General features: G+C 46.1%; 4 protein-coding genes and 1 pseudogene across 4 annotated transcripts; 3 read left to right on the plus strand and 2 right to left on the minus strand.

Annotated features, from left to right (window-relative positions):
* The first annotated feature begins 25,850 nt into the window (after positions 1-25,850).
* On the plus strand, positions 25,851-26,811 carry LOC125534186 (phylloplanin). Its single transcript, XM_048697466.2, has 2 exons — positions 25,851-26,110; positions 26,199-26,811. Exons 1-2 carry the CDS (start codon positions 25,942-25,944, stop codon positions 26,564-26,566), a joined length of 537 nt encoding a protein of 178 aa, XP_048553423.1. The 5' UTR covers positions 25,851-25,941; the 3' UTR covers positions 26,567-26,811.
* A 1,960-nt stretch (positions 26,812-28,771) lies between these two features.
* LOC125541989 (small nucleolar RNA U3) lies at positions 28,772-28,958 on the plus strand (annotated as a pseudogene).
* Positions 28,959-42,374: 13,416 nt separating this feature from the next.
* Positions 42,375-45,164, plus strand: LOC125539835 (uncharacterized). Its single transcript, XM_048703351.2, has 7 exons — positions 42,375-42,895; positions 43,080-43,587; positions 43,685-43,798; positions 44,000-44,065; positions 44,370-44,435; positions 44,578-44,640; positions 44,769-45,164. Exons 1-7 carry the CDS (start codon positions 42,564-42,566, stop codon positions 44,925-44,927), a joined length of 1,308 nt encoding a protein of 435 aa, XP_048559308.2. The 5' UTR covers positions 42,375-42,563; the 3' UTR covers positions 44,928-45,164.
* Positions 45,165-50,127: 4,963 nt separating this feature from the next.
* Positions 50,128-56,541, minus strand: LOC125539837 (G-type lectin S-receptor-like serine/threonine-protein kinase B120). Its single transcript, XM_087544997.1, has 9 exons — positions 56,196-56,541; positions 52,239-54,084; positions 51,752-51,850; positions 51,474-51,661; positions 51,182-51,395; positions 51,020-51,113; positions 50,875-50,928; positions 50,638-50,788; positions 50,128-50,564 (listed from the first exon to the last, which is right to left on the minus strand). The coding sequence occupies exons 2-9, from the start codon at positions 53,515-53,517 to the stop codon at positions 50,262-50,264; spliced, it is 2,382 nt and encodes a 793-aa protein (XP_087401123.1). The 5' UTR covers positions 53,518-54,084; positions 56,196-56,541; the 3' UTR covers positions 50,128-50,261.
* Positions 56,542-57,363: 822 nt separating this feature from the next.
* On the minus strand, positions 57,364-59,928 carry LOC125537974 (G-type lectin S-receptor-like serine/threonine-protein kinase B120). Its single transcript, XM_087542211.1, has 8 exons — positions 59,516-59,928; positions 59,407-59,416; positions 59,133-59,234; positions 58,874-59,049; positions 58,589-58,799; positions 58,252-58,489; positions 57,999-58,164; positions 57,364-57,915 (listed from the first exon to the last, which is right to left on the minus strand). The coding sequence occupies exons 1-8, from the start codon at positions 59,804-59,806 to the stop codon at positions 57,622-57,624; spliced, it is 1,488 nt and encodes a 495-aa protein (XP_087398337.1). The 5' UTR covers positions 59,807-59,928; the 3' UTR covers positions 57,364-57,621.
* Positions 59,929-60,948: the final 1,020 nt, after the last annotated feature.

Consider the following 60,948-nt stretch of genomic DNA (forward strand, 5'->3'; position numbering starts at 1 on the left):
ATACCTATGTATGTATGCATGTATATGCAAAACTTTCGCAAAAAAGTTTACTAAGGAGGAATCAATTAGCGACATTGTTATTAACTTAAAGAAGAATAAAACAATAACTAAAAATTAAAATAATAAAGTTTTATAGGAAAAATGAATTATTGACATAGAAATTAACCTTTAAAATTAAAAAAACTTGGGCACCACTTTGCTCTGAAATTGCACATTTTGCAGTATGCAAAAAATAATTATATAATAGTGCAATATTTCCATGTACTTTATAGTATTTGCACATATACATTTACACTGACCCAACATTCAAAAATTCCACACACAAATTCCACATTCTACTACCATTTACACACATATTATTTAGTACTTGCATTTATACTTACGCATGAAATAAATCTAAAACAAACAATAGCAAAATTTGCACAAAATATACAAACAAATTGTGGTTTTCTCAAATATGCAAGAATAAGCATACAATGGTGAAACTTTCTATGTTTCGTAAGGCGGAATAAATTAGTGGTGTTGTTATTAACTTAAAGAAGGATATAAAAATAAAAAAATCAAAATAAAGAACTTTCATAGAAAAAATAAATTACTGGCATTGGTATTACTCTTTAAAAAAGAAAATGAATTTAAAAAATTGCACACCACTTTGCACTGAAATTGCACATTTGCAGTATTCATAGAATAATTATATAACAGTGTGATATTTCCATGTACTTATAGTATTGCGCGTATACATTTACACTGACCTAACATCCAAAAATTCCACAAAAGAAAAACAAACTGACCATAAAGGAAAAACAAAAGGCAAAAGCAAAAACAACTAAACATAAAAGAACAAAGAGGTAGTTGACTGATTTTTTTTTGGAATGTTGGCAGAAGAGCTGCCAAATTCATTGATCAGAAGAGGTGTTACAAGTAACACCCCAGAGGAGGAATGCACCGCATAAGATGAGTGCGAAAAAATAAGAAAGAAAGGGTTGTTCGGTTTATCAAGGAAAACCCGGCGAAAACCTAAGCAGCGCCAAGCACCACAAAACATACAACACGCCAGAAAGGCAAATACCCCACAACACGCCCGGCCGGGCACTCGAGCGCCTTCGCTGCTACCAAAGTGCACACCGAAAACCGTCATGTCAATCCAGGCTGCCACAAGCATCTCCACAAAACTCGACGACATCAAAGAGGAACGCTATGTCCGAAAGAGCAAACATAGGCCGCTTCAATCCCACGAGATTGGCAGATATAACTTGCCTGGCGCACCGTGCATGTGACGGGTGCTTCTGCTACTCTCACGGAGATGCCACATAAGTCGTCGCCAACCACCTCCACAAACACTTAGTCCCTCTGACCGAGTCTAGCTCCAAGACGATGTCCTCAAGAGGAAACACGATGCTGGGCATAGCTAGTGGCGTCGTCATCATCCGACCCGGGAGACCAGATCTAGGGTTTCCCCTGAAGCATGTCGAGCAAGGGAAGGAGAGGACTGCAACATCGATGCCTCCAACAAGGGGACGGAGCCTGTAGGCACCACCATCAGCGACTCCGGCCGCAGCCGGAGTACGGCTTTCACCGGCAGCCTCACCTGTCCAAACCCACGACCCAGCCAGCTCTTCCAGCAGATCACCTCCATGGCACCCGAGCACTGCTACACATCTCAACCCCAGGCCGCGCCCACAGGAGGTCGTCGGCCGGCCACCCCGCCAGATCTGCATCGGGGAAGCCCAACACACGAACAGGTCCGTCTAGATCGGGAACGCCACCTGCTCGCCACGCCCAGGAGCTCAGCTCTCCCGCAACTCCCACGCATGCCATCGCACTGTGCTGACACGCAGCCCCGCGTCCAGAGGACAGCCCTGCCCCCGCCGCGACCGCTGCGCACCAGATCCGTGGGAGCCCGCATGGCGCCGGCCAACGCAGAAACGGCGACCCTCCACCGAGCGCGTACCGCCCAGCCTCCAGCGCATCAGGGCGCGACGCCCAGCCACCAGAGCGCGCCGCGCTCCGCTCACGCCCGACCGCGCCGCTCGTGCCCCTCGGCCCAGATGAGCAGCCCCGCGCAGCTCATGCTCCAAGCGAGAGGGAAGAAGAGGTTCGCCGCCGCTGACGCCGCGCGGGCTTTGCCCGGCGGCGCTCGCCGACGGCTGCGGCGGGGAGCGGTTCTTGGTTGTGCGGGCTCCGGCGGCTAGGGTTTCGCGCCTGGGCCGCCCCACGGGGGAGCGACACGGGGCCGGGTGAGAAAAGACGGTAGTTAAAAACTTGAATTGTCAGTCTAGTGTTAAAGGCAACAGATCAAGACGTTACTGAGCTAGCTGCCGTGTGCAAATGGAGGTGTGGCTCTGCGGGACTTGACTGATTTTTTTTTAGGGCAAAAAGAGAGCTCATTCATTCATAATACGAGTACAATCATTCTCAATTACATGAAGTATATCTGGTGGCACATTCTTTGGCAGAAAAAAATCCCCATGAATTCTAGCATGAGCAGCCAGCTCATGTGCGGCCACATTACACTCTCTTTTAATTTTCCTCACCTCGAATATACTGAAGTCACGCATCAGGCTTTTAGCCTCTTCGTACTTTTCCCACCACTTGGCCTTGTTCCTTCCTTCAGTGTTCATAGCATTCACAACAACAGCACAGTCAGACTCAACGTATACCTGTCCCCTGTGAACATTTCTCAAACACTTGAGTCCAATCACAAGGGCGCTTGCCTCTGCTTCCTCTGCATCGTCGCATTCCTGAACATGACAGCCTATAGAAAATACAACTGATCCCGTGCTATCACGAGCGATCGCCCCAGCCCAAGCCGAGCCCAAAGCTGAAACAAAAGAAGCATCGATATTCAGTTTAATACATGCTCCTTGGGGCCTAGACCAATGGCATTTTGGCTGTATAATTCTTTCTGGTGAGGACTGCATCTCGGTAACATGCAATGGTTTTTTCCCTTTGATATCACTTTCAGCTGTGGCTTCAGAGTTCAACATTTCCCAATAATTCTTCAGGAAAAGGACTGAGTCCGAGATCTTTGCTTCCCCTTTATTATGTACAATATCCTCCCTAAGATGCCATGACCGCCAGAGAACCAGTAGCAGTTTTTCACGCATTTGTCCAGAGCATTGGCTTAAAGCATTTAACAGCCAATCCGGGTTAGGTTCGGCAAGTACTGGTTCTTTTGGTAATGCCCAGTGTTCTCTTATCTTTTCTCTCAGAGCTCTAGCCTTGGTGCAATTCACAACAGCATGGTGAGCATCCTCTTTCTCTATACCACATATATTACATATTCCATCAATTTCCAGGGTCCTCCTCCTTTTGTTTTCCTTTGTGGGAAGTGAATCTGTGGCAATTCTCCAGGCAACAATACGAACTTTGTGAGGGACCTGTGCTTTCCAGACCAAATTCCATAGATTTTCCCTTCCAGTGCTAATGCTATGAGACGAACCAACTATTTCTTCCTGTTGCTTCAAGTTCATACCCAATCTATAAGCACTTCTTACCGTGAAGATGCCATTTTTCTCATAGTTCCAAGCTAGATGGTCTTCAGTCTCATTGAGAGGAATCTTTATTTTGCATATTTCCTCGGCGTCAAAACTATGGAATAGCTTGTCGATAAGGGGGGCATTCCATTCCCTTGCTTGCGGCAACATGAGCTGATTAACCCATCTGATTCGGCTCCAGGTCTTAAGAGATAGAACCTTCAGTCCTGATTGTCTTGGGATCCAATTATCCCTAAGGATTTGGATACTATTCCCATTTCCAACTCTCCAAACAACACCTCTCTTCAGGAGTTCTAGGCCAAATTCAATCCCTCTCCACACAGGAGACGCATCGGACGCGAAGACCGTGTCCAGCAGATTGCCATTCGGATAATATTTTGACTTCAGAATCCGAGCACACAAACTCTCTGGTCTCTGAATTAAGCGCCAGGCTTGCTTAGCCAGCAGGGCCTGGTTGAAAACCTGCATGTCTCGAAATCCCAGGCCTCCATGACATTTTGGTTGTGTCATTTTCTCCCATGACATCCAGTGAACTCTTCTTTGATTTTGCTCGTCACCCCACCAAAAATCACGCACCATTTTCTCGTATTGCTCACAAAAATCCACACTCATCTTGAACATACTCATGGTATAAGTCGGTAAAGCTTGAATCACCGATTTGATCAAAATATCTTTAGAACCATGGGACATAAATCTTTCAACCCAATTAGTGAGCCTTTTAGTGAAGCGCTCAAAGATAGGTTGGAATTGGGACCTCTTCATGCGCCCCTCGGGCGTGGGCAAACCCAAATACCTCTCCTCAAAAGTGGCTGAGCTAATATCCAGAATATGCTTAATCCCATTCTAGACCTCCGAAGGGCAAGCTCTGCTAAACAACATGGAACATTTACTTGGGCTTAACAGTTGGCCCGTCCCATGCTAAAATGTAACGCCCTCGATGCGGCTATATCTCCCACGTGTCGAAGCACGACTTAGAGGCATAACCGCATTGAAAGCAATGTCGCAAGTGAGGTAATCTTCACACAACCCATGTAATATATAAAGGACAGAGATACATAGTTGGCTTACAATTGCCACTTCACACAATTACATGAAATAAAGCATTACATCAATCAGATACAATCAAGGTCCGACTACGGAACCAAAATAAAAAAAGAACCCCAAATGCGACAAAGGTCCTCGATCGACCCCAACTGGGCTCCACTACTGATCAACTAGAACGAAACAACACAAAGGACAAGATCTTCATCGAGCTCCTCCTGAGCTTGGTTGCGTCATCTACACGGACTCATCGGCACCTGCAAGCTGGTTTTGGGAGTATCTGTGAGCCACGGGGACTCAGCAATCTCGCACCCTCGCGATCAAGACTATTTAAGCTTATGGGTAAGGTAAAGGTATGAGGTGGAGCTGCAGCAAGCGACTAGCATATATGGTGGCTAACAAGTACGCAAAAGAGAGCGAGAAGAGAAGGCAAAGCACGATCGAGAAACTATGATCAAGAAGTGATCCTAGAACAACCTACGTCAAGCATAACTCCAACACCGTGTTCACTTCCCGGACTCCGCCGAAAGAGACCATCACGGTTACACACGCGGTTGATGCATTTTAATTAAGGTCAACTTCAGGTTTTCTACAACCGGACATTAACAAATTCCCTTCTGCCCATAACCGCGGCACGGCTTTCGAAAGTTCATAACCCTGCAGGGGTGTCCCAACTTAGCCCATGACAAGCTCTCACGGTCAACGAAGGAATAGACCTCCTCCCGAGACGTTCCGATCAGACTCGGTATCCTGGTACAACAAGACATTTCGATAGGGTAAAACTAAACCAACAACACCGCCCGAATGTGCCGACAAATCCCGATAGGAGATGCACATATCTCTTTCTCAGGGCACACTCAGATTGTCTTAGGTACGGGTAGGCCAGCCCAGAGTTGCCCCTGGTGGCCACCGGCAGCTGACAGGTTGGACCAACACTCAGAGGAGCACTGGCCTGGGGGGGTAAAATAATGATGACCCTCAGGAGCGCGACTCCCAAGGGAAAAGAAAAGGCTAGGTGGCAAATGGTAAAACCAATGTTGGGCATTGCTGGAAGAGCTTTACTTAAGGCGAAATGTCAAGGGGTTCCCATTATTACCCAACCGCGTAAGGAACGCAAAATCCGGGAACATAACACCGATATGACGGAAACTAGGGCGGCAAGAGTGGAACAAAACACCAGGCAAAAGACCGAGCCTTCCACCCTTTACCAAGTATATAGATGCATTAATTAAATAAGATATATTGTGATAACCCAACAAGTAAACATGTTCCAACAAGGAACAACATCTCCATGTTCCAACAAGGAACAAACTTCAATCTTCACCTGCAACTAACAACGCTATAAGAGGGGTTGAGCAAAGCGGTAACATAGCCAATCAACGGCTTGCTAGGACAAGGTGGGTTAGAGACTTGGTTCAACAATATAGGAGGCGTGACAAGCAAGTGGTAGGTATCGCAGCATGGGCATAGCAAAAGAGCGAGCATCTAGCAAAGCAAAGATAGAAGTGATTTCGAGGGTATGATCATCTTGCCTGAGATCCCGCAAGGAAGAAGAACGAGTCCATGAAGAAGACAAACGGACATAGTCGAACGGGTCCTCACAAACGCGACGTTATCGGAACCAACCCGAAGAAGCAAACACCGGAAAGAAGCACACCACATAGTAAACAACCAAGACATGAACATGGCATGATGCACATTCAAGTATGATGCATGTCCGGTTTAATGAAGCATGGCATGGCAAAATGCACAAGAAAATTCTACAAATTAAGTGGAGCTCAATATGCAACGAGTTGCATATTGACGGAACACCACATTAATTATTTAGTTCTCTCCCGGTTAGGTACCCAACAATATTAAATGTTGGTTAATATGGCAAGAGGTGAAGCATAACAAAACTATACCATCTAACAATTTAAATGGGGCCGGATATAACAAATAACGAATCCGGTAAATCCCCATATGCCTTAGTAAATTAATGCAAACAACAATTTAAACATTTTAATTGTTGTTACTATGATGCGGATGACATGGGCAAGTTTATGCAATTTTTTTATTAAAACTTGACAAGAGCATTATTATGAAGTATTTGACATCATGGTGGAAAGGAAAAGGGTGCCACGACGACGAATCCGAAAAATGATGCCACGACAACATATCGGTTATCCGGTAGCCCACGGGGATACCGGTGCAAAAGGAAGTGACGGGAGTGTGTCATGCAAGGATGGTGGGGTGCTCCTGATTACGGGGTTCCCACATGTCGGTGGCAAGGCAAAAGAGGGGCAACGTGCACCGAACAACTCCGACACGGAGCAAACACGAGCATTTCATACAACATATGCATTCGGTCCACGGGCATCGTTCCGGCGGTTATACCTTCGAAGTGAGCAAACGAGACGGATCGGGTACGATGCGGTGTAGGGGAAGTAGGCATTCTCGGGACGCTGAGGGAAGTAGCGGTTCACACGATGGTAGTTGAACTTGACGTTTGCGTTACACGGGTCTTCGGCGACGGTCGTCGTACATGGTTCAGAGTGGTACTTGGGTCGTCGTGGAACTTGGCGCTTGCGGTATTGATAGCTCGAAGGGGTACTTGGCGGGTCCGAGGTCTCTGGCCGTAGTGGTTCTTGATGATATGGGTAGTCGTACTTGACGAAAACGAGTCTCCTCGGGGACTTGATGCATCCGAATTCTTCGGGTTTGTAGTGGTACTTGGCGTTCCGTTCGGTACTCGTTCGAGCATCTATTTGGTCTTGTCGGTGGTGTACTTGGCGAAATCCCACGGAGGTGGTCTTGCATCCCTGGATTCAGTGGCCTTGGCAATGACAACAAAAGGCAGCAGGGCAGCAGCACGCAGACAATGGTGGATCTGGGCAACAAGTGCGACGGCGCTGGGAACCGGGCGGACGCAAGCAGGTCCGGGCGGCGTCAGCAGCAGAGTTGGTCGGAGAGAGTAGCTCGGGTAGGCGGCTGGTGGAGGCCATGGACGCAGCAGCAGGGCGACGCCAGATGTTGAATGGCAAGGGCGAGGGGGATCCAGTGGAGCTCGGGCTCCCGGCGAGAAGGACGAACAGGGAGGAGGAGATCCGGGCGCACGCACGGGGTTCTTGAAGGTCGAGGTCGCCGGGTAGCCGCGGAGGTGGACTTGGCGTGTGCTCCAGCGAAAAGACGGGCAGCGAGGCGTCTGAGGCAGGAAAGGAGCACTGGCGACGCGCTTGGGGGCCGGCACGGTGGTCTCCATGGCCGTGCGGTCCACGAGAAGGTACATGGCAGCGCCCCTCGCCGGAGGCAGGGAAGCAGCGGCGATCCGGCGGAGCGGTGTAGTAGAGGGAGGCAAGGGGGACGCGAGCTCCTGGCGCTGGCTGCGGGGCGCTGTGTGGGTGTGTGTGCGCGGCGGCAGTGAGGGAACGAGAGGAGAAGCAGAGATCGAGGCTAGGGAGCGGCTCTCTCCTCTGCGAGTGGCGGCGGTAGCGGGAGGGCCCGAGGGAGCGATGGGAGAGGGAGAGAGCGATGCGGGAGAGGCCGAGGCCTAGGTTTAGGGCACACAGGCTGGGCCTGCTGGAGCGCAGCTGGGCCTAGCAGGCCGGCCCAGCGGGGAGGGCGCCGGCTGAAGGGATTGCGGGGGGGAGAAGAGAGAGAGAGGGCCCGACATCTGTTTTCGGAGACCGAAAACGTCCGACGTTAGACCGGCTATAATGCCGCTATAGTTATCCGTTGGGGCATCAAACAAACTCCGAATGTGATGAAACTTGGCAGGCGGCCTACCCACAACATAACAACACCGCATGCCAACTTTCAACCCATTCCGAGAACATTTTTCCGGCCACTTATAAAATAATATTTTGGACATGTCGCGGGCGCGTGCAAGTGTGGTTGGACTCAGAACGGACAACGGAAGGAACGGGGAGACCTGGACGGATGCAAGTTTTGAAAACATGATGATGCAATGCACATGATGACATGACAAGATGCAACACGCAAGCGAATGACATGGCAACGATGGCGAATAACTGGATGACAACTGGCACATCGGTCTCGGGGTGTTACATGAAATTTGTTGAGGGCATTCTTGATACTCCTTGCTTCATCACTATCAGCTTTAAAGAAGGGAAGGCTATCATCAGCGAATAGAAGATGGGAGATACTTGGGCTCCCTCTCGCCACTTTCAAAGGGGTGATCTTACCAGCAGCACATTCAGCCTCAAGGGCACGTGATAGACCTTCAGCCACAAACAAGAACAAATACGGACTTAAAGGGTCACCTTAACGGAGACCCCTCGAAGGTTCGAAGAAATCCAAGATTTCTCCATTTAGCTTCACTGCATATCTCACAGACCGAACACAGGTCATCACCCAATTTATCCACTTCTGTCAAAACCCGAATCTGCTAAGAACTCCTTCTAGGAAACTCCAATCCACACGATCATACGCTTTGGACAGATCAAGTTTATAGGCACAATGGTTATTGGTAGCGTTCTTGCTGTGTTGGATTTTATAAAAACACTCAAAGGCGATATACGCGTTGTCCGTGATGAGTCTTCCAGGAATGAAAGCACTCTGTGTTTCTGACACCAACTCATCCAAGAAAGGTCGAAGGCGGTTGACAAGGCATTTAGAGATCACTTTATAGATGATGTTGCACAGGCTTATTGGCTGAAAATCTTTCAAGTATTCGGGAGCATTACCTTTAGGAATAAGGACAATCATCGTGTCGTTAATTCCTCCTGGCATGATTCCATCATCAAAGAATTCCTTCACCGCGCTAGTCACATCCGTTCGGAGCTCAGCCCAATTCCTTTGAAAGAAGCGGGCAGGGAACCCATCAATGCCCGGGGCCTTCAAAGGACCAATTTGAAAGAGAGCGTCACTTATTTCTTCATCTGTAAAAGCCTTACAAATCTGATCATTTATCTCCGGGGTAACTTTAGCAACAAACAACTCTAACAGGTTATTGGGTTCCAGAGTTGTGTCAACCTCATAAAGCTTCATAAAAAACTCTCTTACCATGGTGCTTAACTTACCCGGGTCATGGATCCAGTTACCAGCAGGATCTTTGAGCTTGCTAATCTTGTTCTTTTTCTGTCTCCAAGTCGCTTTTTGCTGGAAATATTTTGTATTTTGTTCCCCTTCTCAAAGTTGTGTGACACGCGATCGTTGTCTCCACAACATTTCCTCCCTAAGGAGAAACTCATCGAGTTCTTTTGAGGTGAGCTGGATCTTCTTATCCCGGTCAGGAGAGGGTGCCATACTCCATAGCCTGTCAAGTTCCGTACGTAGTTGTTTGACCTTGCGAGGAACAGACCCAAACCTTTTCCTACTCCACACCTGCAACCTCTTACTGACAGAATTTAATTTACTAGCCACATCAGTTAAGCCTGGTTCCCGCTGTTTCTCCTTGTGCCAAGCCTCTTTCACTTCCCCAGCTAAAGTTGCATCCCTTTCCCACATATGTTCATAGCGAAAAGGCCTTGGCCCCCTTTTGCTAAAGGGTTGGATAGAATAACAAAGCAATAGGGGGAAGTGGTCAGACCGACTTGAAGTAATGTGTGTCACAGTTGCATCTTTGAACAGATCCATCCAACATGGGGATGCCACTCCTCTATCAATCCTTGCCTTGACATTTCTATCACCACCTTGTTTGTTATCATATGTCCATGGCCTGCCCCTGAACCCCAAATCATGTAAATTAAAGTACGATAACATATTCCTAAATCTTGCCATTTGTGCTTCAGATCTTCTAGTACATGACAAATGTTCAGATTGCCACATCGTCTCATTAAAATCACCGATCATCATCCAAGGTTCGTTCGCATTTGGTCTGATTCTTTTCAGCAAAGTCCACATAAGATGCCTATCTTGAGTTCTGGGTTCACCATAAACAAAGGTTCCCCGCCACATCGGGCCATGGGGCTCATCACACACAATCACATCAAAGTACCGAGGACCATACGACAATACTTTTATTTTAATTTGATCATCCCAGTACAAAGCAATGCCTCCACCTTTGCCCTTACCATCATGAGTACAGCAGTGTCTCATGCCTATTCTCCATCTTATTCTTCTCACTTTCTCTTCGCATTGCCTTGTTTCAGACAAGAAGACGATCTTCAGGCGGTAGGTATGAACTAGGCATACCAACTCTTGAACTGTCCGGGGCTGCCCAAGGCCCCGGCAGTTCCAACTAAGGATACTCATTGCTCCTGACGGGTGTCGTCAGTCGCGCCCGTCAGTTGACCGATAGCCCCGGGATTGGTTGCTGCCTTTCCACCATTCAACCCTATTTCTTGCCCTATCCTATGAAACTCATCTCTGGTACACTTCTTTTTTCGGATTACATTTTGTTCTGAGTTCTTATTCTCATGAACTGACGTATGAAGCCTTTTTCCAAGAGATGATTTAACAATGAAGCTAGCTCTGCCATCCCCTACAGAAGCATGCTTGGAGATATGAATGTGTCCCTTGTGTCCCAGCTTAACAGCGCCAAGACCCAGTTTGCCCAGCCGAGGGTTGAGCAGAAGATTAGCCTTGGAGTCATTTGCACGCACCATGGCTCCAACATGGAGAACCATATCATTTTCAGGATCAACTTGCTGGAGGTCCTTGGAGATTTGCTTCTGCTCCTCAACACTGCCCAGGCTAGCCTCTGTTGGATTAGGCATAACCTGAACATTGACGGTGTGATAGGAGTCAGGCATCTTGTTCTGGTCACCGCTAGCATTCATATCCGTCACCGCTCCAACCTCCACCCCGACCTTGGGGCCAAGCGCCAAAGTGGCATCAGTAGCTGCATCCATCTTACTACCATCAGGTACCTTTGAAGTGTTCTGCTCTACCGTCTTGCCCACCACCGTGTTTGCAGGATCTGTCATAGTGATGTTGTTCTCCACAAAGGACAAGGCGGAGGTATTGTCAACTGTCTTCAGGTTGGTGGCGGCCTTCGTGATAGTCGCATTCGACGCCAACGCGTTGGAGGCGTCAGCATCCTCAACCATCAGATTCTCCGGGTTCTGGACTTCGCTAGATGTAGCCGTTGTAACCTTCAGATTTGTGTCAGTTTCCATCCCGTCACCCACCGAGAGGCGGGCTACAACCTCCCGCATTTGTTCCACTGCAGTCAACACAGTATTGTCATGGCTCGCAGGCTTAGGAGCACGCCACAAGGGCGGTGACGACTGGGAAGCCTGTTTTTGCCCCATCTTCTCAGGCAGGAACCAAGCACGGGGGTCATCAAAGTGCACTGGAAACACACCGAGCTCCTTACTGAACCTCAGCTTCTTCTCTTCATTTGGGAGATCACACCTTGCTTCCATATGTCCTATATATCCACAGAATAAACAAAAATTTGGCAATCTTTCATACCTCAGGTAGACTGTAACCTCCTCCTCTGTGATCTCATCAGCCAATGTAATCTCCTTTTGCAGCGCCGAGTACAAGGGCAGATGTACTCTCACTCTGAGAAACTTGTCACAGATGTTGCCCCTCAAATGCGGATCGATCATCACCACCGGCCCAACTTGGTCCCCTAGGTTGCGGGCAAGCTCCTTGGTGAGGAGGTAGAAGGGGATTCCCCTAAACTGAACCCACATCGGCATATGGGAGAAAATAGCCGAAGAAGGATCAGCTTCCTTCTCCAAGCCGACGACCAGGAACACATCGCCCTTGTATTGCCACGGCCCACCCTTGATGACGTGTTGCCGGTCTCCCTCCTCCGAGAACTCGAGGACGAACTTGCGCCCTTCCACTGCAACAAGTTCATGGTCACCCAGTTCGCCACGAACCTTCCATACCTTCCTCATATGGTCCATCAGCTGCCTGGAGTTCACCAGAAGAACGGACAGGAACAGTCCGACCGCCAGGAAGCGCGACTGCACCGCCTTGCGAGCCCCGGTCATGTTGATGACCAGGGTCTTCTTCACCCGTTCCGTACAAGCCTGGGCAATCTCCTTCCCTGGGCGCCGGATGTTGGTGGGGAGGATGCGGTCGGCGAGCAGGCTAACGGAGTTCCCGGCTGTAGACACAGCCTCCTTCGCCCTCGTAGCATCAGGGCCCGACGCCTCAGGGAGGCTCTTCTTCTCCTCCATCGTTGCCTTCAGGAAAATGCACGAACACCTTATGTGCGTGGTGAGAACACAATACTGGATACGTGGAGCTTGGGAAGGAATCTGCAGAAGTAGGTTCCCTGTAAATAGCAAATCCTCCATGGCCTTGTTAATTCCTCCTTTAACCTCTGCCTTACTCCCTGTAAATGATAGCGTTTCCTCCTCCTCAGGAAGAAACGGCACCCACGAATCGTCGTGTTCATCATGTCCCTTAATGGGCGAATTAGTACTGGCCTCCGTTGATTGCGCACTTCCTGGGTCAGGCGGCTCATTCCTCTCATCCTTAGAGAGAAGGAACACAGGAGATCTGGCTCTTACTCTCTCCAATTTAACTCTCAAAGAAGCGATGTGAAACTTCAGGCTTTCGATGACTCTTGTGGTATATCCGAGGCGGTCTTTGATACTGGCTAAGGAATTGGGATCTTGTTGGATAGGATTGTAGATGAGAGTCTCAGGATTGGTTTGTTGGGGAACGTTGCAGAAAACAAAAATTTTCCTACGGTTTCACCAAGATCCATCTATGAGTTCATCTAGCAACGAGTGATTAGATGCATCTACGTACCTTGTAGATCGCGAGCGGAAGCGTTCAAAGAACGGGGATGATGTAGTCGAACACGACGTGATTCAAATCACCGATGATCTTAGCACCGAACGGACGATGCCTCCGCGTTCAACACACGTACGGAACGGATGACGTCTCCTCCTTTCTTGATCCAGCAAGGGGGGAAGAGAGGTTGATGAAGATCCAGCAGCACGACGGCGTGGTGGTGGATGCAGGGCGTCACAGTAGCAGGGCTTCGCCTATACTACGAGAGAGAGACGTAACGGGGAGAGAGGAAGCACCAAAGGCTGAGGTATAAAATCCCTCCTCTCCCCCACTATATATAGGAGGGCCAAGGGGGGTGGTGCGCCAGCCCAGGAGATCTAATCTCCTTGGTGCGGCGGCCAGGGGAGGTTTCCCTCCCCCCAAAGGCACTCAGGGGTGCCTTCCACTAGTGGGACTCCTCCCATATGGAAACCCTAGGCGCATGGGCCTATAGGGGCTGGTGCCCTTGGCCCATACAGGCCAAGGCGCACCGCCTACAGCCCATGTGCCCCCCCGGGATAGGTGGCCCCACCCGGTGGGCCCCCGGGACCCCTCCGGTGGTCCCGGTACAATACCGATAACCCCGAAACTTGTCCTGATGGCTGAAACAGCACTTCCTATATATAATTCTTTACCTCCGGACCATTCCGGAACTCCTCGTGACGTCCGGGATCTCATCCGGGACTCCGAACAACATTCGGGTTACTGCATATACATATCTTCACAACCCTAGCGTCACCGAACCTTAAGTGTGTAGACCCTACGGGTTCGGGAGACAAGCAAACATGACCGAGACGACTCTCCGGTCAATAACCAACAGCGGGATCTGGATACCCATGATGGCTCCCACATGCTCCACGATGATCTCATCGGATGAACCACGATGTCGAGGATTAATCAACCCCGTATACAATTCCCTTTGTCAATCGGTATGTTACTTGCCCGAGACTCGATCGTCGGTATCCCAATACCTTGTTCAATCTCGTTACCGGCAAGTCACTTTACTCGTACCGTAATGCATGATCCCGTGATCAACCACTTGGTCACCTTGAGCTCATAATGATGATGCATTACCGAGTGGGCCCAGTGATACCTCTCCGTTATATGGAGTGACAAATCCCAGTCTCGATCCGTGTCAACCCAACAGACACCTTCGGAGATACCTGTAATGCACCTTTATAGTCACCCAGTTACGTTGTGACGTTTGATACACCCAAAGCACTCCTACGGTATCCGGGAGTTACACGATCTCATGGTCAAAGGAAAAGATACTTGACATTGGAAAAGCTCTAGCAAACGAACTACACGATCTTTGTGCTATGCTTAGGATTGGGTCTTGTCCATCACATCATTCTCCTAATGATGTGATCCCGTTATCAATGACATCCAATGTCCATAGCCAGGAAATCATGACTATCTGTTGATCAACGAGCTAGTCAACTAGAGGCTTACCAGGGACATATTATGGTCTATGTATTCACACGTGTATTACGATTTCCGGATAATACAGTTATAGCATGAATAAAGACAATTATCATGAACAAACAAATATAATAATAATGCTTTTATTATTGCCTCTAGGGCATATTTCCAACAGTCTCCCACTTGCACTAGAGTCAATAATCTAGTTACATTGTGATGAATCGAACACCCATGGAATTCTGGTGTTGATCATGTTTTGCCCTAGGGAGAGGTTTAGTCAACGGATCTGCTACATTCAGGTCCGTATGTACTTTACAAATCTCTATGTCTCCATTTTGAACATTTTCACGAATGGAGTTGAAGCGACGCCTGATGTGCCTTGTCTTCTTGTGAAACCTGGGCTCCTTGGCAAGTGCAATAGCTCCAGTGTTGTCACAAAAGAGTTTGATTGGCCCCGACGCATTGGGTATGACTCCTAGGTCGGTGATGAACTCCTTCACCCATATTGCTTCATGTGCTGCCTCCGAGGCTGCCATGTACTCCGCTTCACATGTAGATCCCGCCACGACGCTCTGTTTGCAGCTGCACCAGCTCACTGCTCCACCATTCAACATATACACGTATCCGGTTTGTGACTTAGAGTCATCCAGATCTGTGTCGAAGCTAGCGTCGACGTAACCCTTTACGACGAGCTCTTCGTCACCTCCATAAACGAGAAACATGTCCTTTGTCCTTTTCAGGTACTTCAGGATATTCTTGACCGCTGTCCAGTGTTCCTTGCCGGGATTACTTTGGTACCTTCCTACCAAACTTACGGCAAGGTTTACATCAGGTCTGGTACACAGCATGGCATACATAATAGAACCTATGGCTGAGGCATAGGGGATGATACTCATCTCTTCTATCTCTTCTGCCGTGGTCGGGCATTGAGCTGAGCTCAATCTCACACCTTGCAAAACAGGCAAGAACCCTTTCTTGGACTGATCCATTTTGAACTTCTTCAAAATCTTATCAAGGTATGTGCTTTGTGAAAGACCTATGAGACGTCTTGATCTATCCCTATAGATCTTGATGCCTAATATACAAGCAGCTTCTCCAAGGTCCTTCATTGAAAAACTCTTATTCAAGTAGGCCTTGATGCTGTCCAAGAGTTCTATATCATTTCCCATCAAAAGTATGTCATCTACATATAATATGAGAAATGCTACAGAGCTCCCACTCACTTTCTTGTAAACGCAGGCTTCTCCATAAGTCTGCGTAAACCCAAACGCTTTGATCATCTCATCAAAGCGAATGTTCCAACTCCGAGATGCTTGCACCAGCCCATAAATCGAGCGTTGGAGCTTGCACACCTTGTCAGCATTCTTAGGATCGACAAAACCTTCCGGCTGCATCATATACAACTCTTCCTTAAGGAAACCATTAAGGAATGCCGTTTTGACGTCCATTTGCCATATCTCATAATCATAGAATGCGGCAATTGCTAACATGATTCAGACGGACTTTAGCTTCGCTACCGGTGAGAAAGTCTCATCGTAGTCAATTCCTTGAACTTGTCGATAACCCTTAGCGACAAGCCGAGCTTTATAGATGGTCACATTACCATCCGCGTCTGTCTTATTCTTGAAGATCCATTTATTTTCTATGGCTCGCCGTTCAACGGGCAAGTCAGTCAAAGTCCATACTTCGTTTTCATACATGGATCTTATCTCGGATTTCATGGCTTCTAGCCATTTGTCAGAATCCGGGCCTGCCATCGCTTCTTCATAGTTCGAAGGTTCACTGTTGTCTAACAACATGATTTCCAAGACAGGGTTGCCGTACCACTCTGGTGCGGAACGTGTCCTTGTGGACCTTCGAATTTCAGTAGGAGCTTGATCAGAAGTATCTTGATCATCATCAATAACTTCCTCTCTAGTCGGTGCAGGCGCCTGAGGAACATTTTCTTGAGTTGCGCCATTTTCCGGTTCAAGAGGCAATACTTCATCAAGTTCTACTTTCCTCCCACTTACTTCTTTCGAGAGAAACTCTTTCTCCAGAAAGGATCCATTCTTGGCAACAAAGATCTTGCCTTCGGATCTGAGGTAGAAGATATACCCAATGGTTTCTTTAGGGTATCCTATGAAGACGCATTTTTCCGATTTGGGTTCGAGCTTTTCAGGTTGAAGTTTCCTGACATAAGCATCGCATCCCCAAACTTTTAGAAACGACAGCTTAGGTTTCTTCCCAAACCATAATTCAAACGGTGTCGTCTCAACGGATTTCGACGGAGCCCTATTTAAAGTGAATGCGGCAGTCTCTAAAGCATAGCCCCAAAAAGATAGCGGTAAGTCGGTAAGAGACATCATAGATCGCACCATATCTAATAGAGTGCGATTACGACGTTCGGACACACCATTACGCTGAGGTGTTCCAGGCGGCGTGAGTTGTGAAACTATTCCACATTTTCTTAAGTGTGTGCCAAATTCGTGACTCAAGTATTCTCCTCCACGATCTGATCGTAGAAACTTGATTTTCCTGTCACGTTGATTCTCAACTTCACTCTGAAATTCCTTGAACTTTTCAAAGGTTTCAGACTTGTGTTTCATTAAGTAGACATACCCATATCTACTTAAGTCATCAGTGAGGGTGAGAACATAACGATAGCCACCGCGAGCCTCAACACTCATTGGACCGCACACATCAGTATGTATGATTTCCAATAAGTTGGTTGCTCGCTCCGTTGTTCCTGAGAACGGAGTCTTGGTCATTTTACCCATGAGGCATGGTTCGCACGTGTCAAATGATTCATAATCAAGAGACTCCAAAAGTCCATCTGCATGGAGCTTCTTCATGCGTTTGACACCTATGTGACCAAGGCGGCAGTGCCACAAGTATGTGGGACTATCATTATCAACCTTACATCTTTTGGTATCCATACTATGAATATGTGTAATATTACGTTCGAGATTCATTAAGAATAAACCATTGACCATCGGAGCATGACCATAAAACATATCTCTCATATAAATAGAACAACCATTATTCTCAGATTTAAATGAGTAGCCATCTCGTATTAAACGAGATCCTGATACAATGTTCATGCTCAAACTTGGCATGAAATAACAATTATTGAGGTTTATAACTAATCCCGTAGGTAAATGTAGAGGTAGCGTGCCGACGGCGATCACATCGACCTTGGAACCATTCCCGACGCGCATCGTCACCTCGTCCCTCCCCAGTCTCTGTTTATTCTGCAGCTCCTGCTGTGAGTTACAAATATGAGCAACGGCACCGGTATCAAATACCCAGGAGTTACTTCGAGTACTGGTAAGGTACACATCAATTACATGTATATCACATATACCTTTTGTTTTGCCGGCCTTCTTGTCCGCTAAGTATTTGGGGCAGTTCCGCTTCCAGTGACCCTTCCCTTTGCAATAAAAGCACTCCGTCTCAGGCTTGGGTCCATACTTTGACTTCTTCTTCCCAGCAACTTGCTTGCCGGGCGCGGCAACTTCCTTGCCATCCTTCTCAAAGTTCTTTTTACCCTTGCCCTTCTTGAACTTGGTGGTTTTATTGACCATCAAAACTTGATGTTCCTTCTTGACTTCTACCTCTGCTGATTTCAGCATTGCAAATACTTCAGGAATGGTCTTTTCCATCCCCTGCATATTGAAGTTCATCACAAAGCTCTTGTAGCTTGGTGGAAGCGACTGGAGAATTCTGTCAATGACCGCGTCATCCGGGAGATTAACTCCCAGCTGAGTCAAGCGGTTATGTAACCCAGACATAGTGAGTATGTGCTCACTGACAGAACTATTTTCCTCCATCTTACAGCTGAAGAATTTGTCGGAGACTTCATATCTCTCGACCCGGGCATGAGCTTGGAAAACCATTTTCAGCTCTTCGAACATCTCATATGCTCCATGTCTCTCAAAACGCTTTTGGAGCCCCGGTTCTAAGCTGTAAAGCATGCCGCACTGAACGAGGGAGTAGTCATCAGTACGTGTCTGCCAAGCGTTCATAGCGTCTTGGTTCTGTGGGACGGGTGGATCACCTAGCGGTGCTTGTAGGACATAATCTTTCTTGGCAGCTATGAGGATGATCCTCAGGTTCCGGACCCAGTCCGTATAGTTGCTGCCATCGTCTTTCAGCTTGGTTTTCTCTAGGAACGCGTTGAAATTGAATACAACGTTGGCCATTTGATCTACAAGACATATTGTAAAGATTTTAGACTAAGTTCATGATAATTAAGTTCATCTAATCAAATTATTAATGAACTCCCACTTAGATAGACATCCCTCTTCTAGTCATCTAAGTATAACATGATCCGAGTTGGCTAGGCCGTGTCCGATCATCACGTGACACGGACTAGTCAACGTCGGTGAACATCTTCATGTTGATCGTATCTTCTATACGACTCATGCTCGACCTTTCGGTCTTCTGTGTTCCGAGGCCATGTCTATGCACATGCTAGGCTCGTCAAGTCAACCTAAGTGTATTGCGTGTGTAAATCTGTCTTACACCCATTGTATGTGAACGTAAGGATCTATCACACCCGATCATCACGTGGTGCTTCGAAACGACGAACTGTAGCAACGGTGCACAGTTAGGGGAAACACTTTCTTGAAATTATTATGAGGGATCATCTTATTTACTACCGCCATTCTAAGCAAACAAGATGCAAAACATGATAAACATCACATGCAATCAAATAATAATAGTGACATGATATGGCCAATATCACATAGCTCCTTTGATCTCCATCTTGGGGCTCCATGATCATCCTGTCACCGTCATACTCATCGACATGTAAGTTGTGATTCCTATTACAATAGCATGAACATCTCATACATCACATATAGATCATTCATCATTCATCACAACTTTGGCCATATCACATCACATAGCATACCCTGCAAAAACAAGTTAGACGTTCTCTAATTGTTGTTTGCATGTTTTACGTGGCTGCTATGGGTTTCTAGCAAGAACGTTTCTTACCTACGCAAAGACCACAACGTGATATGCCAATTGCTATTTACCCTTCATAAGGACCCTTTTCATCGAATCCGATCCGACTAAAGTAGGAGAGACAGACACCCGCTAGCCACCTTATGCAACTAGTGCATGTCAGTCGGTGGAACCTGTCTCACGTAAGAGTACGTGTAAGGTCGGTCCGGGCCGCTTCATCCCACGATGCCGCCGAATCAAGATAAGACTAGTAACGGCAAGCATATTGAACAAAATCAACGCCCACAACGACTTTGTGTTCTACTCGTGCAAGAGAACTACGCATAGACCTAGCTCATGATGCCACTGTTGGGGAACGTTGCAGAAAACAAAAATTTTCCTACGGTTTCACCAAGATCCATCTATGAGTTCATCTAGCAACGAGTGATTAGATGCATCTACGTACCTTGTAGATCGCGAGCGGAAGCGTTCAAAGAACGGGGATGATGTAGTCGAACACGACGTGATTCAAATCACCGATAATCTTAGCACCGAACGGACGATGCCTCCGCGTTCAACACATGTACGGAACGGATGACGTCTCCTCCTTTCTTGATCCAGCAAGGGGGGAAGAGAGGTTGATGAAGATCCAGCAGCACGACGGCGTGGTGGTGGATGCAGGGCGTCACAGTAGCAGGGCTTCGCCTATACTACGAGAGAGAGACGTAACGGGGAGAGAGGAAGCACCAAAGGCTGAGGTATAAAATCCCTCCTCTCCCCCACTATATATAGGAGGGCCAAGGGGGGGTGGTGCGCCATCCCAGGAGATCTAATCTCCTTGGTGCGGCGGCCAGGGGAGGTTTCCCTCCCCCCAAAGGCACTCAGGGGTGCCTTCCACTAGTGGGACTCCTCCCATATGGAAACCCTAGGCGCATGGGCCTATAGGGGCTGGTGCCCTTGGCCCATACAGGCCAAGGCGCACCCCCTACAGCCCATGTGGCCCCCCGGGATAGGTGGCCCCACCCGGTGGGCCCCCGGGACCCCTCCGGTGGTCCCGGTACAATACCGATAACCCCGAAACTTGTCCCGATGGCTGAAACAGCACTTCCTATATATAATTCTTTACCTCCGGACCATTCCGGAACTCCTCGTGACGTCCGGGATCTCATCCGGGACTCCGAACAACATTCGGGTTACTGCATATACATATCTTCACAACCCTAGCGTCACCGAACCTTAAGTGTGTAGACCCTACGGGTTCGGGAGACAAGCAGACATGACCGAGACGACTCTCCGGTCAATAACCAACAGCGGGATCTGGATACCCATGATGGCTCCCACATGCCACGATGATCTCATCGGATGAACCACGATGTCGAGGATTAATCAACCCCGTATACAATTCCCTTTGTCAATCGGTATGTTACTTGCCCGAGACTCGATCGTCGGTATCCCAATACCTTGTTCAATCTCATTACCGGCAAGTCACTTTACTCGTACCGTAACGCATGATCCCGTGATCAACCACTTGGTCACCTTGAGCTCATAATGATGATGCATTACCGAGTGGGCCCAGTGATACCTCTCCGTTATATGGAGTGACAAATCCCAGTCTCGATCCATGTCAATCCAACAGACACTTTCGGAGATACCTGTAATGCACCTTTATAGTCACCCAGTTACGTTGTGACGTTTGATACACCCAAAGCACTCCTACGGTATCCGGGAGTTACACGATCTCATGGTCAAAGGAAAAGATACTTGACATTGGAAAAGCTCTAGCAAACGAACTACACGATCTTTGTGCTATGCTTAGGATTGGGTCTTGTCCATCACATCATTCTCCTAATGATGTGATCCCGTTATCAATGACATCCAATGTCCATAGCCAGGAAATCATGACTATCTGTTGATCAACGAGCTAGTCAACTAGAGGCTTACCAGGGACATATTATGGTCTATGTATTCACACGTGTATTACGATTTCCGGATAATACAGTTATAGCATGAATAAAGACAATTATCATGAACAAAGAAATATAATAATAATGCTTTTATTATTGCCTCTAGGGCATATTTCCAACATGGTTTTCGTGGGGCTTCGGTTTTCAGGGATTATCCATCGGCGATTTCCGAAGGAGAAGAGGAGATCGCCTCTGGTGGGTTGCGGGAGAGGAACAAATGCCATTGTAGGAACCGGACTTGACTGATTTCTTTGGGCCGTGCCTATTAGGAGCAAGTAATGACGCCACTGCTGGAGCAAGTAATGACGCCACTGCTGGAGCTAATGCATGTAAAACTAAAAAATTCATTGTAGGAATCAAAATAATGAATTTTTCTGAAAAGAAATGAAACCCTTTAATTAAAAAGAAAGAAAAAGAAAAACCTTTCAAAACTTGCACTGAAATTGTATTTTTTTGACATATGCAAAAAAATAAGCATATAATAGTGCAATTTTCACCTTCTACTATAATGTACAAAGATACTCCCTCCATTCCTAAATATAAGTCTTTGTAGAGATTCCACTATGGAGCACATACGGATGTATATAGATGCATTTTAGAGTGTAGCTATATAGATTCATTCATTTCGCTCCGCATGTAGTCCATTGTGGAATCTCAATAAAGACTTATATTTAGCAACGGAGGGATTATTATTTAGTGCTTGCATTTATAACTACACACATAGAAACAAATCTAAAATGACAATAACAAAATTTGCACAAAATATACACACAAATTTTGCTTTTTTCAAATATGCAAGAATAAGCATACAATAGTGCCCAAATGACCGTATAAGCAAGCTGACTAAAAAAAGGGGTTTTATCATTTATGCCACTAGTAGTGTCCCACTACTCAGTTTTGCCATTAGAAATTACAACTGCTCAAAAATGCCATCATTTTATGAGATGCTTGCTCAAAAATGCCATTAGATATCTCAAACATGCCATCGTTCCATTAGATGTTTGCTCAGAAATGCCATTAGACATCGTTATTATCAGGTCAAACCCATTGATCATGTTATATGTCAAAAAATACCCCTAGACCCACATGCCAGTTCTCTCTTTCTCAAAATGATAAGTGTGGGCCCCACTTGTCAGGAGTAAGCAAGTGAATAATTTTAGAGGAAAATAAGAATGGTGTTGGGATCAAGTGGGACCCACACTTTATTGGAGTGAGATAGAGGGAGAGCTAACATGTTGGTCCATAAGTATTTTGGTCACTATAACATGGCAAACGAGATTAGAGCTGCTAGTAATGGTGTCTAGTGGCATTTTTGAGCATGCGCCTAATGAAGCAATGGCCTTTTTGAGCAGTTGAAATTCATAATGGCAAAACTGAGTAGTGTGACATAACCAGTGGCATAAATGATAAAAACCAAAAAAAAATATAGAAGGTCTTTTGAGTATTTGTAAACCAAAGTAATTTGGGTATAACTAAATTTAGAGATAATTACACCTACAGTCCTTGTACTCTCCGGCATGTAATACAATGGTCCTCGAACTCGGAGAGTGCTCCACTATGGTCCTTAAATACGAGAATACACTTCAATATGGTCCTACCTACATCTCGCGCTACTCCTTCTACAAATGTGGACAGCCAACCACCAATCCGGCCAATTCTACCTATAAATCAATGATCTAAAGGCTACATAAATCAAATTTTCGTTTGATGCCATCAACAGGACATGTAGTTAAGCCAACCAGTTAGTGTGGCATACTTTTTTTAAAGTCTTCAACAATTTTCCTGATGCTTATCTTATTATCGTTCTATTTTATATCTACCAAGTTTGTATTTTTATTTTCTTTTTCATATAAAAAATTCAGTTATAGTGTATTTTAAATCTGTATTCTACTTTCATTTTTTTGTGCCTTGAAGAGCTAAACACGAACTTAAAAAATAATGTGGATTTAACAAAAAAATGTAGAAAAAATAATGCATCTGTTGGGGAACATAGCAGAATTTTAAAATTTTCTACGCATCATCAAGATCAATCTATGGAGTCATCTAGCAACGAGGGAGAGAGGAGTGCATCTACATACCCTTGTAGATCATGAGCGGAAGCGTTCAGAGAACGGGGATGATGGAGTCGTACTCGCCGTGATCCAAATTACCGATGACCAAGTGCCGAACGGATGGCACCTCCGCGTTCAACACACGTACGGAGCGGATGACGTCTCCTCCTTCTTGATCCAGCAAGGGGGAAGGAGAGGTTGATGAAGATCCAGCAGCACGACGGTGTGGTGGTGGATGCAGCAGTGATCGCAGCAGGGCTTCGCCGAGCTTCTGCGAGAGGGAGAGGTGTAGCAGGGGAGAGGGAGGCGCCAAGGCTTGGGGTGCGGATGCCCTCCCTCCCCCCTCCTTTATATAGGCCTCCTAGGGGGGCGCCGGCCCTGGAGATGGGATCTCCCAAGGGGGCGGCGGCAAAGGAGGGTGGAGTGCCCCCCAAGGCAAGTGGAGGCGCCCCCCACCCTAGGGTTTCCAACCCTAGGCGCAGGGGGGCCCAAGGGGGGGCGCACCAGCCCACTATGGGCTGGTTCCCCTCCCCACTTCAGCCCATGGGGCCCTCTGGGATGGGTGGCCCCACCTGGTGGACCCCCGGGACCCATCCGGTGGTCCCGATACAATACCGGTGACCCCGAATCTTTCCCGATGGCCGAAACTATACTTCCTATATATAATTCTTCACCTACGGACCATTCCGGAACTCCTCGTGACGTCCAGGATCTCATCCGGGACTCCATACAACTTTCGGATTACTGCATACTCATATCTCTACAACCCTGGCGTCACCGAACCTTAAGTGTGTAGACCCTACGGGTTTGGGAGACAAGCAGACATGACCGAGACGACTCTCCGGTCAATAACCAACAGCGGGATCTGGATACCCATGTTGGCTCCCACATGCTCCTCGATGATCTCATCGGATGAACCACGATGTCGATGACTTAATCAATCCCGTATTCAATTCCCTTTGTCAATCGGTACGTTACTTGCCCGAGACTCGATCGTCGGTATCCCAATACCTTGTTCAGTCTCGTTACCGGCAAGTCACTTTACTCGTACCGTAATGCATGATCCCGTGATCAACCACTTGATCACATTGAGCTCATTATGATGATGCATTACCGAGTGGGCCCAGAGATACCTCTCCGTCATACGGAGTGACAAATCCCAGTCTCGATTCGTGCCAACCCAACAGACACTTTCGGAGATACCTGTAATGTACCTTTATAGTCACCCAGTTACGTTGTGACGTTTGGCACACCCAAGGCACTCATACGGTATCCGGGAGTTGCACAATCTCATGGTCTAAGGAAATGATACTTGACATTCAGAAAAGCTACAACAAACGAACTACACGATCTTTGTGCTATGCTTAGGTTTGGGTCTTGTCCATCACATCATTCTCCTAATGATGTGATCCCGTTATCAATGACATCCCCATGTCCATAGCCAGGAAACCATGACTATCTGTTGATCAACGAGCTAGTCAACTAGAGGCTCACTAGGGACACATTGTGGTCTATGTATTCACACATTATTACGATTTCCGGATAATACAATTATAACATGAATAATAGACAATTATCATGAACAAGGAAATATAATAATCATTTTATTATTGCCTCTAGGGCATATTTCCAACAGCATCTTCATTCAGGCCACAAGCAAAGACAGTTATTGTGTATCCTCACTATATTTTTAAAATACAAAACTATTTAAAATAAATTGACAACATGTATTTTGGATAATGTCCAGCGTGATTTTAGAAAAAAGATTATATTTTTATCCAATTATACACCCAACTACTGATTTTTATTCTTTAATTTTCAAAAGTACGTGTTTATTTTCCCTTTTAAACTTTTCTCAGTTAAAAAAGTAAGCAAAACTACAAGAATTATTAATACATAATTTATTTTGCGTGGTATCCGTTGGTTGATCCAAATAATCAGGCTCGATTCATCATTTGCCAATAACAAGGCCGGCGTGCCCACGCCCTCGTAGCTTTTGCGATCGAAAATCTATAGCTTGCATGCATGCATGCGCTGGCCCGTGAACAGATCGAGATTTTTGCTGCTGCTTTGGAGCATGCGTTTGGGCCAAGCTTTGGATCCTTCCTATGCCCGACGCGGACGGCAGCGTGCCCAGCTACTACACTGCAAGCATGCGCGGCACAGTGATTCAATGAAACCAGCTACCTAGTCCGCTAGTCGTATTAAACAGCGGCAACTTGGCCTCCTCGCAAGCCTATAAAAGGGGGATCCAAGCAGCAGCATAAGCCACCACACTCTGCACATCACAACATCCTCTCACACATACAACAACACCAGAGTCCAGAGAGATCGAGCGGATCCAAGCCAATGGCAACCAAGAGCCTTCTTCTCGCCGCCCTCCTGGTCCTCGCCGTCAGCCTGGCACCGCACGGTGCGGAGGCGGCGGGCAAGCAGCCTCCACTGGCAATGATCTCCGGCGTGGTGCCATGCAGCGCCGGGAACTCCATCAACGTGGCTGCGGTTCCGCCGTTCCCGAGTAAGGACCTCTGCCGGCCTCCATAGCCACCTAAGCAATTATATTCATCAACCGTCTTACGTTTGCTTTGCTTCTTTGCTGTGGACAGATGCCGCCGTGCAGATGGTGTGCGGCCGTGATGTGATGGCCAGCGCGACGGCGGACCGCAGCGGAACGTACACCATGAACATGGGCCCGGCCACATCATCGCTGCTCGCCCCTCTGCTCGGCAACCAGTGCAAGGTGGTGGTGGTCACCCCGCTGGCCACCTGCAACGCGTCCCTAGCCAGCGTCACTGGGACGCTGACTGCACCAGTTCAGCTCCTGGGTATTGACACTGGCAGTGGCAATGGCAGTGGCAGCGGTAGCGGCGGCCTCGGGGGGCTTGGCGGCCTAATTGGCCTCATCGGCCAGATCGTGGGCGGCCTCCTTGGCGGCATCCTTAATATTATCCCATTGCCCTTCTCCGTCGTCTAGATGCTTCTACTACCGGCGTGTCGAACAAAAGACACGACGGACCTAAATAAATAAACACGTGCCAATCTATCAATGTACCCAACGGTCAACTGTCCCCGCTTTATTATGTAAAATCTACTCATGTGGTTTGTATTACCGCTTCTAAGAAGCACATAAGTAAGCATATCGCCTAATAGTAGTACTCTGAGTGTGTATCATGTGATCAATATTTGTTTGTGAAAAGTAAAGCTACGTCTGTGATTCTATATGTGATGAATTACTTGTTTTTTTTTTGACATTGTGATTGGCTCACTTCACAGTGGTACCCGTGCAAAGTTGTGTCTAACACGATAATTTTTGTATTACTAGAGGCTCACCCTTGCTTTGCGGCACCATTCTTCACTCATGCGATTAACTCTTTTTTATCCAGTAGATTTTTTGGGTTGATTGTTTTGTTTGGCTTTTATCTATGTTGGATTGGGTTTTAATTATGTTACATGTTGCAGTTTTTGTATACCGTGCGAGACTGCTGTTGGAGACACTATTTGTTCTAAGAGGAAAATGAAGTTGTTCGGTGCATGATTTATGGTGTCTTTACAGGCATCGGTCTTGGTGTAAGCAAATGGTGACTGTGTGAGCTCATATTCTATGATGAAATCGTAGAATTGGTTCGATAACGTTCGGGCCGTCCCATGAAGCTCTTGCTCGTTGAGCTCAGCTCCCTACACCGCTCGCTCGTTTAGGTTTTTTCCCACTCGCGACGCTGCTACTTAGGAAAAAAAGGCTACATTTTTTACTTGAAAGGTTCATTAAATCAAAAAATGTTCACAAATTTTAAACATATATGGATTAAGAAAACAATGAATGCTAAAATATGATTCTGACTTTAGAAACATTTTCAAAAAATATTTATGAATTTTAAAAAGTTTCTCAAACTAAAAAAATCTCTAATTTAAAATTGTTTGTGAACTTTCAAAATATATGCAGATAATAGTTCATGATTGTTTAAAAAATCATGGATTTTAAAAATATTTAAAGATTATTTAAATGTTCATGAATTTTTGTAAATTCTCATGAATTGAAAAATATAAAAATTAAAAAGGAAAAGGAAAATGCGAAACCCAAAACACTTAGCCAACAACACACACTTACAGGTGGACCCCTTAATGTCCCTAGAGGCCCCGACACACCAGGATGCTCCAAATCAAGGGAGAGTATATAAAATACTATGCCATGGATATATGAGTTTTCACCCAGATAAAATAATATGTTCATAATTTAAGCAAAACTATACAACCAACAAAGCAAATTAGTGTCTAGTTGATTTTTTATTCATCCACTTATGCTTGTTAGGTAAAAATTAAGCTCTGCTTAAATTTGGACAATTTTGTGATCAATTTGTGTTTTTGCCGGTACTGGTTCCTTTCTTCTTTTCACTTGCCATTAGAAACATTCTCTAATTTGGGCTTCAACCATCTTTTATGTCTTCTTTTTTCCCATACAATCTCAGGAGGCCGGGTTCCATTTGTGTCTTGCTAACTGATGTTGAAAACAAGTTGGTGTATCTCTTACTACCTCTGTTCTAAAATATATTTTGGAATGGAGGTAGTAGAAACTAAGAAGACTGGTCACCATCTTTTTGTGTGAGTCGACATTGATTCGATCCTACCATGTGACACATGTGGTAAGTAATTCAAACTATTTTAAAAAAAGACATTGATTTTTTTTGCGAAAAAAGACATTGATTTGATCATGGCATTCCACATTTCCACGTCACTATTGCAGCATGCAACATCGGTATAATTTATGTCCTAGGAAAGGAAAGAAAAAGGTAGGCCGAGGCCCAAAGAGCAATCTCGTTCCTCCTTACCTAGTACCATAACGGGCCAGATTCCAGACCACGTAGCATACTGGGCCGCTCCATCACACGCTAAACGCCCGGGCATTATGCAGGGAACAGAGGTGTTTTAGTAGAGAGATGCTACACTTACAGGCAACTTTCAACGCATTTAAACTTACGGACTGAAATGAAATCATCAGATTGAAATGAGGAGGGCCCCATCCTCGAAATTCAGGGGGAGGGATGAATTAGGCGCTGGCACATCTGTCCGTACGACAGTTTCCGTAAGCATCATCCATAAGTGAAGCAATTTCGGTTTTAGTACCACCTCGGCTGCTTACAAGCAGCAGAACCAGCTTAAAAGGGAACTTCCACTGCACTGATCCACGACCTTACTTGAACAGGATCTGTTCTATAGGATCGTACCGTTGCATCCTTGACTAATAAGGAGGCAAGCAGAACACTGTGTGCCAGAGCGTGATTAACGGCTAGGATCAGCTGCTAATCTATGGCTGTAGATGATCGTTCCTGTTCAGCCTAGCCTGACGCAGGGAGGCTCATAGGTTGCCTGACAAGTCTCTCTCCCCCTCCCCTTTTTTGTTCCCCTTTTTTGTTGTTCTTTAGGCATGTACGATGTAGGATCGGATATGACGTAAAGTAGGTTCGGATAGGGAAGCGGAATCCTCTCCAGAAGGCAGGTGCTTGAAGAGAAAAAGTGTGGTCCGGTGACGAAAGCCGAAAAGTTTGGAATGAAAAGTATAGATGCATGTGTACTAAAGTATTTATTTTCTATTTATTAATAAGGCCAACTAATAGTAGCTTGCATTGGGGAGAAAAAATAAATGTAGATGCTTCAAATTACTTTTTATCATGGGGCATATGTATCCATATGCCACCATTATACATGCCCTTACCATTTTTGCAACAATCTGCACACACCGGTGCAAAGTAGCAGCTGATGCACATTGACAGTAGCAATGCGTACTTGCAGCGCCATCGGCTGCACGATCGTGAGCTCTGCACATGGTACGGTGGTGCTGAGCATCCAATTTGCTAACCTTTCTTCCGAGGGAATCCAAGTTGCTGCTATCAATATCAACCTGGGGGCTTCATCCAACACACGAAACGAACTGAGATCGCTCGCTCATGTTGCCACATGGCCCGGCCAAAGGGCCCCTTTTTGGAGCGAGACGCGGCCGGTGACCCTCGCCGAGGCGGGGCCAGAAGCTCATGGGGCTTGAGCTGATTGAGCCATATGTCTCGCTGCAAAGCTTCTCATGCATCGATCGGCGCTGGCCCAGGCGCACATCTTTCCCAGATCGAATGAATCCTCTCCGATCTCCTACCACTAAAATTCCTTCTGAAAAGCTCCCGTGCACATGCGACAGTACGGCCAGCCGGGCCAACTCGCCGTGTCTCACTCCGTCGATCCAAATGATTCCTCTCTGGCACGGTGGCACTGGCACCGGCCATGCCTTGAGATTTCTCACGGCAACGGTCACTTCTGAAACAAGACTTCTCATGCGTGTGTGACCTCTGGTAGACTTCTGAAGTGATCTTATGAGCCCTTTGACAATCGAGCCTGTACCGTGCGTGATAATTCACACACTGTGCTGCGCAATCACTCCATGGTTCCACGTATACAATACTCTCAAGAATAGAATGGCATCCCCATGCCATGAGTCAACAAGTGGTCGCCAGGCCTGCAGGTTGGTCCATACATGCATTATTGCACATCCATGAGCACCCCCCGTGCTCCTCTGACTTCCACATTCGCATCACTGAAAAATGGCAGCCCCCACGCGGTTGAGGTTAGGGAGAAATTGCCGGCTTGGCCCGTGGTTGCTTGGTCGATCGTTGCCTGTGGCAGCACAGATGATGCACAGCACAACGTCTGACATGGTGCCTACTCCTTTTTGACACGATCTTGGTTAAGACTTGAGAGTCAACCGGCCGGCACCTGTTAGCTAGATCCCACGTACTACTGTCAGGCAACTGATGGGTCCCCATTAAATGCGTGGATCAAACTAAGCTTTGACTTTCTGTAAACGCAGCTATAGCTTGCATTATTCTGGAAAAAAAACACGGTTTTCTCCAACAAGTGCCCTAGCTAGCTATGAAACGCACAGAGAATTAAGCACACTAACCACGTAGTTAGCTTAGATAGCTTTCCTTTTGAGTTAGCTTATGGGCTTTGCTACATCTACGTAAATAGTCTAGGTAAACCTACGTGAGAGCTAGCCTGACATGATATGATTGGAAGAAAAAACGGCCCGGGCCCCACCCCGCGAAATTCAGAAGTTTATGTAAGAGTAAGTAGGTCCTTCTTTACGTAGATGTAGGATTATTGCCCATTGTTAGCTTAGCTAGCTAGACCGTTTTGCAGCAGCTCACTAAGCACAATGGCAGATGGCATAGGGACACTCGACGATCGAACCCTATAGTACAAACCGGCACTATAGGGCAATTTTCAAACTCTACCCCCCCCCCCCCCCCCCCCCCCGTGTGTCGCCATTTCAGTTCTAAAAAAATCAAAAGAAAATAATAAAAACTTTAAAAAATAAAATCCTTCGAGAGGTAGTTATATTACTACATCTACTAGTTAGGAAAATTTGAAAACTACAATTTGGACATGTTTTGCAAAAAGTGTAGGGAAAATGTAAAACGGCTATAACTTTTGCATACGATGTCAAAAAAACGTATAATATATCAAAAAATTCAGCACGAAAATCCGCATCCGATGGAGACCGCCTACGGCCTGTTTGGAATTTTTTAGAATCCTCAAATTCCAAAAGGAAAAAAAGATATGGTCAAATTTCAGTTTTTTTAAAAAAAATTGGTTAAATCTGGTCAAACTACTTATTCAAGAAGTATTAATGTTACTACATAATTATTCAAGAATATTAGTGTTACTAAATAATTATTTCAATTTTTTGAATTTTGGTCAAACTATGGTCAAACTTATTCAAGAAATATTAGCGTTACTAAATAATTACTGTTTTTTAGAATAATAGTTTCAAACTCAAACGGTGAAATGTGTGACTTCATGCTCAAGCTAAACTCCTGAGGGTTAATAGGATTGACATCTTACTATTGTTAGGAAAACAACAAGTGCAGACTCGGAAACGAAGGAGAATAGAACCCGAAAGTTAAGCGTGCTCGGGCTAGAGTAGTGAGAGGGATGGGTGACCGGTCGGGAAGTTAGATGAGAGGGATGGGTGACCGGTCGGGAAGTTAGATGAGAGGGATGGGTGACCGGTCGGAAAGTTAGATGATTTGGAATGAGTGATCCACACTTGAGCAGTTAAGAAAGGTGATTAGATACTAAATCATCAAATAATTCAGAAAAATTAAAAAATAAGAAAAAATAAAAAAATAAAAAAAATTTAGTACCGGTTGGTGTCCCCCATACCAGGGCGCGAGCTCACGCCACGTGGTGGCACTTTAGCGCTGGTTCGTGCCGAACTGGTAGTAAAGGAGGGGGAGAGCCTTTAGTGCCCACCCTTTAGTGTCAGTTATGAAACCGGCACTAAAAACCCTTACGAACCGGCGCTAAACCTCCGTTTTCTACTAGTGCATGCATGCACATGGTCGAGCCATCGAGTACGTCGAGACGTTTGAGACGGGCAATGCGGTACGTACACCAGGTAGGGACGGGTTGCATGCATGGTGCCACGGCCGCGATCGTCGGAAGGCTCCACGGCGGGAACGCCCCAGCCAGTCTGACGAACCGTCCGGTTAAACTTGCTAGTGCAATGCAGTGCAACCTCCGACGAGCATTGGTGGAGACAGTCTAAGCCTGATATGATCTGCAATTAGCACGTACGTAGTATTTTTTTTTTCGTTTTCGTCGCAGCAATGAGAAGGAACAACTAGGCACACGGGAACTGGTGGAATTCGACAGGGACCCAAAGGGAAATTTGGAGGCAAAGGTTCGCCCGATGTAACCAGAAAGGGAAAGTGAGAGTTCAGGGGTCACACAGGAGTTGACCCGTGCACCCAGGAGGCTGCGAATGCGATAGACACTGGCTCCACAGGCAGGCCCATCTGGCCCAGCGTACCTAACAACAAAATAACGATGGTGCGGGTCCGCATTGCGTGGGCCTCTGGGCTTCCGTCATAGCCCACCCGGGCTGTTCGCATGCGGCGTTTTGGGGTCCAGGTGGTGTTGACCCCCTATATATTGTTTGCACGTTGTCTCAAAAAAAAAAATATTGTTTGCACGCGCAATATACAGGATTTTTGGGCATGGAACCCGGACAGAAAGGGCCAGTTTACTGTAAGCCCGGCCTACAGATTCTTGCTAAAGACCAAGCTACAGCGGGAGGAGTGGCAAAATGGGGGCAGCGGGATGTCCTGTTCTGAGAAGGATGAAAGAGTGTGGAGTGCATTATGGAAATTGAAAGTCCCATCGAAAGTGAGGATTTTCCTGTGGAGACTTGCTCATCATTCCCTCCCGACAACGGACGTTTTGAAGCGAAGAAATATGTCAGCTCAAGACGTGTGCCCCCTATGCGGATGTGAGGATTCTTGGCGGCGTGCCCTTGTTGCATGTACAATGTCACGTTGCATTTGGGCACTGTCAGATGACATGTTGGTCTCCCAGATGTCGGACAACATGGAGGCCAATGCAAGGATTTGGCTGTTCGAGATGAGTGAGAGCTTGGATCATGATAAGTTTACAAGGATGGTCATTACACTTTGGTCTATATGGTATGCAAGGAGAAAGGCAATTTATGAATCAATTTTTCAGAGCCCACAACAAATGGCATCTTTCATTGACAACTACATCGCGGAGTTGGGTAATCTACGCGTTGAAAGTGTACATGCAATCACAAGATCAATCCCGGCTCAACAGCCCAAGCGGTGGATTCCACCCCCCGGAGGGATGGTGAAGATTAATGTGGACGGAGCCGTTGGGAGAACAAGGCGAGGAGGAGCAGTAGCGGCGCTATGTCGGGACCATGAAGGTAACTACCTGGGCTCATCAGCGATGGTGTACTATGGCATTACTGACCCGCTGCTGCTGGAGACTTTTGCTTGCCGTGAAGCATTAGATTTGGCGGATGATCTTGTGGAGCAGAAGATATATGTGGCCTCGGACTGCCATGAGGCGGTGAACGACATAAACAGAGGGACCGGAGGCCCTAATGCAGCTTTAGTTCATGAAATAACGAACCATATGAGTAGTTTTGTGTCTTGCTCATTTGTTTTCGAGCGTAGGAAATTTAATTTCGAGACTCATAATCTTGCCAAGTTCGCTTGTAATCTTAACATAGGTAGACATGTTTGGTTGGGTTATCCACATGACCCGAACCTTGTACCTATGACAATTCCTTTGAATGAATAAAGCAGGCAAGATTTCTCAAAAAAAAAAGGTGGTGTTGACCCCCTATGAGCCAGATGGTGAGTTCGCCCTCGTTTCACACTGGGCACATCATTAAAGCCAGAGAATTCACAAGACAGGAAAAAGGCACTGTATTATTTAGTGCACTCACTCATTGTTCGGCTTCCGTTAACGATAAGCTGCGTCCAATAGTTTTGTTGTACCCCTATGGTTATCCATTGGCCGCGAGTGTACATGACGTGCACGGAGTGCATAGTAGGGTTTTAGGTGAAGAAGAAACGTGCGTGCAGCGGATCGAACCTGTCTGAAAAGCGCACGGTATATTCTTTGTGGAAATAGCAAGTGCTCCTGGTGTTGAGTAATCCTGCGAGTGATGAATATACTATAACCACATCCACATGCATGTGAATGGGTTCTTCCCAGCTGACGCTTTCCACATTTTCCACGGAAAACCCTTTGGGTTTGTTGACGTTTTTGCTTGGACGGGTCAGTCACGGATCGTATATCCGGGTCACTCCCAAGTCCTAACCTGCATGTGTTAGGCGCACACACTGGCTACTTGCATATACTAAAATGCGGTTTAGCTCCGAAGAAAACAAAAGGCGCGGCAGCTGTGGACATGAGAATAAACTTGGGTAGTAGACCAAGTGGCGATCCAAAGTCAGACAACTCTTTGCTAATTAAGGGCATCTCCAACAACAACACGCAAATTTTCTCTCATATTCATCCGCGGACAGAAAGGACCAATCCACGGACACGGATAAGGAAGGCCGCCACCGAACCGTAGCCACATATATTTCAAACTCTTTTTCAACAAATCAGGTGAAATTCATGCAAACATGGATGGATTTCATACAAACGCATCGGATTTTTATTACATTTCAAACATTTAGAAGAAAAAACCCGCCCCTAAACCTATCCTACGACGGTGGCGGCCGGTGTCCAAGCCTGTGTAGTCCTCCATCCGCCGTCTCCATGAGCACAGACGGTAAGACCCGTGAAATGAAGATGCGGTCTGCAGCAACGAAGAGTAGAACACGGGAGACGGACCGGCCCACGTGGGACGCCACGCCCTGCCGCCTCCCGTGGTCTACTCATCCTCGAAGGAGTCTGGGACCTGTCCGTCGCCGGTGGACGTGAACTCCACGATGAAAATGGTGGCGTCGGTGCTGTCGTTGTCCCACAGGGATGCCTAATAGTTCGGCGGCGGCGCGTAGGAGGCGCAGCTGGCGATGTTCTCCTCCACGATCGTTTGGTGTTGCGCCTCGGCGGCGGCCGCTTCCTGGCAAGCGGCGGCTTGAGCGCGGACGGCATCGTAGATGGCACGCAGCTCCGAGATGAAGTTGTGGTTTGCCGCGGCCATGGCCGCCACGGCCTCCTCGCTCGCACGCTCGTCGTAGATCTGGCCGGCTGGCGCGCCGCTTCAATGCGCTGTAGGTCGCGTCAACCCTGAGCCTTCTTTAATGTGGAGCGGCGTGATCTACAGCGGCATGAATGCGGGCAGCTGGCGTCGGACGGGAACGTGCGCAGGCAAGGGAGGAGGGGATTGGGTGGGCCAGGGCGGTCAGAAAAAACGTGTGAGCGATCCGGATTCCCGCAAAGCCCTCCATGTTTGTCTTCTATTTGCGAGAGAAAATACGTCCGGACCACGTTGTGGACCGATAAAAATTATGTTGGATGACTTTTGCGGTCTAGATATTGTGGTCCGGACGGATACGGAAGAAGAGTCGGCGTTGGAGATGGCCTAAGGTTATCAGACAACTACTAGCACCATAGGAGTGTTTGTTTAGGAATGGCAGTGTCGCTGGCGCTTACTACTAGCTAGTCCTGTGAATCACAAGATGGGATGCATACATGCATGTCTCTTTGGGTCATTGGAGATGGTTGACCATTTTCCCTTGGACGCAGAGGCGGACCATGAAATTTTTTTAAGATGGGGCAAAGTCTCACTAAGAATTTTTTTTGATGCGAATCAAAGGAGTCAATATATACTAACAATGCACACTACAAATGAATAACCAAATACAATGAAAATGTAGACATGTTTCAATAGGAAAATAACCTAAAACATACTGATAATGCTTATAATGGCATCTAGAAGGCCCAGGCAATGGCAGTGCCCTACCCTTCTTCTGAAAATCTTTCTTAATTTTAACAAGAGCAATCTTTTGAAGATCTATCACTCAATGTAACACATCTTCCTTAATTTTACCAAGCGGACATGATAAATATACCTCTTCCTCCTCTTTCCTTTGCATTTGCTGGTTCTTTCCCCTTCTTTTCCATCTTATGGACAGAAGTCATAGAACTGCGCCGGTTGGGCATCTTATTAGCTTGTACGTATAATCATCTAAAAACAAAAAACTTGTGCGTACACTAGCATGAATGAAAAGTATAATTGTATAAACAAAGTGGTAGTGGCTGCAAATAGTTTAGAGCAGAGGAGTGGTTCAGAGTTTCGGACCCTGAGAGATTACCAGGAAAATCCTTAACTATCGTCGCCCGCTGGAGCCGTCGCTTTCTGCTGTCGTTGGAGCTTGTTGCCGCCGCCCTCTAAGCCCCCAGCCAGCCGCTGCCGTCCGGCCGTCGGCTGCCCCGTCGTTGGTCGCCCACGGCCCTCCTCGTCCTCACAACCTGGCCAGCCGCCGCCGCTGCGCTAGCTGCTTAGGGTTGCGTCGCGGCTGGGCGTCGTGTCTCGTGTGCGTGGGCGCTGGATCGATCTCGACCGGTTGTTACTAGCCCAAGTGCCCAACAGCTGGATGCGTCGCGTCGGCTCATTAGGCCAGGCTGGCCAGCCCTGGGTGCGGTCAAACGAGTCAAGCAATTCATTCAAGTATCGATCGATAGATGCATATGTATATAATTTTTTTTGCCCAGAAGTAAAGTATGTCGGCTGCCATACCCTGCCCAGTGGGGAGGTCCGCCAGTGCTTGGACGGATCAGTCACGGATTATCCCAAGTCCTAACCACGCATGCATGTGGTGTGTTAGGCGCACACGCTAGGGTTTTGCGATGGAAACGAGAGGGGTCGACGAGACCAACCAACTCCCACGCTCGCTAGGATCCAAACAAGTCGGGTCTGCCATGCATGGGTCTCGGCAGCTGTCGGGGAGAGAAACCGAGTAGACCCGGCCAGCACGTATGCTTCACGATCCAAAGTCAGACCACGCTTTGACCCACCAAACAGCTAAAAAAATTCGGATCTACTACTATATGCCGTGTCAACGCCGAGCCTAACAGCTCAAAAGTCGCACTCGATCATGACCCGCAACACGTCAACCCCTCTGCCTTTCCCCCCCCTCCGACGACGCGATCGGTCGACGCCGGCGCCCGACGGCCGGGTCAGCGTCGCCGTCTTGGCCGCGGCACGTGTTACAGAGAGCGGGTGCGCGCGCCGATGCTGCTGCTGCTCTGCGCGCGGCGGCGTGCCACGCGTGCGCGCAGTATAGCTGTCGTCGTCGCCGCCGTGCCCGTGCTTGCGCCGTGTGTCGCACAGCCAGCCGAAGACGGCGTCCGGCCGGCCGGGATGGCTCTCCGTCGCGCTCGGGGGCGGGTTCGGTTCCCTGGGTCGCACGGCACGCACCAGACCATTGGCGGCTTGCCGTCTACGACTTGATCGGCCCATCCACCACCAACAACAAAGCGAAGAAGATTGAATAATCGCCTAATCGTGAGTGATCGAGTCTAGCTAGCTATCTATCCATGACTATGTGCAATGCACACGATCGAGCACCAGACGATCTAACACTTTTCGCGGGTAAAATTATGTGTCCGTGGCTACGTGCAATGCACGAGCACGAGCCGATCGAGCCGTGCGCTTTTCGCAGAGTAAAATTATGTGTGCGAGCTTGTGGCTGATATATATGCAGCCAGAGGTTGCTACCAAAGACAAACAGTAACACTTTGGTGCTCCATGACGTACGTACGTGCGTGCGTACGAGAATCAACAGGTTGCACGCTTGCTACTACTAGCTGAATATATATTGGGCTGATCTTCCGTCCCACCTTGTGCTGATGGCCAATCCCTTGGCGAAAACACAGAGGGCAAGATCGTCATGATCGCGCGACCACCGGGCAGGGCAGGGTAGGTTGGTGAAGGAAAGGAAGAATCACTCACTCGATCGGGCGGCAGGGGAAAGGAGATATGAACAGATTCGACCGAGGTTCTGTCTGTCTGTGTGAACATATATTCTACTATAACAATAATATTACTGACAGCACTCATGCAGACTCATCTCTGCAACTGGTGCACTGGCTACATACCACGCTAGCTCAGCTCAGCTAGGGAAGGGAGTGGAATGAATGGCAAGTTGACCTTCCTCCCCAAACCCAATCATTTCTTTATTTCATGTGCTGGAACTGCCACACTAGGCTGAATGCCGAGGGGGGAAATGAGACGAAATGAATAAGAAGTTGACCCTCCCGATCTACCGAACCCGGCCAAAATGATTGTTCATATGTGTGTCGCGCTGGTCAAGGCTTTGCCGATACGTGTCAGCGACGTGGATCGGGACACCGGATCCTGTCCCGCGCGATGAGCCGAACGTACGTACGCTGCCTAGATGCTGTCCCCGTCCCGCCTTTTGACTCGGCCTCCGACTACTGGAGTGGAGCTAGGAGTATATGCTATGCATGCATGCCCTGTGTCTGTGTGTGGCTAGATTGGGTCGATATCTGTGTGTGCTGTGCTGTGTTGTGTTGCGTGTGGATGGAGTGAGTGGGCGGCTGGCTTTTTCCGGGCACGCGTGCGACCCCCTGGGCCCCGCGCTTTTGACGCATTCGCTCTCTCCGTCGCCGTCCCCGTCGCTATAGATCGACCAGCGGCCGGCCGTAAGCATGACGTCAACCGAGCCGTCGTCGCGCCAAAGCTGTGCGTGCATTCACCGTGTTACATGCATGCAGTGTACCACCTTGCTAGGCTCAGGCCGGCCACCGTCTTCCTTCCATATGGGATTCTGCTGCATGCGTAATCCGAAAGATGAGTAATAAAATGCTACATATACATAGGTTTACAGGGGTTTTACAGACAGGTAAGTTTTCATTGGAGATTAAGGAGGAGGGGCCCACCCCGTGAAAATCAGGGGAAAGAGATTAGTTAGAAAGGAAAAAAAATCCTAGTCAACGTGTAATTGCATGTAATTCTTTGTATGTTTAGAGCATCTTCAACAGCCGCCCAATGCGCGGCGCCCAAAAAACGGGTTTACAGCGCGCAAGTAGTTTTTTAGGCGCTAGAAGACGTTTGCTCCAGCAAGTGCTGCAAAATATGCTGCGCGCGCGAGTCCAACGGTCTCAATCAAGCGGTCCCATCTGCAGCAGCCCAGAGTTTGCAGCGCGCGCGACCGGGCACACTAAATATGCTGCGTGCGATGCCTTTTTGATGCGCACACTGCATTAGTTATAGCGTGCGCGCTTTTTTGTGCGGCTGCTGAAGACTCCAAATCAAATCCGCGCGCGCTAAAAACAGTTTTTATACCGTGCGTCGTTTATATAGCGCCTCTGTTGGAAATGCTCTTAGCATTATTGCCGAAAGAATGTCACGACACGCGTCCGTGATGGTGCTGTTCTCTATCGATCTTCCTCTTCTCCTTTTCTGCGAGGGGCGTAGGTGCTGTTCTCAAGTCCACTAAATGTCGCAATTAGTACTCCTCTTGTAAACTAATAGTATATAAGAGTTTTAAATCACTATTTTAGTAACCTAAAAATATTATGTTAGTTTAACTAACACTCTTTCTGTATGAAAATAAATATCGCTGATTTAGTACAAAATCAGTACTATAAAGTTGTATTAAATCAATGACACTTATTTTGAGATGAAGAGATTACTATTCTAGTATGTCTTTTAACACATAAGAGCATATACAATCTGGATTGGCTAATTTCGATCACCAAACATCGGCGGAGATGCCGGGTTCTTTAGCAATTTGACACTGCTAAAAAAATAAGACGTTTAGCAAAGATCCGCAGAGCCATTAAAGTCCCTAGAAGTGTGCTTAACCGAAAACAAAGCGAAACTTGGAGTTTTGTCCCTAATTTCATGGAAGATAGGCGTCAACTACGAATCTACAATCTGAAATTGTGACATGACAGTCAGCGGTTTACGACCTCTAAACAGTCAACCTCCATGACAACTTGCGAGAACCCTGTATGTTGAGATGCTCTAATAATCTATGTTAGTCGCACTCTGTCTATGCTACCCGTGAACACGACGGTTTCCAGCCCACAAGTAGTAGTAGTAGGAGGAGGAGAAATGGCGTTGACCATGGTAGGCATGCAAGGCATAGCTAGCTTGTGCATTTCGGTCGCATTGCACTGCGCTAGCTACTATACTAGCATCTTAACTAAATATAAACACTCCGTCGTTAAGCAATTCTCTAGGAGAAGAAAAATAAGAGGAATAATGCAAGCATTTGGCTGGTCTGAACCCACAAGGGAATATAAGTGCATGGAGGAAAAATCCAAAAAGAAACGAGGGAATCATAACGATCCAAGTCAAAACATGGGGTGCATGCCTGCCTACGCGTGCGATGTGTGGGGGGTTCTTCCATCACGTCGCCCACCCCCAAACGAAACTGACGTTTTTGTATCTGCATTCTCAAGTTCGCAGAAAAACATGGCCGGTTCTCTCTGTTAATCAAGGGTACACTCTTCCACTCAAATGCTACAAGATTTACTTTGTGTTTAAAATGCATAATATGCTAGCTACAATTATTTGATCGGCAAGCAAAGCATGCTACGATTTGTAGAATATGTCTCAGGGCATGCATGTAATTTGCATCGGACCGTGACGTTGAGTTTATCTTCTAGTGGTCGGGAATGCTTAACAATAAAATAAATAAAGGCTGATAGTCATAATTTAGCTATAGTTACCAGCGAGAAAGTAATTCGCTAGGATAGATTAGATCACTTGGAGGCGACTATAGTACACGCAAACAAGACTTCTTGGCACAAAGATTAGGTGCAACAGTCTGACTATTGCAGGAAACGTTAGGCGATTTCATCTCAGACATTCCTTCCACCAGTTGGTGTAATTTATTTGCTTTGGGTTGCTATCACCAGCAAGACTCCCTTTCTGGGGTCAAGACCTTTGATTGATTAGTTCGAATTTATGCCCTAGTCTTATTCCTTTGTTTTATTTGTAAGAGATAACATATATTATTTATGCTGATTTGATGTATTTATCCTGATTCCAATGTGTGAAACATGGCACCGGGCCATAAATCAAGTATTGGATCCATGCTTTTGTGTAATCTCAATATTCCTAAATCCTTACCATTATACATCTAGCGTGTGCTCTGGGCCTCTGACTTAAGAATCACTAAAGAGAAGATTGAAGGATCGGAATTTCTTGATAGTATAGCTAGATGTGACTTGTCTGGAACAAATACGGAGCAATTTCCTTTTTGTGGGCCTTCTTTTTTTGCAAAGAATTTTTCGTATGTATTGAGATACTATCTTTATCATGGATATTTTAATTAGTCTCCAAGACTATTCCCTCCGATCCATATTAATTGTCACTTGATTTTCTAGAAAGCCTACAATAACTAAGTTTTTTCTTTGACTACTATCACTAATAAATAATTTATGTTTGTCAGATAAAAAGTTATACCATTAGATCTACCATTAAAATAAGCTTCAAAATGTAAAATATTAAATACCGCAATTGTTTCGCACCAAGCCAGCCCTTTATGGTTGCTCGGACACATAGGGAACCTGCCTGTTTGCTAACAATGCAAAATCACCACATGCCCACATATAGATGAAATAAACATTTTATAATTTTGAAAATGAATTACTTTCAACCCTAATGTCCAAATCTACCTTTTGTTGCAAAGAATATTTATACTTTTTTTGGAAAATAACAATTTTATTAAAGCATGAAAGTTGATTTAAGTAAACAAAACTGGGCACAACAAACAAACGTTATGAAAAATCATTGAAGACAAACAATTATGACAAAATGAATCGCTTTTCATCTTTGATGAATATTGAACCATAATATTTTTTAGTTCTTTAAGATAGAACTCATATCATTGAATTCCATTAGAAACAATTTCACAATGTAAAATTTAAACATAAGTATTTATATTGGTTAAAGTTGCTCGATCACTAGAGATTGTGCAAAACCCAAAACAATGTCCATTTTGGAACAAAGGGACTAGGTCTCTTTTTTTGGGTAGTCGAGATAGGATCATAAAGCATGCACGTCAAAAACCTAAGACCATAATGTACTCCCTCCGTTCCATAATATAAGAGCATTTTTGAAAAATGCTCTTATATTATGGGACGGATGGAGTAACATACCAGTACTACTACAAGACAATCGAGTTAAAGAAATTACAGCCCAAGTAGTGCAGTTGCTCTTCATTGTAATTCTGGTTGGTTAATGGCTTTATCAATTCAAGGGCTTGGTTTGCCTCCAGCTAACATTTTAAATAAAAATAGAGCATGACAGTGCTGTTCTCTAGTGACTGATCTTGGGTTGCTGAACAACCGCTTGGATCATGATCAGTTGCACCAGATCAATTTTACTTACCAAGCTGACGCAATGCCGGAAGACCGCCAGCGACCCAACATCCCGACGGTCAGGTAGGCGAAATTCTCCTCGCCGCCCTTTCCAAACGGTTTATATATACCCAAGACACACAACCACATCTTTTCCACTGCCACTACCCCTCATCTTAGCTTCACCCCCTTTCCCCTTCCCCTCCGCCCACCCAACAAGCACTCACCACTCCCTTGCATCCCAGCTTGCTTGCATCTCGCTCCTCTCCGCCGCACACCGAGAAGATCGACCAAGAAACGGGGCGGCGTCGGTGGATCGGTCCGTTGATATGGGAGATCATCAGCTGATGTACGCTGCTCCGGCCATGCACAACGGCGGCGGCGGCGGAGCTGTCTCACACGGCATGTGGTGGAATACCAACACAACCGCGGTGCCCACGGCGGCGTGCTCGACGGAGCTCGCAGGGTTCAACACCTGGCCGGCCGCTCAGCTGGCTGCTGGTGGCTACGACATGGCGGCGGCCGACGGCGGCAAGGCCAAGAGCTGCACCACCACGGCCTCCTCCGAGTCGCCCGGGAACAACAGCTCCGTAACCTTCCAAGAAACAGCCAGCATCAGCGACCCGGCAGCCGGCTTCACCGACTGGAATAGCCCTTACATGTGAGTTGTTCGATTCACCTACCCTTTGCTGGATCAGTTTACCCTCCGTGATCTCGTACTATCAAATGATATGTATGGTGATGATGATAGATAGATAGTTAGATGCATACTTATCTACTCCCGTGACTCTAAAATTGATTAATGAAATCTATGTGTATGTGCGTGTGTTTTAACCTTTTCACAGGAGCAACGGCGGCGCTGGTAACATGCATGGGTTCCTCCAAGTTGGCCACCATGACATGAGCTCAAGAACGGACCAGCAGAGCCACATGAACGCGTCAAGCATGCTGAATGACCCATCAGCAAATAACCTAGACCTAGCGCTGCAAGGCCACCAGCAGGCCGGCGATCACCACCGCCAGCAGCAGCTATTGTCCAGTCTGGGGGCGCCCGAGCTGCTCCTGTCGCCGAACTCACCCTACGGGTTCCAGTCGTCGTCGCTGCTGAGGAGCCTCTTGGAGCCGATGGCCAAGCCGGCACCGGCGGCGGGGATTCAGCAGTACCAGTACCAGCAGATGGGCGGCCAGGCAGGGGTCAGGGAGCCGCTACAGTTCACCAACGATGCGGCGTTCTGGAACCCGTCTGCCGGGTTCGGCATGGCGATGCCAGCGCCGGCGGTGTCTGAGCAGACTAGCGTGCGTGCGGTGAAACGACCATCGCCGGCGCCGCGTGGGGCAAATCTTGCACTAAAGGTAAGCTTGTGCCAGTGATTACTCTAGCATGGAGTAGACAATAACACAAGAAACTAAATGAATAGCTGGCTAATAAGTTAACCTTCTTTGTCTGTAGAGTGTGTTAGAAGGAGTGGGGGACTCTAGCTCGATCGTTACCAAGAAGGCGAACAGCGAGCCGGCATTCAAGAAGCCGAGAACGGAGACGCCGTCGTCATTGCCGACCTTCAAGGTAGGCATCATCCCATAGTCCCATACATACCTATGTATCTACCATGCAGAATTGCAGATGCATGCATGGTCAACTTAACTTACAACCAGCTGGTTGTTTCAAACTCCACACGCATTATTTGGTGCATGTTGCGTGGATCAAAACCCGTATTATATATGCATCTTTATTGATTATTAAAGTTGCTCCACACGTACATTACAGGTTAGGAAGGAGAAGCTAGGGGACAGGATCACAGCACTCCAACAGCTCGTCTCTCCTTTCGGAAAGGTAATCAAGCGAGCTGTCCAGCTAGTTTAGCTAGGCTTTTCATGTCCAATCGTCCAATGTGCATTACTCAAACCAAACGTCCAAGGAGTTTATGAAAAATATCATTACACAAACCAGTAGAGTGCTGCTTGGAAGGTGGATCCACATCATATATATACCGTCAACCACATGCATGATCTTGTCGCTGCTGCAAAAGCGTTGTTCCTTTCCTCTCCTCGATCCTTTCGAGAGATATGACAGACAGACACACATGCGTCTAAGTCTAACACACAATCTTAACATTTATCGTTGCGCATGCGTGCAGACGGATACGGCGTCGGTGCTCCACGAGACCATCGAATACATCAAGTTCCTCCACGACCAGGCTGGTGTAAGTGCATGTGCCAAGTGCTTTTGATCATGGCATCTGGAGCACGCACGCACGCACGCACGAGCTCTATCGATTTCCTCACAGGAGACTAGCTAGATGTTGGAGACCGAGCTCATGAACATTTGTTTCTGCATCCATGCAGGTGCTTAGTGCTCCATACTTGAAGAGGGGCCATCATCAGCATCAAGTGCCACAGTACCTCAAGGTATACACATGGCGTGGTTGCTGCATCTGCATGCTTGCTCTTTCCCACTTCCCATTGCCACATGAATACGAATACCATCTCCTAGTGCATGCCTGATAGCTTTTGCATCTGTTTGTGTTTGGTCACAGAGCTCGAGTGCTAGCCCTGACAAGTCGTGCAAGGATGGCAGCGGCGAGGTGTCGCTCAAGGGCCGGGGGCTGTGCCTGGTGCCGATATCGAGCACGTTCGCGGTGGCCAGCGATGGGCCCGTCGACTTCTGGACCCCCTTCGGCGGCCAGTTTAGGTAGACGAAGGCTCGCCGGGTGGAACGAACGTGCGGCGCAGATCGATCCGACGGCGTTCCTCGATCAACCATGATGATTTAGTATCTATATAAGTAGCTCATGATCGTAATTTGTAACGGATAGCACTACGTACGTACTGATGAAGCTATATGGTTAGCTAGATGAACCTTTGGAATGAGTGCTTCAAGACTTGTACTCATTCTTCAGGTTCATCAGGGAATAATCAATGAATTTGACTAAGGGACCAGCTAGCTGAGAGGACTGAATTATGTCATAGTGATCATCCGATCGTCGTCGTCGATCGGGTTCGTATGATTGGTGGGTTCATATGATTGGTTGTTAGGCTTGCATCATCGATCGGTTGTGTCTAAGAACTAATTTAATGGTTCGGTACTTTAGTCCAGTACGTGATGGATCAAAGCAGATCTGTCTGTAGCAGGTTTCATTCTCTACGGATATATTGCAGTACTCCCTCCGTTTTTATTTAGTTCGCATATTAACTTTGGTCAAACTCAAGCTTTACAAACTTTGATCAAATTTATGTACAAAAATATTAAGATATACAATAACAAATCAACAACATTAGATTTATTATTAAATGTACTTTCACATCGTATAGATTTATTATGATAAATGTCTATATTGTTTTCTATAAACTTGGTCAAACTTTACGAAATTTGACTTCAGTCAACTTTAATATGCAGAGTAAATAAAAACGGAGGGAGTACCAAATTGATTAATAAAAGTGGCATCTCTCTTTGATTGACCTCAGCAGAGTGTGTCTTTTGCTAATATAAGCTTCTCTTTTGAACCTGACCACATGTTTTGGTATAATATAAGCAGGGCTTTCAGAATTTGTGCATGCATGCGTGTCCTTTTCCTTAAATATTGCCAGAATCTTTCAGGCTAAATTATTCCATTTCTATGCTAGTGGATTATCGGCATGCGTAAGTTCTTCGCAGGCATATTCTATACTGCGTGTGTTTCTTGTTATGTGGTCTACGTTGCAGTCCTGATCGGTACCAACCAAGCTGTAGTATTTTGTAGAGTATTGGGTAAGAAAGATGAACTCAACATACGTGTCTCTTCTGGTATGAGCGATGAAATTCAACCGAAAACGAACCGTGGCACAGAAATTCAGGTAAGTTCGACACGCCGAGAAACGACTGAATCTCAACTGTAGTCTTGCACTGAAACTAGACTGCTAGAGAGTATTTGCCCTAGCAACAAGCTAATACCCCATCTCCTCTGCTTTACGTTTTGGTGGTATCGCACCAATTTCCAGTACACTTTTAGGTCTTGCTGAGTCTATCTGTGTGGATGACTGCTGAAATGAAAAGAGTGAAGCACCAGTTTTTCTTAGAAAGCTGAACATCGTAGTGGGATGGTTGGCATAAAATGGATTGATCTTTACGGAGATTGCAATAAAGTACTTGGAAGAGATATATAAAATGTAGTATTACTTAATTTCTCCTTGGCCCACAATTTTTCCTGTGGTATGGATGTAAAGTCGAACCTCTGATTGTCCTGTTCTTGGGGCAAAAGAAGCTTGTGCACTTGTCAATTGGCATACAACTTGACTCTGTTTCCTGCCACAAAAAGAACTAGCGTTAAGGTTTGAATTTGACTCTGTTTTCACCTTCAATGAAAGCTACCACCATGCAGCTCAGCACCCTAAGTTAGTGTAATGGTCGAATTCATAAAGCCAGCATGCAAGACAAAGTTCAGCAACATCCGATCGTGCAGAGACCAACAGTAAAGTTCAACACCTTTATCTTGATTCTCCGGCAGAACCATGGATACACCGAAGGGGCAAGCCTTCTGAAAAGAAATTCTGGAAGTTATCAGATGGTCACGAGTGACCATATTTTTTCAGAAATGAAGGAGGATCCCCGGCCTCTGCATCTAGACGATGCATGGAGCCACTTTATTAATTATTCACACAAGACCTTACAAAGTCATGCAACAGTAAGACTAAAGCCACCGTCTAGGCAACATTTGTTTCTACTCCTATCCAGTTGATGTAGGGATGCTGATAGTCTAGGCCTAATACCAAACAGACCTCGCAGCCAAACCTAACATCTAAGACCTGAGGTCCCAACCAGGATGCCTGCCGGGTATGGGGCATCCACCAGTCCGGCACACTCCTCAATCAGGACGCCTGCCGGGTATGAGGCCGCCGCAGCCACCTGCCACCACTCCATCTTCAGTGATGTACTGCTGCATCTACCTTACCTGGTCTAGCTGCCGCCGACATCATCACGACGCCAGACAACGCCACTATCCTACGCTCGTCCATCATCACACACCCACCGGCGAAACCCCACTGCTCCATGCCGCCAAGACCCGCCGTTGTCGACGCGAGAGAAGGCACGCCACACCACCTCACGCCTCTTTCATCTGGCGCCGCTCCACAAACGATGCCCCTAATAGGGAACACGACACCGCAGCGCCGCCATCATCCGATCCGGAGATCTTAGGATTTCTCCCGAAGCGGCACGAGCAGGTTGACGATACCTTCATCAAGGTAACGATGTAGACGCCGCCATCGCCCGCCATGACCAGAGTCGGCTCGGTTTTCACCGATGACTATGTCTCCCCAACTCGCCGCCGGTGCTAATAGTGGGATCCACGATCCGTCACTACCAGTCTGGCCAACCGCCTTTGGTGGAGAAGGCAGCCACCACCACCATGCCCGGGCCAAGAGACCCGGACGTCCTCGTGCCGCGAAGATTACCCAATCCTCTTGCCGTTGTCGAGTCGAGGCGCAGCCATAGTGGATCTCGATCTAAACCCCTCGGGCCCAGATCAGATCTCATCGCAGCCAAATCTCATCCGCCAAGCGGCCGCCGGAGATCTCCTGGCCACCGCCAACCCGCTTTGCACTGCCGTTGGAGGAGGAGGGAGATGGACGCCGCTACCCCCACGCGTTACCGCCGGCCGGGGACTGCGCCGCCGCCGCCGCCTCACCACAGGGGTTTCGCCCTGCGGCGTCATCAACGACAGCGGCGGTAGAGGGAGGCGATGGAGGGGGAGGGATGAGGGCGGTGTGGACGGGGACTCCCCAGGGGTGGCGCGGCGCCGCCGCCTCGTGGGAGAGAGGACCCCAGACCTCACGAGTGACCATATGCACATGCGCTTCAATATTATTGTTTTGAAGTGAAAAAAAAAACTATATGAATGATGAAACTATGAAAGAGGTAGTGCAAATGCAATTGCTAAATATTTTAATGTGATATCTGAAACTTCAGAGGAGGTATATGTGATTCCGGGTGAGTTGGGCTTACTATGGTCGTCTTACAGGTTCAAGATCACTTGAAGAAAATAACCTTTGTACCTTTCTGATACACACTGGGAGATTCAAGGAAGCACCACTTTTTCTGACTATTTGTTAAGGACGAAGCTGAACTTCCAGCAGTTTTCCATACTGGGCAATGAGTCCAAGCAGCAAGAACAGGCCGACCAGCGCTGTTCCGAACAATAGTACCAAAACAGGATTGAGCAGTCAATGGACCAGAGCTATCATCAGTATTAGTTTTAAACCAACCATTGGAGGAGGGCACGGCACGAACGTGAAAGAGGCTTCTCCACCAGCAGTTGGCCACTGAAACCCACTTGGCAGTGAATCATAATCTGCTTCCCTTAGGCGTTCCAGGGCACTCAGATTACCTCAGTGCAAGGAATCATGAGCATCTAGCGCCCTGCTAGCGTCGCCAGGCTTGCGTTGTTAACAGAGTCCTCCCCTGCTTCTTCCGCTTCATGCCTCCTTCCAACAAAATACAAAGGCTGCTCTGGTGTTGTTAGTGGCACGGCCTCATTGTCCAGCATAGACACGACTATCGACATGAGTGGCCTGGCCTGGCACACAAGAGCCCAATATAAATGCACAGCGACACCTCATGCAGTAAACAGCTCTTCAGAAGCACCGTGTCCAGGAAATCCCCCGATTTTCCTTCTTTCAGTCAATTCCATGCCTGAAACATGGTCGAGCATAATCAGTTAATAACATTTTTATTCGTTGTGTTGTACTTGGCCAAATTCGAGGCATTTGGTAGCACTTATGTAACCTATAACGTTTCGGAAATCACTCATAATACGGCGAGGTCAGCTGATCTTCAACCCACTTACAATCTCCAGTAACAAGATCCCATAGCTATATGTGTCGGACTTGACAGAGAAAAATGCCTCCTTCCAAGGCATATTCAGGCGACATGTCCTGTTTTTTCTGTGGCATGGATATATAAAGTTGAACCTCTGATGGTCCTGTTATTGGGACAAACGAAGCATGTGTACTTGTCAGAGAACTTGACTGTTTCTTGCCACAGAAAGAGCTAATGGTAACCTTGGAATTTAACTCTGTTTTCAACTTCAATGAAAGCAACCACCATGCAGCTCAAACACCCTAAGTTGGTGTAATGGTCGAACTCATAAAGCAACATGAAAGACAATGTTCAACAACTTCAGATCGTGAGGAGACCCACAGTCAAATTCAGCACCTTTATCTTGATTCTCCGGCAGCACCATGGATATACTGAAGACCTGTCTTTTGAAAAGAAAAAAAATCCTGAACTTACCAGGCCATCACAATTGACAGTATGCATGCGCACTTCAAGATTACTGTTTTGAAACGTAAACAATACTATCTCAATGATGAAACTATGAAAGAGGTGGTGCAGATGTAGTGGCTAAATATTTTTTTTATTGTGATGTCTGAAACTTCAGAGGAAATATATATGATTCGGGATAAGTTAGGCTGGCAATTTATTCTGGTCTTACCGGTTCAAGATCACTTGAAATGACCTTTCTACCTTTCTGATAGATACTGAGAGATTCACAGAAGCCCCACTTTTTTCTTACTTTTCTGTTCAGGTCGAACCTGAACTTTCAGAAGTTTTCCATACCTGAAGTTTTGCCCACTCATCTGAATAAATAAAAGATTATTGTCAGAATTCGGGCGTGTACACCAATCTCACTTGCCAATAGCAACATAACATAAAAAAATGGATTTCACAGTAAGATGCCAGCTGAAATCGAACATATAATTACTAGCAGCCTTTTTACCAAATTAGCAATTCAGAGCTTCAGACCATTGACTAACCGAGGAAGCTGGATACAGACAAAATAAATCAGGTAGCCTCCTCCACTTGACAAGGTGAGGAACATATGAGCAAAATACGTAAATTCCACACATGGAAACCATCTATGAAAATAACCCACGACCAGGATTACAATGCACTCAATGGATTATTTATTTATCCATAGGAACATGAATTGCTGAACTGTTCACCTATACAAACTAGAGAAGTTTACAAAAAAGGAGAACAATGAATTAAACATCTAACGCCCCTCTTGCACAGTGATAGTCATCTTATTCAGGGTTATTCCCATGGTATCTCTTTGGTCTTCAACCTCATCATATCGTTGCCTAAAGTATAGAGGCTCCTTCGGAGTAGGAAGCGGGGCCGTTTCATTTTCTAGCATGAACACAGTGGATGACATGAGCGGCCTGGCACTTGGATTGTCTTGAACACACAAGAGACCTATATGAATACATCGTAGAACTTCATGAAGTGGACAGTTCTCCACAATGGACGAGTCCACCAATTCTCTTGCATTTCCATCTTTCCATAAGCTCCAGGCCTAAACCAATTAAATCCTTAAGTTAGTATGATTGTTTGAGTTGTTGAATGTTAGAGCATTTTAGTTTACTTACGTAAGCTATAAGGTTTGTAAAGTCCGTCATGAAATGGGATGAACTGATCTTTGACCCGCTTACAATCTCCAACAATAGAACGCCAAAGCTATACGTGTCAGACTTGACAGAAGAGGAACCTTCCATTGCATATTCAGGAGACATGTAACCACTGTTTTAATCATTCCACGAAACTTGAATTAGTTAAGCTGTAAAAAATTAGCATGTTAAGCCTTAGCGGGTGCATATATTACTTACTATGTCCCAACAACGCGGATAGTGTTCGCTTGTTGCTCATTTCCTTCAAATATCCTTGCCATACCAAAAATCTGATATTTTAGGGTTCATTTCTGCATCTAACAAGATATTGCTTGCTTTGAGATCCCTATGAATTATTGTTAACCTTGAATCTTGGTGGAGATAAAGAAGACCTCTCGCTATCCCTTTAATTACCTTGAACCGGGTAAGCCAATCAAGCACAGAATTTCTTGTTGCATCTTGCAAAAAAAACATTAACGATCATCACATAATGTTGTGTGAGACGTGACCATAAGTTAGAACATACCAAAAAGGAAGGCATCCAAGCTTTTGTTAGGTAAGTATTCATATATCAATAACTTTTCATCTTCATGAGTGCAGTAACCAAGAAGTCTAACTAAGTTTCTATGCTGTAATTTGGCAATTAGAACAACTTCATTTCTGAACTCGTCGGCCCCTTGGCCGGAACTTTTACTAAGCCTTTTGACAGCAACTTCCTTACCACCACCTTCTAATAGTCCCTACACAAACACACCATCCTTGAGCAAAAGAAAAAGGCAAAAAGTGTTATCAATAATGAGACTAAAATTTCTTGTTACCTTGTAAACTTTTCCAAAGCCACCTTTCCCAAGCATTTTGTAGTCTGAGAAATTGTCTATTGCAGTAACAATGTCTTCAAAGCAAATATATGGAAGGTCTATACTTTCATTCTCAAGTTCGTTCAACTTAGAATTTTGCAAGTGCTGTCGTGTATGTTTGTTCTTAATCTCCTTGATTCGTCGTTTACCTGACACCGACAGGAATAACTAGTATGAGTATTTTTTACGAATAGCTCATAAAACTTGCATCCTAAAAAGTGAAGTAAATCTTGTTATACCTCTTGACTTGCATATCCACACAAGGCAGATGGATGCGAGTATCAGCAGACCAGCCACTATTGGGAGTATAATCTTCAATACATTACTCTCCTTGTCAACTGCAGAAAGCCAAAGGTATAGTCCAGCAAGAGAATGATGCTTTCAAAATTTAATATGCACTACTTGCAAGTGTTGTGTTTGTTGTAATTATTATGCCATCCTAAGTTTCCTAACCACATCTAGCCATTACAGGGAGTACAATCTTCGACAACTTGCTCTCTTTGTAAAAAGCTAGAAATATAGTCCAGCAAGAGGATGATGCTTTCAAGATTTAACATGCATTTCTTGCAAGTTTTGCAGTTCTCCTGATTGGTATGTCATCCTAACCACATCTAAAATTCAACATAAAGGGTAATACCTATTGAACTGGCAAGACGGAGGTACAGATATACCGTTGATCAAACCATACAAGATATAACCAATAAGTGCACAAGGAAAGATATATACCTGTTGAACTGGCAAGGCGGAGGTACAGGTTCTCACCACCACCATCATGAAATTTCCCCGTGTCGACAAGTCCTCCCAACCAAATTAAGCACCTTGACTGGTCCGCATCCCCACTTCCATTTTTCAGGTTAGCATAAGCCCTTTCATTTTTCAGGTTAGCATAAGCATATGCGGAACAAGAGCAATTGCGACTGCACTCTTCTGTGCATTGGTCAAAGCTTCTGTTCTTGACATACAAGAACTTGTCAGGTGTCTTCATACCTCTCAGGGTCGAGAAATTATTGTCTTTACCACATTTCAGATCCTCCTTTCTCCGACACCCTTTGGAGAAGTTAACGCCATCAGGCTCAAACCCACTGAGGCAGTTGCATTTCGGAACTGTTTCAGTGGCATCACAGTAGCCAAATGGTCCGCAATAGGCATAGCGTTCACAGATAGGACTAGGATGCTCTATGAAAGCCTCCCATGATGATGAATTGCTGTTCCACGCCAGAAATTTAAAAGTGCCCTTGTAGTCCAGCATCATGCGCATGCTTGGTGATCCCTCGGAGACGGTGAATGTCATGTATAACTCACCCCCTCTGTCAACAATTGTTTCAGTTACGATGAAGCCAGTAATGCTTTGATACAGGGCAGAGACCAATGACCCATCCCACGCAGATCTGCGCCAATATGGTCTCGTCCCATTCCAGATGACAACCTGGAGGTCTGAGCTGGAGTCACCACCCATGGAGTAGTCGCTGGAGGCCGGGTCATCAGGGCCCCTCCAAGCAACGAGGCGCCTCAAGATACCATCATTTGTGCTCAGTGGTAAAACCATGTCAGGGAGGGCGGTGTCGGTCGGGTAATGGAAGCTCTGCCATATGTCTGTGCCGTTCGGCAACCGGATGACCAAGTTTCCGGGGTCCAACAGTATAGCAGCAGTTCCCGTGGTTGCGGATGTGAAGTTGTTTGTGGTTGTCCAGAGAGTATGGCCTTGGGAGTCAGACAAGACGAGGTCAGAGTTACTGCTCACAACCAGCTTCCCAGAAGAACCATTCTTGATCGGGTTGTCGCGGTTAGCAACCCAAACATAAGTGCGCTCGGGGATCTTGTTGTACCATATGCCGATGTACGAGTCCGCAGTTGAGTTTGCCGGGGTGAAGAAGCCAAGAGCAAAGACGCCGCCGCTCGAAACGAGCTTGTCGCCGGCATTGAGCGGTTTTGCGGGAGTAAGGCGGTCATCCGATTTGCAGAAACAAACCAATGACAGGAGGACAAAAACTGGGAGGGGAGTCATACCTTCTTTCACATATGCCTGTGATCAAATGGAAGGAGATGTTTTCATATGGAGGCAATGAAAGGAGAAGGAGGATGGTATGAAGATGCTTGGAGCCTTGGACGATCTAATGCTGCTCTGACTTTTTGTGTGGTTTTTGTTCAAGATAAGCTCATCAGTCATCACATTTGCAGGAGTATGAGTGTCCAGCTTTGTCCGGAACGTTGATGATTCTAGGACCACACAAGGTGCAAGAGCGAGGATTATTCAGCATTGTTTGCCGGTCGCCGTCGGGAATTGCCCATCAAGAAATATCTCGTGGGCTACAATTCTTTGCACAGTTGCTCTTGCATATGAAAGCGTGGGCTTAGTACTCCCGAGAATGAGTGGCTGCACGTCTATCAACCGTGCTGATAACTTTATGATTCGGTTCAGGGATGAGTGCTTGCTACGTATTGCTAGAAGAAAATACTCTACTATGTATTCACCAGTGGGTCGCACGTTCACACAGGGTATGTGGACGAATGGGCCAGTCATAACTCCCAACGCTCCAAGTCAATGCCTCAGTTTTCTCCATCTTTCTCTTTCCTGCACTTATATCAACCATTGCAAGGAAATTACCATTACGGATTGTGCCATTTGCAAAGCATCATGCATTCCCAAAAGCCGGGCATCAAAATATAATGTTAGGTCCATTTGCATATAAAAAAATATATATTTTAGATTAGCTTGACTGGTCACGTCATTAAGCAAAAAATACATGTGCCACTCACAATATTGACTGTTTGTCAAATCCAGTACTCCCTTTGTTCCTTTTTAGTTCGCATTTTAGATTTGTCAAGTCAAACTTTATAAACTTTGACAAACTTCATATTGAAAAATGTCAACATCTTCAATACCAAATAAATATAATATAAAAATATACTCTACACCCTCCATTTCTAAATATAAGTCTTTTTAGAGATTTCAAATGGACTACCACATACAGATGTATATAGATATATTTTAGAGTGTAGATTCACTCATTTTGCTCCGTATGTAGTCACTTATTGAAATATCTAGAAAGACCTATATTTAGGAATGGAGGGAGTACAATGCATGTAATGATATTGATTTGGTATTAAAACCGTTGATACATTTTTCTCTACAAACTTGACCAAACTTTATAAAGTTTGACTTCAGTCAAACCTAATATGCAGCGTAAAAAGGACCGGAGGGAGTACAAATCTCCTAGGGGACATGTGCACCGATTTTTTTTCTCAATATTACCCACGGAGTTAAGTATAGAAAATTTTGGAGCTTAGCCAGACAAATGAATTACCTCACCAGTTAACACACTCGATTCACGTAAACAAAAACAAATGCCTACCAGTACTAGTATGGTTTGGGGCATGCTAACACGGTAATTGCTTTAGATAGACTGATGGAGTTAGGGCATCTCCAACAGGTTGTATGTTAGTCTTGTTGGTAAAATGTCCATGTCATCAACCAACAAGCTATCATACAACTACTCCAATGGGTTGTATGTAAGCTATCCAATAGATGGTGAGACAATAAATGTGATTGCTCTCTATTTCATCTTGGAACTTGTGCAAAGATTGTTGGTTAATCTACATACAACTTTGCTCTCTCTCCACATTTAATACATGCCACATCATCACTATATCTTAGGTGGCAAATTTACCAACACATATCTCACAACTGTTGGAGATGCCCTTAGTAATTTCACAACTAGTCCCCTTGCGGACACGGATTTGGAGCTCTTGGGTGCCCGTGAACCCTATATGAATAGTAAAATAAAAAAAATACCAGGAAAAAAAATCTGAATTTTCGGGTATCAAACCTGCCTGATCATTCTACTTCCGTGTGAAGCTTCATGAAGAAATGGACATCCGTGGTATTCTCAGCCGTAAGTCAAAAATTTCGATTGTACAAAAAAACTGTATGAATGAATCATAGGTCGGATTGCATTTTCTTGGCTAGGAATACCACTGATGTCATTTCTTCAGGAAACTTCGCACGTGAGTAGAATGACCGACCAGGTTTGATACCCCAAATTTTCAGAGTTTTTTAAATTTTCCTGGCATTTTTTTATTTTACTATTCATATAGGGTTCACAGGCACCTAAGAGCTCCTATGCATTTTTTTGTTCAGGACATTAAATTTAGGACCCACACATGTGAACAGGGGACGGTATTTGCCTGTATATTTGGCCATTTGACTCTTCTAACAAAACAAAAGGCACAAATCTCTATGGTTACTACATGAAATTTAAGATAGCCAGTACAGCCGGTCACCATGTTCAGATTGTCCAAGAAAAGAGGTCTGAAATAAAAAGGAAATACAATTTATGTATGGATTCCAGTAAAATACCGGTACTCTATTCCATAAGATTTGAATAGAAATTAAGTACTCCCTCCCTCCGATTCATATCACTTCAATAATTAGTTTGACCAAGATTACAGAAAAAATATCAACATTCACAATACTAAACGAATATCATAGATCCACCGTGGAATACATGTTTTTCATATTGTTTCTATTTTGTATTGTAGATGTTGGCATGTTTTAATCTAAATTTACTTGAATTTTACTACAAAGTTTGACTTAAGACATACTGTAATTAATATGCGAAGTAATATGAAACGGAGGGAGCATTGCAAAGAAGAAGAAAGGGGATATGAGAAGAAATGGGTCACCGTCAGTCAGGCGGAGCTCCGGCAGGGTAGCTCGTGGCGACACGCCGACGGCGTAGGGGCAGATGGTGCACCATCCCGAGAGATTATTGCCATTGGGGATACATCTCTGCCGAAGGAACGCTGTAAGCATGGCGGGCCCATTGCTGCTGGCGATGGCGCACGGCGGGGGGAAAGTGGAATCAGCGGGGTGTGAACACGATGGCGCGACGAAGCGCCGGCCTGATACACCTTGGAGAGGAAGGTGAGGGAGGGAAGGCAACGGCGGGCCGAGCCGCCGCCGCCGGCGGCGGCGGCCAGCGGGGCATGACGGTACGCGACAAAGCCAATGGGTTCTGGTGTGGGCCTTCGGCCTGCCCCTTCTCCATTTTTGTGTTAGCCCGATTTGCATAACCATCTGTGGGCTACGCATTAACGCGCGGCCCACACTGCCTCATGCATCATCATAGCCCTCGAAATTGCACACAGTACAAAAAGCCCAAGGGACGGATAGTTTTTTTTTTGTCCTCTGGAAATAATGAATAGCTATTTGAGTTCATTACCTCAAAAAAAAGTTATTTGAGTTAAAAAAATCGACTGGTGTAAAAGAAATTCGATATTTTGAACTGAGGATTTTAATTACTCAGGTAGCAAAATTATTATGGCCACTTTTGTTTTGTTTTGCGAAAAGGGCTAAGGTCATATACTATTAAGATTCACAGGACCTTACAAACACACCCATGCAGAAAAATAAGATTACACTCAAAGAGTCAAGGGTGCCAACGTCTTCTTCCTCGCATTCATTGGCGGTGCACCCATGAGCATAGCTTGATGCCACCTCTAGGCATTCGCCTTGCCGATGCAAACTTTTTCGAAACTCAGGAGCATGTAGAAGACTAGAAGTAGCCTTCGAAAAGTCATCGATGCAGACAAGGAGACGCCTGCCCCCGGCTAGGTTTTCACAATCACCTTTGCCCTTTTCTCATGAAGCGTTTTATACACATACCCTCTTAGGCAATAGAGATCATTAATTGATCAAAAGATTATTACAATCTCGAACAATTAGCTTTTTTAGAAAGCCAGTTAGTTTCGACACCGGGATTCAACACAATCATTGAACATGAATACCTGATCAACTATATTCTACAAAGTTGTAATAATTGCAACCTCATTTCCCTCCCTTTTGACACGTCCGGCAAAACAGTCATGGATCCCAGTAGTTGATCTCAAGCAGCAAGAACATGCCGACCACAATAAGATTTATAAGCCAATGGATCAAATATAGCATCAATACTAATTTTAATTTAACCATCGGATGAGGGCGCCAAAGGGGAAGAGGATTCTCCACCTGCAGCTGGCCACTGAAACCCACTTGGCAGTCAATCATAATCTGCTTCCCTTTGATGTTCCAGGGCACTCAGGTTACCTCACTGCAAGGAATCATAAGCATCTAGCGCCCTGCTAATGTTGTCAGTCTTGCGTTGTTAACAGAGTTCTCCGTTGCCTCTTCTGCATCATGCTTCCTCCCGACGGAATATAACAGCTGCTCTGGTGTTGTGAGTGGCATGGCCTCGTTGTCCAGCATAGACACGACTAACGACATTAGTGGCCTGGCACTTAGGCAGCCTTGGACACACAAAAGGCCAATATGGATGCACAAAGACACTTGATGCAGTGAACAGCTCTTCAGAAGCATCGTGTCCAGGAAATCCCTTGATTTTCCTTCTTTCAGGAAGTTCCATGCCTGAAACAAGGTCGAGGATTCATAAACATATTCACTATGTTATACTCGAGTGATACAAATTTGAAGCATTTAGCAGCACTTACGTAGTCTATAAGGTTTGGAAAATCCATTATAAGGTGATGGGGCGAACTGATCTTTAACCCACTTACAATCTCCAGCAACAAGACACCGTAGCTATACGCATCGGACTTGATAGAAAAAATGCCTTCCATCACATATTCAGGCGACATATAGCCATTGTTTAAATTGCTTCACAACTGCCCAAAAGTATAATTAGTTGAAGCACATAAATGGTTTTTTAAGCATTATTAGTTTAGTGCAGGAGTTATTACTCACTATGTTCTGACAACATGTCTAGTATTTGCTTGTTGATGGCTGTCACCAAAGATCCTTGCCATGCCAAAATCTGATATTTTGGGTCTCATCTCCACATCCAACAATATGTTGCTTGTTTTGAGATCTCTGTGAATTATCGTCATTCTTGAATCATGGTGGAGGTACAGAAGTCCTCTGGCTATCCCTTTGATTATGCTAAACCTTGTTGGCCAATCAAGCATAGATTTTTTAGTATCATCTGCATGACAAGAACAAATTTTGTAAAGCTATGTTAGTCGTAACATCGGGCATGCTCCTTTGGTCAGCACGAGAATCATTATAAGTGATCAGGACATACCAAAAAGGAAGTAGTCTAAGCTTTTGTTGGGTAAGTATTCATAAATAAGCAGCCTCTTATCTCCACGGATGCAGGAACCAAGAAGTCTAACTAAGTTTCTATGCTGCAGTTTTGCTATGAGAACTACTTCATTTCTAAAATGCTCTATTCCTTGGTCAGAATACTTGGTAAGCCTTTTAACAGCAACCTCCATGCCACTTTCCAGCGTTCCCTACGAGGTTGTTCATATTAATAATGAAGGAATGTCCTTCGCTACTCTAATTGTCAAAGTGAAATCTACAGTACCTTGTATACTATGCCAAAGCCACCTTTTCCAAGCAAATTGGAATCAGAGAAACCGTTTGTAGCAGGGACAATGTCTTTGAATCTAATCCATAGAAATTTCTGATCGCATGGTTCATCATAATTGCCCAATTGTCCCTCAATCAAGATATCGATGGATGCCTTTGTTTGGAGCTTGCCTTCAGTAATTAAGATCAACAATATGTTAAACACTAATGTATTAACATCGATGTATTTGGCTGCACAATCGAATATTGCCAACCTCTTGACTTGCATATCCAGACAAGACAAATGCACACAAGTAATGATAGAATTGACAAGACTGGGAGTGCAATCTTCAGCGCACCAGTCTTCTTTTTGCTCACTGCAAAAGTATATACAATGGAGATAATAATTAACAGAAAAAAAAGTAGATTGAAGAAGCATGCATATATATCCAGGTCAACTTTTGATTATGTTGACAAGGAGAGGTGCAAAAGGCAGAGTAAAAAACTAGGAGTATATATTGGATGTGACAATGTATCTTCTCACCAAACACGGAGTGAGCTACAATAAATAAAAATACCAGGGAGAAGTTGTATTTAGTGTAAGATCGTCTGAGGTCACCAAACAAGCATATAAGCTCACGAGTATTTAAATGTCTACTAGGTAAAATGGTGAAATTTGAACCAACTTAGCATGAGAACTGCTGGCGATGGGGTTATCGCGGTTTGCGACCCACACGTATGTTGGCTCGGGGATGTGGTGGTACCATATGCCGATGTATGAGTTTGAAGTTGAGTTTGTCAGGGAGAAGAAGCCAAGAGCAAAGATGCCACCATTTGAGACGAGCTTGTCACCGGGTGAGAGTGGCTTTGCCGGTGTTAGGCGATCATCGAACTTGCAGAAACAAATCAATAACAGGAGGACAAAAACTGGGAGGGGAGTCATGCCCATTAGTTAGGCCTTCTTCTACATATGCTTGTGAAGAGCAAGGCAATAAGATGGGATGCAGATGCTTGGGACTGGTAGCTTGGAGGGTTCAAACACACTAAGGTAGAAAGCCCAACACGGGTCGGAGATTTGGTATTCCTGACTGATGTGGCCGGTCACATTAACATGAGTTTTTATATCCAATACGTCCTCCTAGTCCTAGATGTGATAGGAAAGGCATTGCGGGTGGTCTCCGTGAGGAATTGAAGATCAACAAATTGCCAATATCTCACGGGCTACATTATTGGCTGTGTTGCCTGACTGCATCAAGCACAGAGAAACTGACCTGTCCCGAGGTTTGCAGACATCGCCCGGCGACCGCCACAGTCATCATGAAGAAATATGTGCCATGGCGGTCCGGGGACTTGGACTTGCACGGCAACCAGGCAAACTAAGGGGTTGTTTGGATTGTGACTATGTTTGCTTTATGTTGCCACATTATTTTTGCCACACTTGCTTAACTTGAGTTGCTTAAATTGTTAGCCACACTTTGGCTTGCTTAAGGGAATCTTGCCACACTTTTTGTGTTTATGACATATGGGGTTCACTGCTCATAAAAAAATTCTTGCCTTAGGTGTGGCTAGAACCAAACACCCACCTAACTTGATCAAATTTGCCTAAGATGAGCTCTGGCAAAGTATGGCAATATGTGGCTGAAAACCAAACAACCCCTAACTAACACCACACTGCCAGAAATATCCAGAATTGAGATCTCAACATTCAGCATCCTTGCCCTTCTATGGCAACAAGCAAGGGTTCACAAGTAATGTACAGTCCGCCGGGTAGCTCGCGGCGGTTTGGAGGTTGGCTTGGCTATCGAACCTAGATATCTGGTGGGACGAACGCCGGGGACGCTGAACGCGGCGCGAGCCATTGCAGCTGGAGGCGGCAGGGGAGGGACGTGGATTTTTAGAGCACTTGCACCCCGGTCCTGCTATCTTAGCTCTCCAATATCGCTTTAAGATCCGTGCGACACAACTACCTTTCTATATGAAATTTTCTCTTTTTTGATTCTTCCATATAGAACATATCTTGAAGTTCAAACCTATGCAACGTGGCAAAGCGTTCTAGCTAGAATCTAGGATAAATCTTTTAGAATTTTTTGT

This window comes from Triticum urartu, chromosome 2A, assembly GCF_056163025.1.
Source record: "Triticum urartu cultivar PI428250 chromosome 2A, HENAU_Tu73, whole genome shotgun sequence".
Lineage (NCBI taxonomy): Eukaryota > Viridiplantae > Streptophyta > Magnoliopsida > Poales > Poaceae > Triticum > Triticum urartu.

What these genes read in the sequence shown, in the direction of transcription:
- LOC125534186 (XM_048697466.2), top strand. Translation starts at nt 25,942, where the DNA reads ATGGCAACCAAGAGCCTTCTTCTCGCCGCCCTCCTGGTCCTCGCCGTC. An exon ending in TGCGGTTCCGCCGTTCCCGA is followed by an intron (nt 26,111 to 26,198) that starts GTAAGGACCTCT and finishes TGCTGTGGACAG; the next exon opens with ATGCCGCCGTGCAGATGGTG.
- LOC125539835 (XM_048703351.2), top strand. Translation starts at nt 42,564, where the DNA reads ATGGGAGATCATCAGCTGATGTACGCTGCTCCGGCCATGCACAACGGC. An exon ending in GACTGGAATAGCCCTTACAT is followed by an intron (nt 42,896 to 43,079) that starts GTGAGTTGTTCG and finishes ACCTTTTCACAG; the next exon opens with GAGCAACGGCGGCGCTGGTA. An exon ending in CGTCATTGCCGACCTTCAAG is followed by an intron (nt 43,799 to 43,999) that starts GTAGGCATCATC and finishes CGTACATTACAG; the next exon opens with GTTAGGAAGGAGAAGCTAGG.
- LOC125539837 (XM_087544997.1), bottom strand. Translation starts at nt 53,517, where the DNA reads ATGACTCCCCTCCCAGTTTTTGTCCTCCTGTCATTGGTTTGTTTCTGC. An exon ending in CTTGGATGCCTTCCTTTTTG is followed by an intron (nt 51,114 to 51,181) that starts GTATGTTCTAAC and finishes TTTTTTTGCAAG; the next exon opens with ATGCAACAAGAAATTCTGTG. An exon ending in TTACAAACCTTATAGCTTAC is followed by an intron (nt 50,565 to 50,637) that starts GTAAGTAAACTA and finishes TAATTGGTTTAG; the next exon opens with GCCTGGAGCTTATGGAAAGA.
- LOC125537974 (XM_087542211.1), bottom strand. Translation starts at nt 59,806, where the DNA reads ATGGGCATGACTCCCCTCCCAGTTTTTGTCCTCCTGTTATTGATTTGT. An exon ending in CTGGATATGCAAGTCAAGAG is followed by an intron (nt 59,050 to 59,132) that starts GTTGGCAATATT and finishes TAATTACTGAAG; the next exon opens with GCAAGCTCCAAACAAAGGCA. An exon ending in GCTTTGGCATAGTATACAAG is followed by an intron (nt 58,800 to 58,873) that starts GTACTGTAGATT and finishes ACAACCTCGTAG; the next exon opens with GGAACGCTGGAAAGTGGCAT.